The sequence below is a fragment of the Pinus tabuliformis genome, chromosome 9, assembly GCF_031772625.1.
Source record: "Pinus tabuliformis cultivar Carrire ecotype Pingquan chromosome 9, CPIR1, whole genome shotgun sequence".
Taxonomy (NCBI): domain Eukaryota; kingdom Viridiplantae; phylum Streptophyta; class Pinopsida; order Pinales; family Pinaceae; genus Pinus; species Pinus tabuliformis.
Genome location: NC_142307.1, coordinates 244,946,443 through 245,018,531, shown reverse-complemented (window position 1 = coordinate 245,018,531; position 72,089 = coordinate 244,946,443). Strand labels below are relative to the sequence as shown.

Sequence of the window (72,089 nt, the reverse complement as noted above, 5' to 3'; positions counted from 1 at the left end):
TAGGTCATCAACATGATGATCACACACATTTTATGTATGTACAAATTGAAGCATCCACGTACATGGGATGAAAGCCTTTCCTATGTCCAACAAAACTACAAAAGAGATATCCATAGCTCAACCAACTACAACCCCTTACAGGTGGGGTTGGGATTCCAGCCATTATGTCCCACTGATGTCGCCACACCATTTGGAACTACTCAAGAAGATTTGGCTCATGTCCAGTCCAAAGCTGACAAGGCTAACAAATTCATTGAGCATATTCATCATATCATCCAAAAGGTCCATGAAATATTGGACAAAGCCAATGCTAAGTACAAGCAACGTCATGATCAGCATCAGGTGCCACACAAGTTCCAGGTGGGTGACAAAGTTTGGTTACATTTGGAGAAGGAGTGCCTCATTCAGACCCACCACAAGCTTTTCCCATGTACATCACTAAGGCTATAGAGGACAATGATTTCGAACTCAACATTCCACCATTCCTTGGCCTGCACCCAGTGTTCAATGTGGACTACCTTCAACCATACTTTCTACCATTACTGGACACATTAGACATTGCAAAATATCTCACACCAACAGAGTTAAACCCAAAATGCATGGAATAGGCCACAAATGATCAGATCATGGACACGCATATCAAGAACACTTGCCAAAAAAAGATCCAAATGTATCAGGTTGTAAAAGTTGGCCAACTTCTACACCAAGGCAAGTGGCTCACTAGGGACCAAGTTCAGCAGAAGTTTCCCCATCTCATGGAGGCACCCAACGCAATGGGGACCATTGCTTCCTAATGGGGGAGGACTGATCCAAGTGGATATTTGTGGCCACCTTACTATTCCACTTGGACCCCCACCATTGTTTCATTTTAGTTTCCTTAATTGTAGCACAACTTACTATTTTTCGCAGTTTTTCGGGTCCTAAACTTCCAGAGCCATTTGAGGGAATAAAATATGTTTTTAGGGAATACAGACATACCAGAAAAGCCTTAAACTTGTTTACTAGTTTTTTTTGGCCTCCTCTTCAATTTCTTCCAAACGAGGTATTATGATAGCCAAACGGAAATCGTATGCCAAAGTTACAACCCCAAGAAGTTGATGTACCAGTTTACCCGAACAGGGCCCATAGTTTTGGCACTTCATATCCTAGGGTTTGGTTTTTGGATGTTTATGGTTTTCCATTGTTTCTCAATAATAAATAGATCTTTGAGCCTCATTCTAACATAGTTCGTAGGCATGTAGCCACCACATCTCTTCTTAGAGATAAGCTACCATCACTCGAGCTAGTTCATTTCCATTTCTGTATGTAAGCATATTTTAGTTCTTTGATATTAATGAAAGGAAGTTTTATTTCCATTGCATCTCTGTGTTTATGTGTATATTTTTATTTTGTTGCATTCCTACATAAGTCTGGATCAAAGGGAAGTCATCTAGGGGGGAGAGAGAGAGAGAAGGAGAGAGTGGGATATTTATGTAGGAGAGATAGAAATGTGTTGAGAATGGGGTTTTTTGGGGGGAGAGATAGAGGAGGCAGACATAGGAAGAGAGAGAGAGCGAGAGAGAGAGAGAGAGAGAGAGAGAGAGAGAGAGAGAGAGAGGAGGGAGATGTAGAGAGAGAGAGAGAGATGTAGGAGGGAGATGTAGAGAGAGAGAGAGAGAGAGAGAGAGAGAGAGAGAAGGATGTAGGAGGGATATGTCGAGAGAGAGAGAGAGAGAGAAAGTGATGTAGGAGGGAGATGTAGGGAGAGAGAGAGAGAGAGAGAGGGATGTAGGATATAGAGAAAGACAATAATATAAGGAAAGAGGGGATAGATAGAAATATGGAGTCATATGTCCAAGGAGAGATAAAGGAAGGGATAGGGAAAGAGACTGATAGATTAGGGAAACATGGGGGGAGAGAGAGGGGGGGAGGGACGCTTAAAAAATGAAATAGAGAGGGATACATTAGGAATAAATAATCACAAAGAGAGAAATGGATAAGGAGAGAGAAAAGGATGAAGAGTAGGGGCGGAGTAAAGGGGGGGGAGGAAGAGAAATGAGAGAGAAAAAAAGAGGAGGAAATAGGGAAAATTGAGAGAGATATAAAGAGGGAGACATGGGGAGAGAGATAAAAAAATGGATTTGGAAAAGGGGAGAGAGAATCTAGGGGAAGAGAGGACAAAAGCACGTGGGGAACAAGAGAGAGAAAGGGATAGGGAAATAGAGAAAGAGGGAGTTGGGGGGGGAGGGGGGGTTAGGGAAGGGGATTCTTAGTGAAGCGGGGAGAGATCCTACTATAGGAGGGAGACATAAGGATAAAGTTTAGATATTATGATGTATATTTGAGTTCATGAAGTTTTAATCAAAATCATAAGACACAAACCTACTCTACTGTTATGCGGAAATCAATTCACAATTTAGAACATCAATCACAAACATGCAATGAGAAATAACACACATGCACACAATATTTTTCTAGGATAAAAACCCCAATGTATGCTTCCGTTAATCTAGTGAATATAGATGTATTAAAATATCTTTGCTCAACTAAGCACAACCTGCAAGTGAATAACCAATCTCTTTGCTCATTGAGAAGATCTGACCCAAACTTAGTCAATTTATGCCTCTACTTGAGCCCCTATTTCCTTGTGTAATTCCTTTATATATTAGGCCCTCATTATTTAGGAAATTCCTCAAATTGATTGTGTAATTCCCAAGGATGGTCATCTCACTACATGCAACACCTATACACTCAAGACTAGTCTATAAATGATGTTACACTGCCTTGGATTCTCCACCACAGCAGGGGAAATCGAATTCTCTGCATGCACTAGCTATTTTTGGCTAATAGATCAGTTAACTAGATCATCATTGAGTTTGATTGAAGTCCCACTACACAACTGACCTTCTACTAGGTCCTCCAACAATTAGAACTATTTTGGTTGAGAAAAACCTGAGATAATTGACCTTGATTGCTACAAATTAGTAATCACACATGTTTACAGGGAATGTATGTAGGGGGGAGGCATCCCCCCTGCACAGGGTGTAGGGCAGTGCCCCGGAAATTTTTTTCAACCCCATATTAGGTGGGTAGACCTACCTATGGTTTTTTTGTATGGATTTCACACATGGTTTTGGGCGCAACGGTTTTTGGTCCATGGTATTTTGTACATCCGGTCAAGGGAACTATGATTATGTTCTAATCCAGGGTTAATGGATTAGGGTTTATGGATACTTCTGCACGTATATATATATCTATATCTATATATATATATATATATATATATATATATATATATATATATATTGTAACATTGAAAGGAACATAATGAAAAATCAATCTGGTAGTCTCGGTTTTGGGATCTAGGGGAAAATATCTATGTATATTTGTTTTATGCGTTATGCTCTTGCCATTGTTTATTTCTTATTTTTAGAATTCGTATAAAGGTAATTTCTATATGGGGTTAAAACCTACACTTAGTGGAGGGGGGATAGATCCTACTATAGGATGGAGGCATAATGAAAAAGTGTAGAAATTAAGATGTATATTTGCAACTTCTCAAAAAGTTTTAATCAAAATTATAAGACACAAACCTACTCTACTGTTATGCATAAATCAATTCACAATTTAGAACATCAATCACAAACATGCAATGAGAAATAACACACATGCACACAATATTTTTCCAGGGAAAGAAATCTGCTAAAAACCCCAATGTATGATTGCATTAATCTAGTGAATATAGATGTATTACAATTTCTTTGCTCAACTGAGCACAACCTGCAAGTGAATAACCTATCTCTCTACTCACTGAGAAGCTTTGACCCAAACATAGTCAAATTATGCCTCTTCTTGAGCCCCTACTTCCTTGCGTAATTCCTTGATAAATTAGGCCCTCATTATTTAGGAAATTCCTCAAATTGATTGTGTAATTCCCAAGGATGATCATCTGACTCCATGCGACACCTATACACTCAAGACTAGTCTACAACTGATGTTACACTGCCTTGGACTCTCCACCACAGCTGGGGAACTCGAATTCTTTGCATGCACTAGCTATTTTGGGCTAATAGATTAGTTAACTAGATCATCATTGAGTTTGATTGAAGTTCCACTACATGACCTTCTACTAGGTCCTCCAACAGTTAGAACTAGTTTGGTTGAAAACAACCTGAGATAACTGACCTTGATTGCTACAAATTAGCAATCACACATATGCCCCCCTACATGATGTTTGGGTAGTGCCCCAGGAAAAATTTTTTGGACCCTATATTAGGTGGCCAGGCCTACCTATGGTTTTGTGCCGATGGTTTTGGTCCATGGTATTTTGTAGATCTGGCAAGGGAACTATGGTTATGATCTAATCCAAGGTTAATCGATTGGGGTTTATGGATGCTTCGACATGTATATATATGTATTTTAACATTGAAAGGAACATAATGAAAAATCAATCTGGTAGTCCCGGTTTTTGGATCCAGGGGAAATCTTTGTGTATATTTGTTTTATGTGTTATGCTCTCGCCATTGTTTATTTTCTATTTTTAGAATTCATATGCAAAATAATTATTGTACGGGGTTAAAACCACACTTTTTGAAGGGGGGAGAGATCCTACTATAAGAGGGAGACATAAGGATAAAGTGTAGAAATAATGATGTATATTTGCAACTGCTTATGAAGTTTTAATCAAAATCATAAGACACAAACCTACTCCACTATTATGCGGACATCAATTCAAAATTTAGAACATCAATCACAAACATGCAATGAGAAATAACACACATGCACATAGTATTTTCCAGGGAAAGAAATCTGCTAAAAACCCCAAAGTATGCTTGCATTAATCTGGTGAATATAGATGTATTACAATTTCTTTGCTCAATTGAGCACAACCTGCAAGTGAATAACCTATCTCTCTGCTCACTGAGAATATTTGAATCAAACTTAATAAAATTATGCCTCTGCTTGAGCCCCTATTTCCTTGCATAATTCCTTCATAAACTAAACCCTCATTATTTTGGAAATTCCTCAAATTTATTGTGTAATTCCCAAGGATGATCATCTGACTGAATGCAACACCTATTCATTCAAGACTAGTCTACAACTGATGTTACACTGCCTTGGACTCTCCACCACAACTGGGGAACTCAAATTCTCTGCATGCACTAGCTATTTTGGGTTAATAGATCAGTTAACTAGATCATCATTTTTTTACTGAAGTCCCACTACACAACTGGCCTTCTACTAGGTCCTCCAACAATTAGAACTAGTTTGTTTGAAAACAACCAGAGATAACTGACCTTGATTGCTACAAATTAGCAATCACACATGCTTACAGGGGCGTATGCACAGGGGTAGTAGCCCCCTTGCATGGGTTCCGAGGCAATTCCCCGGGAAATATTTTTTGGACCCTATATTAGGTGGGCAGACCTACCTATGGTTTTGTGCATGGATTTCACACATGGTTTTGAGCGTGATAATTTTTGGTCCATGGTATTTTGTAGATCCGATCAAGGGAACTACGGTTATTTTCTAATGTAGGGTTAATGGATTGGTGTTTATGAATGCTTTGGCATGTATATATATGTATTGTAACATTGAAAGGAACATAATGAAAAATCAATCTAGTAGTCCCGATTTTGGGATCCAAGGGAAAATATCTATGTATATTTGTTTTATGTGTTATGCTCTTGCCATTGTTTATTTTTTATTTTTAGAATTCGTATGCAGGTAATTTATGTACGGGGTTAAAACCTACACTTAGTGAAGGGGGGAGAGATCCTACTATAGGAGGGAGACATAAGGATAAATTGTAGAAATTATGATGTATATTTGCAACTACTCATGAAGTTTTAATCAAAATCATAAGACACAAACCTACTCTACTGTTATGCGGAAATGATTTCACAATTTAGAACATCAATCACAAACATGCAATTAGAAATAACGCACATACACACAACATTTTCCAGGGAAAGAAATATGATAAAAACCCACTGTAAGCTTGCATTAATCTGGTGAATATAGATGTATTACAATTTCTTTGCTCAACTGAGCACAAATTGCAAGTGAATAACCTATCTCGCTTCTCACTAAGAAGCTCTGACCCAAACTTAGTCAAATTATGCCTCTACTTGAGCCCCTATTTCCTTTCATAATTCCTTGATAAATTAGGCCCTCATTATTTAAGAAATTCCTCAAATTAATTGTGTAATTCCCAAGGATGATCATTTGACTGCATGCAACACCTATGCACTCAAGACTAGTCTACAATTGATGTTACACTTCCTTGGACTCTCCACCATAGTTGGGGAACTCTAATTCTCTGCATGCACTAGCTATTTTGGGCTAATAGATCAGTTAACTAGATCATCATTGAGTTTGACTGAAGTCCCACTACACAACTGACCTTCTACTAGGTCCTCCAACAGTTAGAACTAGTTTGGTTGAAAACAACCTAAGATAACTGACCTTGATTTCTACAAATTAGCAATCACACATGCTTAACTGAACTCTAACTCCTCCAAATTAAATTTACTAATCTAACTGAGTGACAAGAGCCATGTCACGTCAATTAACTACATCCAAGTTATCTATTGTTGTGGAAATTTGAATTTTCTCAATTTAATCAAGGCAAAATCAAATTGAAAATTGCTTGCTGCATTTTTCAACACAAAGAGAGAAATAGATAACCAAAGAGAAAGGAATAAGGAGGAAAAGGACGAAGAGAGAAACAAAGTGAGGGGGGAAGAAGGGAGAGATAGAGACAGAAACAAAGATAGAAGAAGATGGGAAATGAGCATGTGTGTGTGTGTGTTATACAATGTGTGTTCATTATATAATGCATGTGTCTTTTTAAAAAGCATGTGTTTTATTAATGTGCACATGTTACTAATTTAAAAATATGTTCTGTGGGGACACCTTTTTCAGTTACATGATGGATGAGGTGGCCTCTTTGGTTTTAGGTTTTTGGTGACAAACATCTTAGTATTTTCCATATAAATGAAAACACATCCATTTTTACAACTTCTTGATTTTCAACCATGATTCCTCAACACATATATAGAATGTATGAAAACATACACAATCTCTCTATATATTAGAAATTAATTATTATTTTTACTATATATATATGGAATTAATTATTATTTTGTATTTAATTTTTTTGGACATATAACAAATTTATAAAAAAAATCATGTCTTTTATTTCCACTATAATGTTTGGTTTGTTGACTTGTTTTGAAAAAAAAAACCCACACTAGAATATATGAGAAACTATGTAGTAAAAAAGAAAATATGAATATGATAAGAACCTCTTAGCAATGCTAGCAATTAACCTCGTCATTTTAAGGCTTCATTTCTTAATTTAAAATAATATAAAATCAACATTCAAAATTATGGAAAAATAATTTGATGCACAATATCCCTTAGTTATATACAATCATAACCAAACCTGAGGCCTAACAGGAAGATATGCATCATGTTTTAGAGAAAAATCATACAAATTTGTTTCAAAAAATTCCATCATTACATACCAAACCTGGGGCCTAACATGAAGATATGCATTATGCTTTAGAGAAAAATTAACATACCAATTTGAGAAAAGCACCATTTTTTTAAGTTACACCAATTTTCTATAAATAAAAGTTATATATTCAGGAAAACAAATTGATTATCTACATCTCATCCTTTTACATGATGTCCTAAAAAATTGTGTAAATACTTCTAATAATTCCTTTTAGTGATCAAAATTTTGTTTTTCCATATTTCTATTGCAATTAGCATATCATAATTTGGTAGCATTATCTTGCACCAACCAATAAATATTCTTTTGGAAATCAAAAAGCTAATTTACATTCCATTGTAGCATGATAAACTTGAGAGATTGAAAACTTCATGGCTTTACGAGATGGGCATAACCTTATCTTCATTTGTGATTAGAATAGTATTCTTGGTAATAAACTAATCTAACTTGAGTATAACTACAATGGAAGAGTACAAATTTAAAGGAACTCTTTGTGTTTACGTTGAAATAACCACATGTTTTCTAACCTTTATTTTTCAATATATAAAGAAAATATGTCAATATCATTTGTTTAAAAAGGAAATTAACGCACTTATTTATCTAAAGATTCTTCAATAATATGCACATTTAATAACTACCTTCCCAAAATTTAGGCATTCTAGTTTTAATTTACTAGTTTAGGCTCACAAGCCCCATAGAGAATATGGATGCCTAATAAATATGAAGTTTTATTGCTTAATAAATATGATTTTTTATTTGAATAGCACTATGACTAATTCAAATTATATATTGCTTTTTTTTGCATTTTTTTCTCTTTCCTGATTTACTATAATAATGGCTTGATTCCATATTGAGCGTGCTAAGATCTTTTAAAGGGTCATAATAATAAAGCACTAAATTCATGAGAAAAAAAAATCACCTTGCTTAGATATAAGACAACTAGCATCTTCATGAAAATGGTGTGCTAGTGATCTAAGCTATCTCTTAATTTGCAACATGTCTGCCTTAACATTACCTACATGAAGAAATCAACTTGGCTTGCATCATCTCTCATAAGGTACCAAAAACTACCCATGAGTTCCCCACATGTAAAAATAATCTTTCACGAGTACTTACACACTATCCATCCACAAATTACATGAAAAATATCGATTGTTTCAAGTGCTCACAAATAACCCAGTTGTAAAAGATAGCTCTCCTATAATTAGTACCCTTAGTGAATATCAAGTGCTACAATGATCAGTATTAAGCGCTTATATATAAAATTAAGTACTTAAACAAGTTTTTTTCTTATTTCATCAAAAATGAGAAAATAGCAAAGACATTTGTGTTCTTATATGTATATCCGGGTTTAATTGACCCTTTTTTATGTTTTAAGTTGTTAGCACTCCTCAATTTCCTATGGCTGAGAAAGGAGACCGAAGGAGGTAACCTCAAACCAAATTTTGACTTGGTATATAGCCCTACCAAATCATAGAGGGCTCTCTTAAACAATCTCACAATCAATGAAAGTGATTGCAGAACATGTAGATTTTAGGCTACGTAATTGGCATAGTAGGGTTTGATTTAGGGTGTGTTGGACTAAAGCACTAGGTCTAAAAACTAGGTCAGGAATCCCAAATGATCAGTTGCAAAGATAAGATGGGGAAAGATAAATACAATTAGTGGCACAAAGTGTTATAGACATTTTTGTGCCTCGCATCAAGGAGCATGGAATGTCAATAATTACAGGGATCCTCAGTCCCTAAACATGTTGTTCTTACCCCTAAAAGAACAAGGTCATCAAACAACAGCACTTCCAATCAGTTCTCCACCTGAAAACACTTTAAAACAGGCTTATTTTGGATCATGTCAGCTGCTCCACTGAGCTTCTGTGTTGGAATGCAACTGTTCCTCTTTGTACCTGCGCTGGAAGTCAAGATTAATGAAGGCTACCTGCGCTGGGCGAGATTGGCCAAGTGGCACAATCATCCTGCAAGGTGTCAACTGCCCAGGAAGCTTCCAAACTGACACTTGGTTCATGAGATTCGCCCTGTGATGAGTAAGAGGTACTTGATCACCATGTGTAAGCAAGGATCTCCAAGTGGACACAGGAACTGAAGATTAACTGAAGAGGGAGAGGACACTAGTCAGCTCTATGCCAGCCTCCAGCTGACTCATCCTCTCTTCTTCTCTCCTATATATAGAGCTCTTCTATGAGGTCTAAGGAGGCTGGAATTTTGTTAAAGCAAGGAAGTGCTGGTGGTTTGCAGTCAGAGCTATTGGGTGATTGTTTTACTAGAGGTGAAGAGGAGAGTTCTTGCTGCTGGGGAGGTGCTTCTGGATTGGAGCCATCATCATTGGTTGTAACCTTCTCAGAACCCTGTTACTTTCTATCAATAAAGTTTTGCATGTTCTCCTATATACTTGTATTACATAGATGTTTTGTGTTTACATGTATATTTGATGCACCCTAATCCATGCTTCAGTTATGAGTACATGTATCTTGTAGTTTGCTCTCTTGTTTTGTGCAGGATCTGTGTGTAGCTGGACCGGCAAAGAGAGCAAGGAGCTGGGAACGAGATACAAAGAGAGAGGACAAGGATCGACTAAGCGAAAGACACCAGGTTGGTTGGCCTTCTTTCCATTCTCTCTGTATTTTCATAAAGCGAAACATCAAAAATTTACTTTCAGTTGTTGCTAAAGACTGTCACCTTTAGAGTAGGGATAGGGTCATCCGCATCGGATACTTTTCCCCACAACAAACTGGCGACTCCGCTGGGGAGCCTAGTATCTTGTTGGTGTTTGTAGTATTTTGCTATTCATTTCTTGAAGAAAAAAGTACCAAATCGAAAAGCTTTTGACTATATCAAAAGCGAAGTAGAGGGTCTGTTACTCTTGCTCCTTTGTTGAGCAAATTCAAGATTTGAAGAGCTTATCTAAAAAAGACTCTTTACTCTTTGTGATAGATCTTCATCCTCTTGATCATCCCTTAGCCTGTACTTGACCTATAGCTTTTTATTTCAGCAAAAACAGTGCATTTTTGAGCTTTTTATGACCCAGAATTCTTTGCAGACGCAACTCTCGTGTGTCAGTGCAGGCTGTCCACAGGCAGTCTGCATTACAGCGCAGGTGCTCCCTTCGGGAACTACGCTGAGAGTGAAACTGGCAGACTAGAACCTGCGCTGGTCCAGTTAGCCTTAGTCTAGCTCAGCTTTCCCTTTGTGTCTTGGCCCTGTTTTCACTGTTTTTCTTGCTGATTGCTTGCTGGTCATTGTACTTGTTGTAGACCACTTCTCCTTGACATTATTCCGCCTCAGTTGTGTGATGAAACTGTGAATGTTCTTTCAGTATTTCTTGTTTCAGTTCCAGTTTCCCATTGTGAAAAGCGAACCAGTATAGCTGTGACCTCTTAGATCCTGAACTGTAAAAGTGTCTTTGTGATCTTATGAGCTAGTTTTATTACTGTTCATGGCTGTTTGAGTTTGTTGGCTTTTCATTTTATGGTTTGAATCTATACATTTCCTGTGTTTAAACAAGTCGATCATAAGGTGTCTTTTTGATTTTGGACAAGCTTGTTTATTTCTACTTGAAAGTTGATTCAAAATCATACAATAGTTTCCTTTTTGTCTAGCATCAACATTAAGGATAACGAAAAGAAATACATGCATTGTGCATTTTGCATTTGACTGTGTGCTTGACGATTTAGGAAAATGTGCATTTTAGTGTGTGTTCTTTGATCTGTGGAAAAAGTTGTGTCTTTCTTTTCCCTCAAGTAGATTAAGGTTTTTAAAGTTGAAAGATTGAAAAGATTTGCTTCTCATTCTTAGATTGCATATAGGAAGTTGTATATACACATCTCGTGGCGAACCTGAAAGGCAAACTGTTAAGAAAGATCAACATTAAAATAAACTCAATTTACATAACAACGCTTTGGAATTTAACGCAAACATCTAGAGGTCTAGGTAGAGACGTGTTCCAGCGTCGTTAAACATAGTGACTGTCGATCTCTACGAAGGTGGGTGATTCCTCCTGAGAGTCGGTGGCACTAACACGGACTTGAGCTCCCACGTACCGTCGAGTATATTGGGAGACCCCTATAGGCTTTTATCCTTTATCCTTAGGAAACCGTGTCGGTCGCCCTACTGATCGCGATGCAGTGAACACAGCATTCACGAAGATCGACCACCCGTACCGTAAAACGTATTCTGTGGTTTCGCGAAAGGTTTGGCACACCCTCTGCCTAGATCTCCAGAGCAGTTTCTTTTGGCCTTTTTCAAACTCTATAACTGAAAAAGTCCAACCGAGCATTTGTCACTTCGGGCTCGTTAATACATCGAAGGCGACTAGAGTCATCTTTAGCTTTTTCTCGACTCTTAAAACATGAAAAAGCAAGTTTGTGTCTAAAAGCGTCGTAAATAAAATTTATTTTAAGCGGAACATAATCACCTGTTATTCCCACGTTGATCTTTCAGTTGAAAAGTATGGAGCCCACCAACCAAGGAAGTAACCTTGGCGGAAGTCCAAATCCCTTCTCCTCTTGGGGAGATGTTGGTGCGCCTCATATGGCTACATTGTCGCTTCCAGGATTGACAATCGGCCTCCCTGTTTGGCTCTTTTCAACTAATGTAGTCCAGATCGCCACTAATCCTGAGCAGTCGAATCAACAGTCAGAACAATCTAGAACTACCCACCAGCCTTCCACTTCTTATGATACTTCCTCTGATCCTTCGTCTTCGCAAGGTAGAGCCGGCAAAAGTCAGCCTCCCAAGGAGAAGAAGGAAAAGAAGAAGAAAGAAAAGAAGCAGAAGGAGCCTCTGGCGAAGGCGACTGGGGGCAAGCAGAAGAAAACTGACAAAAACCCACACACTGCACCGACCGGGCCTAAATCGCCATGTGTCATTTGCAAAGGGATCCATTTCCATCGTGATTGTCCTTGTATTCCCCGGATACTAAGGGACTGGTCCCCAAGGTTGCACAATCCGGTAGCATCAACCTCTGGTTGTCAAGTTGATTGCATTCCGTCAACTAGCGAGAGTGAAGGACGAAGAAGGGGACCAAGATCACCCTGTCTATTGTGTGAAGGTAATCATGCCATCCACAAATGTCCATTCTTAGATGAGGCCAAGAGAGTTTTGGAAGATCGCCCGGTGTCACCGTTGCGACTTCCTCCTGGATATCAAAAACTCGCGCCTAATCCCTCGATAGTTGTAAATTCAGTTGACCCTCTCAAGTGGTCAGCTGAAGTGTCGGTCATTGACAATGAACCTACCGAATCCAGACCAGACGAAAGTCTAAAGGTCGAAACGGCAGTTGACCCGGTTCTTCCTTCAGAGGTTCTATCGTCTAATGACTCCGTCATTGAAGATCCGTCTTCAAATGACACCGTCGCTGAAGAGTCATCTTCATGCGACACCCTAGCTGAAGAGAATAAGGATGACACCATCCAGGTTCTTTATATTAGCACAGACTCTGATGAGCGTCAGGGCAATGCGCCCATTCCTTTATCGCAGGAAGGAACAACATCAGGGTCATATCCGGCCGTATATTCGGTCCCACCACCAAGCAACCTGGTTGTATCCTTTGATTGGAATCAACTAGGCAGACCCCGGTTACCAGCCAGTATACCATTCAGAATCATTGTCCAGATCTATAGAATGATTATGGCTGGTACTATCATTGATGAAGGGGCGTCTGTGAGTATCCTTTCCTCTATTGCTTGGAAAGCACTGGGTTCCCAGGCGCTTTTACCTGAGTTGAGAAATCTCTTGGGTTTTGATAAAGGAACCAGTCGACCATTAGGAATCCTCCCCAATGTACCTGTTACATTGAAAGGGAAGACTGTCGAGATGAACTTGTTGGTCGTCCAAGGACCCTTGGATTATAACCTACTCCTTGGACGTGACTATATTTATTGCATGGGAGCGATAGTCTCCTCACTCTTTAGAGTAATGTGTTTTCCACACGAAGGAAGGATGGTCAAGCTCGTAGACCAACTTTCATTTCCGGGATCTCGCATCGCAAATAGTCAAATACCAATCCTAAATGGTCTATTCACTCAAGATACGCCTCCGCCCCCGGTCCTACTTCCCGATGAGCGCGAGTGATTCGGAAAGAAAGACTAGGACCCAGGGGGCATGCACCCTGGTCTGCTTCGGGCAGAAGAAACTCCGGGTATAAGGAAGAATTTCCGCAGAAGAATATGACTAGTCCGTACCCCGTCCGTAGGAAGTGGGGTTGTTCTGGAATAATAATCTTTTGTTAAAGTTATGTGTCTGGGAATCATTCACCTTTGTCTAAAAAAGTGGGCAATGCCCGAGTAGGAATTCCCTTATTGCAATAAATAGTGAACATCTTTGAATTCAAGCCTCGCCCATCGAAACATATGTTTTGAAGGATAAGCAGGGGCAGCCTACAAAGAAGGGGACTATATTGTTGTGACAGAGGGTAACCATCTTTGGACAACCCAATGATAGACACCGCCGAAGAAAGAGATTGATTTGCGGCAGCAAATAGAACCGTCTTCGGATAATAAGAAAGAGACAAACCTCGTTGATAAAGGGGCAGTCTCGAAATTCTACCATATACCTGGGGGCATGCAAACTTTTGGAATGCAAGCAAGGGACGACTATTTATTTTTTTAAATTTTTAGGTCCTCCCTTTAAACCTGTAGGTCTAACCCGTTAAACTCGTAGGATTAGCCGTTTCCAAACTTGCATAAAGAAAGCCTGTGGGGCAAAAGTAAAATTTGCCAAAATTAGAGCATAGCTGTGGTAAGGCATAAGCTCTATAAAAATTGGTCCTTACGAGAGGCATTCTTCATATGACTGGTATATCGAGCAGTTTTAGCATATAGTTCATGCTCGTTAAAAAATAAACGCAAATCCGAGCAGTTTTAGGACTGAATTTATGCTCGTTAAAAAATAGAAAAGTGTGAGCAAAAGTTTCCCCCAGAGTTCAAGCTCATGGAAAAAATGAACCGGTAAATAACCTTTTGAGATCGTAAATTCATCAGCCATAAAAACCTTGATCGTGTTGTCATCCATCACCTCCACCGTTCATTTGGCCGATCATTCACTTCCATTTGTGTGTTTACCTCTTTTGAGAAACAGCTGCGAAGAGTGATTTCACCTAGCCATCCTCGTAACACTGCCGTGATTGGAAAATTCCAACCTGTACCTGGAATCTGTAGCTATCCCTGTTTATCACTCGTTCCTCAAAAGACGAGTCTTCTTTCAGCTCTTTTCACTGACTCGTAAAATATGAAAAGTTTGCCGAGTTTTGGCCTTCCAGCTCGTTAAATGACCGGAACGCTATCCCTCCTCTAAATTTTAATCTTTTTGGACCTGAGGGATTATTGCACAAAAGGATCGAGCGCTTGACTTGTTCGGCTCGTTAAAAGTACCGAACAGCCATCCCTTCTGTATTGTTTTATACTTTTTCGGACTTAAGGGATATGCTGACGAAAAAGGAATTATGGAGTTGACTTTCTGTACCTTTTCAGACTCTCTAAAAATGAAAAGGACCGAGTTTTCTTTGTCGTTAGACTCGTTAAAATGATTAAATAGCGACAAACTTGTCTTTAGACGAGAACGAGTTTCCCTATCGCTAGGCTCGTTAAATCTTAGTGATGGGCTTGCCCGAAGGGCAGGTTATAGAACAAGCATATGTTATCCTCCTCAAGCTTGAGAAAAATAAAGAGGTACTGGTCAGAAATGACTGGGGAAAAATTGGGAGAACATCAAAGTTTAAAGGTAGCAAGTCACTCTTGAACATGACACTTTTCCTCCGTACCACATCGGGTTGGGTTGTTTCATTCACCGGTCTCATCACCATGGTCCTCGCCAAACCATCCACATTTGGGGTAATGCTACCGATCCATCGCATCAGTGTCGTTATATGTTCAAGAGGGGTCATTCTGAAAGTGTCAACCGTGTCCCATCCACTGCCATACATTATCCTTCATCCATTCATGATCGCCACCCTGAATCATATATCACAGTTTGTTTTCACCTCCACTAAAATCATTAGCTCCGTTCCGTGTCATTGATGTGGGATTCATTAAGGCCCTCCTTTGACGGATCGCTTCTTGTCGACTTCAGCTCATTATCCAAGAAGTTGATCTAGGAACACCCCCATCAGTACTTTGAAGCTTGCATGCCTCAATGGCAATTTTCTCACTTCCGGCGATAGGTATACATCAATGACCTTCGACCAGAAGATTTTGCGTGGCGTTCGACGCCAAGTCCTTTATTCACGCCACGTGAATTGTACTGCAGTACCTTGAGGGTCATTGTCATTATTGGTGATTCCTCTCGCGCTTGTTAACGGTTTTCATTATTGACCGGTAATCAAGCGATGTCTTTCCATGTTCGACTTCAGCGCAATTCTCACATGGATCGACTTGTACTTAGAGTGAAGATCGAACGAGTTTGAAGACCCCAGATCTAGTTTCATCCATCCGGGCTGCGATATATATTCAGGAAATATAAAAACATTTGCCATGTACATCATTGCAGCAGATGATCATCCTATCAAAGGATGATAATTTCAACATAAAATTATCAGTCTATCATCAGACGATCGTCTGTCATATGTACCAAAATGTATTTATAAAAGCTGAGCATGGGAATGCCCGCCTCAGCTAGACCATGAAAATTGAATGAAAAATAATGTATTGTATTGTATTGTATTACAGGGCACTCTCCTCAGCACTGGAATGAACTTCGGACCCTCTAGCTAAAGCATTTCACCCGATAAACGGCCTCATACTTTAGGGGGCAACTGTTATAGACATTTTTGTGCCTCGCGTCAAGGAGCATGGAATGTCAATAATTACAGGGATCCTCAGTCCCTAAACATGTTGTTCTTACCCCTAAAAGAACAAGGTCATCAAACAACAGCACTTCCAATCAGTTCTCCACCTGAAAACACTTCAAAACAGGCTTATTTTGGATCATGTCAGCTGCTCCACTGAGCTTCTGCGCTGGAATGCAACTGTTCCTCTTTGTACCTGCACTGGAAGTCAAGATTAATGAAGGCTACCTGCGCTGGGCGAGATTGGCCAAGTGGCACAGTCATCCTGCAAGGCGTCAACTGCCCAGGAAGCTTCCAAACTGACACTTGGTTCATGAGATTCGCCCTGTGATGAGTAAGAGGTACTTGATCACCATGTGTAAGCAAGGATCTCCAAGTGGACACAGGAACTGAAGATTAACTGAAGAGGGAGAGGACACTAGTCAGCTCTATGCCAGCCTCCAGCTGACTCATCCTCTCTTCTTCTCTCCTATATATAGAGCTCTTCTATGAGGTCTAAGGAGGCTGGAATTTTGTTAAAGCAAGGAAGTGCTGGTGGTTTGCAGTCAGAGCTATTGGGTGATTGTTTTACTAGAGGTGAAGAGGAGAGTTCTTGCTGCTGGGGAGGTGTTGCTGGATTGGAGCCATCATCATTGGTTGTAACCTTCTCAGAACCCTGTTACTTTCTATCAATAAAGTTTTGCATGTTCTCCTATATACTTGTATTACATAGATGTTTTGTGTTTACATGTATATTTGATGCACCCTAATCCATGCTTCAGCTATGAGTACATGTATCTTGTAGTTTTCTCTCTTGTTTTGTGCAGGATCTGTGTGTAGCTGGACCGGCAAAGAGAGCAAGGAGCTGGGAACGAGATACAAAGAGAGAGGACAAGGATCGACTAAGCGAAAGACACCAGGTTGGTTGGCCTTCTTTCCATTCTCTCTGTATTTTCATAAAGCGAAACATCAAAACTTTACTTTCAGTTGTTGCTAAATACTGTCACCTTTAGAGTAGGGATAAGGTCATCTGCATCGGATACTTTTCCCCACAACACAAAGAAAATTTTGTCATTGTAGTATGGTGAGGGAAAAGGAAAAAGCAAAGAGCATATAAGTATGAATTCATTTGCTTAGAAGAGAAAACACTTATGTGAAAACCTCAAATAAAACAGAGCATATTGATCATGAAATATTCTTTAAAAATTAAGAGATAATCACCATAAGAATATAAATGAATGCTAAAATACTTAATCATCAAATGCATAAAGAAAATTGAAGAAACACAGTGCCACAAATGGCATCACATGAATCCCATGAAAATAGCTACAACTACTTATATTTCTACAAAAATGTCTAATACACTAGTCCAAGAGATGAGCTGAATCCAACTCCCTCTATGAGTTCACTTTGACTACATATAGATGTAAAACAACATTCCCCTTCTTAGGGGTCAAATCCCCCTTCTTAGGAACTGATTTCATACTCCTACCTAATCCCTGCCACATCATGAGTAGTTAGAAACTACTTTCCTCTTTTACATAAATTGATTTGAATTTGACTTAAGAGCATTTAATTACAAAATATCCACTCTAACCATCATTATAATATTCAACTACATCAAGTAAAAATATTTTGACACTAATTACATCGGCCAAAGTTGACTTTGACCAAGCAAAACTCGAAATCTGGCTTTCCCACATAAGCGCAACAAAAAACTCAGAAGCGCAATGTGGTCTAGCAGAAACGCAGTGTGGTCTTTGAGGAGTTTTTTGGTGGCTTTGCTTGATCTCTGAGCTGAACTGATGGTTGGTGAAGGTAGTTGAGAATGTCTAGAAGACCTCTAAATATTTAAGCCTACAAAAATCCACCTCCAAGACACCTAAAAATCCAATCTCCTAAGATTACTCCAGAAGCACAGCGTGGGGTCCAGAATAGTGGCAGAAACATAAAAAATTGCTAGTTTTTTTACTTTTCCTTCAAAACTATGAGCTGACATGAGAGACCAAGTATATATCTGTGATGTAGAGGTCAAGAGAAACCTGGATATGTGTGTCATTCCTCATTTGGATGCTCTGAGAAGAATCATAGCGTGGCCATGTTGCGCTTCTGTACATCAAAATTTCCAGAATTAACCAAAAAACTCAAAATTTGCCAAAACATTCCCAAAATTTTCTGCTTCTTCATTTTTTAGTCATGGCTTAGACAACTAGAGATGGATCAGATAGAAAATCCAAGTTATCTCTCTTCTTAAGCTTGATTAGGGCTTTCTTAAGCCTTCTCTTCATGTTCCTAACCCTCATCTTGCACACCATGTTTCTTACATAATAGTGCCTTGCCATATGCCTCTGCAGGGTAGTGTTTCTTTTTTCCTTCCTCACAACCTTCTCTAGGTACACATTCACTCTCTCAAACCAATATTTCTTGTCCTCTTCAATTTCAGCTGCTATGGAGTCATGAAATGTTTTTAGGGTTTGAGTAGGAGGAGGATTTTCTACTTGTTGTCCCTTCTTAATCATGGCTCTGGTTGTGGGTCTCTTTGACTGTACCTATATGTCTTAATCTTGCTTTGCTTCATTAATGAATGCCTTACCTTTTCCCTTACCTTCCTTGCTGGATTATGGAGGCTCTTCATGTGATTTACCTTGTTGCATTAGGCTTAGCTTCAATTTCCTATTCTCTTATTTCAAGAGAGCCACCATGAAATTTTCCTTGGCAAGATCATCTTTGAGCTCCCTGGTTTGTGCCTCTTTCTCTTTGATTATGTCTTCAGCTTCTTTGTCTTCATTGTGTTCTATTAGGTCAGCCATGTCTAAACCAAGAGATGCTTGTTCTTCACTGTGCAATGGTGTATCATCTTTGCCTCTTAATGATTCTTGTCTCATAGTGCTAGGCTGAACTCTTTCCTCACTGATAGTCTTCCTAGGAAGCATCTTAGTTTGAGCCCTAGTTCTAGGTCTAGGCATCTCAGCTATTTCAGGGGAAAACACCAATATTTTACCTCTTTTATAAGTATTTGTAATCTCTTCCCTAGGTGTCTTTGTCACTGATGACCTACTTGATGAGCCAACCTCCTGTGGCCTAGATGGTGCTAATGGAGTGCTTTGACTATTAGGTTGACTAATGGTAGGCATAAGAGAAGTTGCTTGCATGAATGTATCCCATGGTATGTTAACCTATGAAAGTTGAGGAAGAATTATAACTTTGACCAAACCATGAGGAAATAAAATTTCATGATGATCTCTCCCTTTGCTTTGTACTTTCTCAGTCATCTTGACTAGGCTCCTGAATAAGTAATGGGGCAAGTTCAGTGGTTTGATGGCAGTGAAGTGCATCAACAACCTTATGTGATACTGATACAACCTAGAAAACCTCCCTTCACAAGTAAAATACTTCATAATCACCTTCATCAAAGAAGCATATCTATCCAACAATTACCTGAAAGGAAAGATATGAGTGGGAGCATCTTTGTAGTTTTCAGGAAGACTTTGTAGTTTTCAATGTCCAAATCCATCCCCTTAAACCAAATTTATTATTTTATATGGATACCTGTGGCTAAAGCTATGACATCTGCTGATATGATGAAATCCATCCATACTATGGTGGTTTTATCCCTCTTGAAATTTGTAGCAAAAAGTTTGGTCAACTTAGCATGGCAGCATACCTCTTGTATCTTTTCACAAAACCCTAGGCAACCCACATCTTCAAATAATTTCTTGATGAATGATGAGTCATTGATCTCCTACATATGGGTTGGCTCATATCTGGAGACATTCCCTCCTTTGTTATACTTCTTCTTCTCACTGTCCATGGTGTTCGTTTGCATGATAGAAACCCTAGCTTGATAGGAGGGAAGGGAAGGGTAGGATTGGAAGAACAGGGGAAAATGGGGCAACTAGTTTAGGTAAGAGAATAGATGGGATAGGGATTAGGGAAATTTGTAGGAAAATTCTAGGGGGTAGGGATAGATGTTAGGGAGACTTAGGAAGTGGAATTTCTTGAAATGGATGAGGGAAAGAGGGGAAAAATCCAACAACACAATCCTAACCCATAATTTTAGCAAAAGCGCAACGTGGTCTAGGGTTTTGGGGAAAATAATGGAAATGAGGGAGATGGGTGTGGGAAGTGGTTGGGAGATGTGTATGAAGTGTGTATAGGGGTGTTAGGGTAAGAAAACTAGGGTATTTATCTTTGAACTGAACAAAACACCAAGAAGACCAAAAGCGCAGCGAAAAACCCTAAGAGAATAATTTCACCATTTACTGAAGGAAATATCTATATAAAAGTTTGATGAGAGGTTATACTTACTTGCTAAGAGTCTCTAGAACATGTAGATTTCTGAATGAACCCTCTTGATGCTCTCTTTTACCTCCAAATCCAAAAACGCAATGTGCTTACCAGAAATGCAGCGTGCTCAATAGTAAGGGCATTAGTGATGGAAAAATCAGAGTTTTGAAGGTTGAAGTGAAGAACAATGGTGGATGAGATCTCTAGGAAGATGAAATGAAGTGATTTAATGCTTATATGGTCTATTTATAGCTTGAAAGTCAATTTTTTCTTTTGGTGATGGTATGACATTACATGTCCTTTTGAGAATCGACATGATGAGGTAGTGTATTGCAACTTTATTGCTCATTTTGGAAAGGTTACATCTCCATGTGGGGTAAATGTACCTTTGAAAACTTTTTTGAACACTTTTCCCTAATTACTAACTCCCATATGGTGACTATGGTGATGACATGACTCCCTACATGAATTTTGATGACATGACCTAATCATGACACCAAATGCATATCTTGAACCATGATTTGGAACTCTGAACATTTAAAGTATGAATCTTTATGATTTACTGACCAAAATGATGACCAAGACACTCATTTGATGACCTATTATAAAGAATGATGACATGACCATAATGGCATTGTATGACCTTGAAAATGGAGGGAGTAGCAATAATACCTAGACACTGACCCATGACCATTTGACAACAAGGACATGTCAAATTTTATTTGAAACTATAACAATTTGACCTAAGACCTTATCAACCACATGAAAGAGTACATTTGATCATTGAAACTACGTGAACACTAACATAAGCAACCTTCATGGGGGCTTATATTTAACATTACGATATGGTATTGTACATCCTAACCATTCCAAGGACATATCTTTCACTATTAGGCGTACTTGAAATAGACTCATCCATGATTTTGGTGTTGGGTTGTGTTATATTCTTTCCACGTAGTTAACACGGGGTTTGAGGGGCACCTGTAACCCCACTTTATGGGGTCCAGGGCAGCGCCCCAGAAAATTTTGGTTTTGGACCCTATGTTAGGTTGGGCGGACCCACCTATGGTTTTGTGCATGATTTTCGCAAATGTTGTTTTGGACGCGATGGTTTTTGGTCCATGGTATTGGATGCTTCGGCATGTATAAATATGTATTATAACATTGAAAGGAACATAATGAAAAATCAAGCTAGTCGTCCCGGTTTTGGGATCCAGGGGAAATCTCTGTGTATATGTGTTTTATGTGTTCTGCTCTCACATTATTTATTTTCTATGTTTTAGAATTTGTATGCAGGTAATTTCTGTACCGGGTTAAAACCTACATTTAGTATCAGAGCAGATTTGGCTTCAAGGGGATGCCTTTATTGCTGAGGGTGTTCGCTCGGGCCTGTGGTAGACCCTGTTCAATGGGAGATCGATTCTGGTGGTGAAAGAAGATGGCGAGCAGTGGAAAGATAGAGATCGAGAAATTTAATGGTCAGAGTTCTGAGTTGTGGAAACTGAAGATGGAGGATCTGTTGGTGGATAAAGATCAGTGGATCGTGGTAGATCTGGGTACTAAACCAACGGGAGTGTCCGATGAAGAATGGAAGAAGTTGGATCGGAAGGCAAAGAGCAAAATACAATTGTGTGTCTCAGATTTAGTATTGCTGAATGTATCAGGGGAAGCTACAACAAAGGCTTTGTGGGACAAGTTAGGGACTTTGTACTAATCTAAGTCTCTGGTGAATAAACTGTTCCTATGGAAAAAGTTGTATAACCTGAGGATGAAAGATGGAGACTCGGTGACAGAACATCTGAACGCATTTAATACTGTGGTAAGTCAGTTAGCATCTATTGATATTAAAATTTCAAATGAAGATAAGTGCATCAATTTGTTGTGTTCTCTACCAAATTCGTGGGATAGTCTGGTTATTGCAATAGGTAGCAATGCAACTGCCTTGCAGTTTGATGAAATCGTCTTAGCCTTGCTGACAGAGGAGGTGAGACGGAAAAATATGGAGAGCCAAAATGGTGATTCCCTGTCTGTACAAGGACGGTCCCGGAACAGAAACAAAAATAAGTCATCGAGTGGGAGATCTAAATCTCTAGGAAAACCTATAAAGGTGGTGTGCTGGAAATGCGGAAAGGAAGGGCACTTCAAAAGGCACTGTAAATCTAAAGCTCCTGAAAAAGGAAAGGGATCTGGTAAGGCTCCTTCTACAGAGGAAAAAACCACCTCAGATTAAGGTGGGGATGTGTACTTTTCTTCTTCAAGTACACATGTAGATCATGAGGCATGGTTGATTGACTCAGTGCATCCTTTCACTTCACTCCCCATAGAGAGTAGTTCTGTGAGTATGAGAAATATGATGGTGGTGATGTCTTCTTGGGGCATGACAGGAAGGCTAGAATCATTGGTTGTGGAAAAGTAAAGTTGAAGCTGCAAGGTGGAAGGGCTATAACACTTCTAGGTGTTCTACATATTCCTACATTAGCCAGAAATCTGATTTCTATTAGTAAGCTAGATGATGCAGGTGTAAAAACAGTGTTCGAGAAGGATACCTGCAAGATGGTTCAGGGAGCACTGATATTGATGTGGGGAGTTCAGATTGGAACTCTGTACAAGCTGTAAGGTAGCACTGTGGTTGATGGGTGCAACAGTTCTGTGGTTCCTGAAAGTGGAGCAGAAAATTTGGTGGTCTTTGGAGAAAAGACCATGTTGTGGCATCAAAGGCTTGGACATATTGGAGAGAAGGGCCTTTGAATACTTCATGGTAAAGGTATGGTAGAAGGTATGTGTAATAGGTCTCTGGATTTTGATTTCTGTGAAAATTGTGTATATGAGAAGCAGAATTGGGTGAGTTTCCCCTCTAGTAGTAAAAGGGCGAAACAAATATTAGAACTTGTCCACAGTGATGTGTTTGGACCTGTGAAGGTTCCATCACTGGGTAAGTCTGAGTACTATGTATAATTTATAGATGACTTCTGAAGAAATAAATGAATATATTTCCTTAAGAAGAAATTTGAAGCCTTTGACAAGTTTAAAGAATTTAAGGCTCTCGTGGAAAATCAGACAAAGAAGAAGATAAAGATGCTGAGGACAGATAATGGTGGAGAGTTTTTCAGCAAGGAATTTGAAGAATTTTATAAGAAGTGTGGTATAGCACGACAGAAGACTACTCCATATACACCTCAGCAAAATGGAGTTGCAAAAAGAATGAATAAGACAAGAAGCATGCATGGAAATGGCAAGAAGCATGCTCAGTGATGCCAGGTTAGGACAAGAATTCTAGGCAGAGGCGGTGGATACTGCATGTTACCTGGTCAACAGGTCACCTTCATCAGTGTTGGAGGATAAGACTCCACAAGAGGTATGGACTGGTAAGAAACCCTCTCTTTCACATCTGAGGGTATTTGGATGTGATGCATATGTACATGTTCCAAAGGAGAAAAGAACCAAGTTGGATAGTAAATCTAAAAAGTGCATCTTTATTGGGTATAAGGATGGTTTAAAGGGTTATAAGCTTTGGAACCCAGTAACAAGGAAGGTTGTGTATAGCCGAGATGTGGTGTTCAGAGAGGTGAAAGATGTTATTAAACATGAAGCCCAACCAAAGGAACCTGAGAAGATAGCGTTTGAGCTAAAGGAGGAAGAATCAGACTCTATAGTAGAGGAGGAATCAGAAGATGAAGAGCCACAAACTACGACTGTGAGAAGATCAGTTCGAGAAAGAAGGCAGCTAGAAAGGTATAGTCCATCTGCTTTCTATTCAAATTTTGCTTTGTCTATTACTGATGATGATCCCAGAACTATGAAGGAAGCAGTGGATTCAGAGGATGGAAAACTCTGGAAAGAGGCCATGGTTGATAAAATGGAATCTTTGCACAAAAATGAGGCTTGGGATCTGGTGGAGTTGCCGGCTAGAAGGAAACCCATTGGCAGCAAATGGGTGTTCAAAAAGAAGAGAAATGCAAAAGGAAAAGTGGAGAAATACAAAGCTCGGTTGGTAGCAAAAGGTTATTCCCACGTGCTAGGAATTGATTTTGGTGATATTTTTTCTCCTATTGCCAAGGTAACTTCTATTAAATTACTTTTATCTGTTGCTGCTGCTTTTGATTTTGAGGTAGAACAGATGGATGTGAAGACAACATTTCTTCATAGGGATCTAGAATAGGAGATCTACATGAAGCAACCTGAAGGCTTTGCGGTGAAGGGTAAGAAAGAACTGGTATGTAAGTTAAAGAAGTATCTATATGGGTTAAAACAGTCACCAAGGATGTGATATCAGAAATTTGATACATTTATACGGGGACTTGGCTTCACCAGAAGCAACGCAGATCACTGTGTGTATTTTAAATTAATTGGTGATCGTGTTATTTATCTGGTCTTGTATGTGGATGATATGTTGTTGGTTGGAAATGACAAAGAAGTTATCCAGGATTTGAAGACCCAATTGTCCTCCAAATTTGACATGAAAGATCTTGGTGCTGCAAACTATATTTTGGGAATGGAAATTAAAAGAGATCGAGCAAAGAGGTAGCTCTGGTTAAACCAGAGGAAGCATGTCGAGACAATATTGTAGAGGTTTAATATGCATGATAGTAAACCGGTGAAGGTTCCTATTCCTGTAGGTGTGAGGTTATCTGTTGAACAGTGTCTCAAGACACAAGAAGAGGAAGAGGACATGTCCTGTGTTCCATATGCAAGTGCAGTTAGTAGCCTGATGTATACAATTGTCTGTACTAGACCAGACATTGCACATGTAGTGGGAGTATTGAGCAGGTTTATGTCAAAACCAGGGAAGGAGCACTGGATAGCAGTGAAGCGGGTTTTCAGGTATTTGCGTGGCAAGTGATTATGGTTTATGCTACTAAGGAAGACCAGGATTGGACAGAGTGTTGGATATTCATGGCTTTGTTGATGCAGACTGGGCTGGAGATCTGGATCAAAGAATATCTATAAGTGGGTATGTGTTTAACCTATTTGGAGGTGCAGTCAGTTGGATGAGTAAGAAACAATCTGTAGTGGCACTGTCAACTACAGAGGCAGAATACATGGCAGCCACTCATGCAAGCAAGGAAGCAGTTTGGCTGCATAGATTGTGTTCAAGTATAGGGTTAGTACAGGAAGCTATAAGGATAGACTGTGACAACCAAAGTGCAATTTTCTTAGCAAAGAACCCCGCATATCATTCAAAGACAAAGCACATTGATGTTCAGTATCACTTTGTGAGGGATATGATAGAAGACAAAAAGGTGTTGCTGGTAAAGGTGGACTCTTTGAAGAATATTGCAGATGCATTGACAAAATCTGTGAGCTCTGAGAAGTTCTCTTGGTGTAGAGAGACAATGGGAATTTCGGGGTTGGAAAAATGACTAAGCTCTCTTGTGGCCCCCTGTGGAAAGAAAACAACAAGTGGGAGAATGTTGGGTTGTGTTATATTCTTTCCACATAGTTAATAGGGGGTTTGAGGGGCACCCATAACCCCACTTTATTGGGTTATTGTTAGCTTAGGTGAGTTTTCAAGTGAGGGATTTCAGTATTCTCTATGATTCATGGGAGCACACCAACATGTATATCCAATTTACAAGATGACATAGGCTTCCAGATGTCGGAAGGAAGAGCATAAAAAAGGACCCCGCTTGTATGCATCATTCTAATCATTTAAGGAGGGTCAAGCCTCACTCTTTGGCAATAAAACAACAGCTATGTCCTCTGGTTTTAAGTATCTGGGTTGTTTTCTCAAGCCAGTTAGCTACCGAATAGTGGATTGGGACTAGCTGATCCATAAAGTCAAAAGTAAGTTATCCATGTGGGACCATAGATGACTTTCTATTGGCGGAAGAGTAATTATGATCAAAGTTGTGCTTCAGGGGATATCTATATATTGGATGCATTTGTTTCTCATCCCCCCGACAGTCATTAAAAAAATTGATGCCATTATTGCATTATTTCTCTGGTTTGGTGCTGGAAACGAAAAAAAGATACACCTTACTAGACTAGAGGCTCTATCTCGACTATATGAGATGGGGGGATGGGGCATGGGAGACACAAAGTGCTTCAACTTAGAACTTCTCTCTAGAAACCTATGGAGGGATTTTAACTCTCATGGAATTTAGCAGGAGGTTATACAAGGGAAATATCTCAAACTCCATAGTCTAGAAGAATGGGTTAAATTTTGGGCTCCACAAGCCAACAAACAATCATACATTTGGAGGAGCATGACATCGTCGAAAGGCTAGATATGTGGAAACCTACGATGACAAGTTGGAGATGGGAGAAAAATCCACATTGGATTTGGTGACATTAAGGGATTTTCTGGGAACCACTTCCTTTCTCCACAAATCATTTAATATTTGCACCAAAGGGGTATATGTTTCCTAGCAGATTTACACATCATTGAGTTTCAAGGAACTCTTGAACACATATGGCCCCACTTGTGGGACTTGGGTCTACTAACTGGTTTGGAACTGGAATGGGAAACATACATATATAATTTAGTTTCCGCAAGTATCTCAATCACCAATAGGGATGACTCTCTTACCTGGGGTGGCAAGAATGTCAACAGAAAGATAGCAGTCAAAGAATTTCACTTATACATCTATGGTTTTCCTACAAGATCGCTCTTTGAGGATTGGACTATTTCTATGTGGAAGTGGGAGGCCCATTTAAAGCTCAAATGCTTCTCTTGGTTGACTATGTTCAACCAAATTATCGCATGGGATAGTTTGATGAAAATATGTTTTCTTAGTCCTCATAGATGTCAATTATGCGGAAATGTGGTTGATAATTTCCTACACTTATTTCTTGGATGTTTTTTTGCAAAAGAAGTTTGGAGGCACATTGCTGAGTTATTGGGGATAACATTGGATTCCAATTGGCAGTCTATTTACACGTGCCTCTGTTATTGGTCTAGCATGCACAAATCCTTCAAGACAATCCCGCTATATGTGATTTGGGGCATTTGGATCTCTCAAATGTTGCTATTTTTTAGGACAAAGTCCCTCTCAGTGCTTCAAAATCATTTAACATTATTGGGAATTTTTCGGGGATTGGTCCATGGATGCCTCGACTCTCTAAGCGAGATGTCTGCTTCAAATATCTGGGAGATTCTTTCCCAATGGGTTTTTTTTTATGGGGCTGAGAAAGGTGGCAACTGTGGGTGTGGGGCACTCATCAAGCTCAGTCCTGAAATGGAATATCGTTTTTACTGGCATGGGGGGGGGTACAAACTTCAGGGATGAATTGCAGCTCTTTGGGGGATCCTGAAATGTGTGAAATGGCTGGAGATTGGATCTATCAAGATCGTTGGGGATTTGAAATCTATCATTGAGTGGGTGTTGGGACAAAATTCCCTCTAGATCCTCCCCCACCTTACACCATTGGATGGCACAAATCATGCAGATCATTCATTCTTATGAGGAAATATCCTTTGTTCATGTATATAGGGAACAAAATGGGATGATGGATGCCCTGTCTAAATGTGGACTTCTCCTCTATTTTGGCATGGTGGAATTTGAACTAATGATGGATGGATCTATATGTGCTCGAGGATCCTTTGAGTTCTAAGTTGGGGTATATTTTTGCCTTCATGTTCCTATCTTCCTATAGATGTTGGGAGTTTTTATTTTTTTTTGGTTTTGTGGAATCTGAAAATTTTGACTGCAAGGTATTGAGAATTTTACTATATGTTTATTGTAAGGTACATGGATGTATGCAAAATCTAGAAGACTGGTATTTTTCCATCTACTATATAAACATTTTATTAATCAAGATGTTTTTTTTTTTTTTGAAACACAAAGGAGGGTCAAGCCTCTGCTAGTTGATTAATTTGTCCCTACACAGTCTTCATGACCAATAATGTCGTCTCAGTAGTTCCTATGGTGTGGAAAGGGGATCATTACATCACAAAGGAAGAGGGTCAGTTGTCATCATTGTCTTTGTCCAAAACATGAGAAATATGGTCATCACTGGAGTCATAGCTTGCTGAAATCATCACTGATCATTAGGTCAAGTCGTTAGTCATCGCTAGAGTCTGAGCCTCAACGGGTTTTGAGGATCGTATCTCAGGGGGGGAGCATGTTACCATTGCACATGCTGGGGAGAGAAGATCAGGGTGGAGGGTGTTACCATGGCACACAATGGAGAGAGGGGATCGTGAACCTTTAAGCTCTTCACTCTTGGCATAGATTCTGATCCACTTTCATGGTAGTTGTAATGGCCATCTTTCACTTCTATTGTGTGTGGATGTTTGCTTTCACATGATGTAGCGGTTCCAGCTAAGGTACTAGACTGGACTCTATATTTAATATCGACCCAGGTGTGTAAGCTTAGAGGCGTGGTCTAAAATATATAGACATAAAGAAACTCTGGCCAAGTGATTAGGATGTAGGATACAAGGCTTCTTTACGGAAGACCGGAATATGTAGCCTAACATTCACACACCTAGATTACTCTACTGATATGCTTGATTACAGTGCTTGTTATGAGATGCATCTATCAAATCAAACCATGAACCTAAGTACTGTGTATGACTGTAACAATGATTTTAACCTCCTTACAGAGATATCACCCAGAAAACCCTTGTTTGGTAAACACACACAGCATGCAAAGATATTTACACTATCAAACTATATAAAGAGAACATAAATGAACTGTGAAGCAAAACAGAGTTTAGGATAATGTCTCTATAAGTCACACAGGGATCGAATCCCTTACAAGACTCCCTTCCAGATCCTAGTGTTGACCATTCAACATAACCATAAACCATTCATAAGTGCACACCATAGACATGTAATGAAAATCAAAGGCTATTGAAATCAAAAACTATGTAACTGTTATGCAAACCATGAACTGTGTAAATCAAAAGCTATGTAATCGTACTGTGATGCAAACCATATGTTATATAAATTGAATCCAATATAAATGTTGTGCGAACATGTGATAACTGAAATGTAACAAAACAAATGAACAGTATACCAATCGAAGAACGCAGGGCCCGTCCGCGCCTAAGGGTATACTGGCTATAACTGATCAGCTATCAAATCAACGCAAGAAGTATACACACGTCGCGACTGTGAATAGGTCTATGTATTAACTTAAAACTCTGTTATGAGAAAAATGATTCAACAATTCAACAACTAAACTCTAAACATAACCCTGACTGTATTTACATATGCGTACACACAGCCATGTCATCGATACAATGAATGTACATTTGGTTGTTGCCGCTTTTATCACATAAGCCTTTTTAAAATGTTTCCATGCTGAGTGTTTCAAAAAGAACAAAAAGACTAAAATGAAAATGGAACGATGTTGTTTCTGCTTTTGTCTGTCAGAGTGCCCTGCTTTGACTTGAGTTGACCACATACATAGGAGGTTCGATTTGGTTGGGAGATAGGAGTTTGTCCATGCTTGGACATTCTGCTTTTCGCCCATGCCTTTCGTTCTAGCTCATCTGCTGCACCACATGTCAAACGATAAGCTCATTATAGGATGTAGGTACTTCCTGTAACCAAGTCATCAAAAACTTCCATTTCTTGAACATAAAACCCCTAAATTAATTTCTATGCAATTTAATAACTATAAAACGATTAATAATCAATATTCAAGGATTTTGAGGGATATATGATGAAAATGTATGGATAAATGATATGTTTTTGGGAAGGAAAAAGGGTCTTGGGATGATACCAACATCTCTCCCCGACTTAAGGACTTAGCATGTCCTCATGCTACCCCAGAAGTACTCCCCTTGAACTCTGTCCCTGCATGGATCTCTACTGCCTTGAGCAAGGTATCTACATTCTTCTGCACCTGGTGATCTTTTTGTCCCTTGAGCTCCTGCTTTAACTTTTTATATTTTTCTTTAAGAGCCTTCTTCTGATTGTACCACTTAGTGGCCCAGTTGGAAATCTCAGTTTGCTCAGTCTCCAACTCACTGATTCTTTCCTTTAGCTTTTCATTTGTTTTCTGTGTTTCTTTGCTTTGCGCCCTGAGCATTTCATTTTCCCTTTTAATAACTTTTTCCAACATGTTAGCTTCCATGAGCTCTTCCTTCAATTCTTCAATTTGTTTTTCTAATTTCTTCTGTCTTTTGGTGGGAGGTGGTGAACATTTTTCTTGTTTGTTATGGCTCTCTACCTCTATGTCAACTTCTGGTGCTGGTAGTGAATGGTCACCACTCCCAGCATCCATTTGTGCAGGTGCATAAGATTCAAACTGGTCTTCTTGCAGCTGAGTTTTTGGTGTCCTCCTTGTTCTTCGTGAGTAGGTGGTAAAAATTTTGTCTTTCTCAGCCCTCTTAGCATCCTCTTTTTGCATGTTCCCGGTCCTTATGCTGCCCACAGGTAGAGGTGCTCTGCTGGATTTGGACACTGGAATTTCCTCATCAATGTCCTCCATAAACCCTGAATCTTCTTGAACTTCCTCTTTTTCTTCCTCATCTCTGATTTGATAGACAACTAAGAATTCTTTCCATGGCTTCCCTCGCTTCTGCAACTCATGTTCAATGAGGATTTTAATTAGGCCAAAATGGTACAGGCTTTTGTCTTCATTCCCTTTTTGCTTCTGGATAGTTTTGGCCATCTTTGTTAAACTTTGCAGCAGAAAATATGGCACACTGATTACACATTGTTTCTTTAAATGGAGGAGTAGCTTGATGTGGTATAGATAAACAATACTATACCTACCTTCACAGGTTATGAACTTTTGAAGAATATAAACCATTTCATCCCAAGGATGAACTAACCAGCTTCTTGGAACACCCTTCTTCCAATTTACTGAGGAAACTCTAGATCTGGACATGAACTGTGTCCATGATTTCTCCTTAAATTGTTTGGTTTTAAAGTACTTCTCTCCCTCAGGACTGAGTCCAATTGCCTGAGCTATAGTATCCTCTGAGATTCTGAAGGAGAAGGTGCCTATTAGGGCCTTTTCTCCATTAAAGGTGAAGGCAAATTGCTTGGTGATTTCCTCATTACTCCCATGGAATTTTTCCAGAAAAGGTAACCACTGTGCTTCTCTAAGAATCTCAATGCAATCTTTATGGTATTGTAAGCTGTCAAATATACTGGGTTCGACCCTATTAGTCATGGTGATGGCAGAGGGTTGTGCCTCTAACCCTTCTCTGTCTATACCCTTTAAAATTTAAGCACAGAAATGTCGAGTTGGTTACCTGGTATATATCGCTTCCTTCAGTCTTCAATATGGTGCTTTGGCCGGTCGATATGACTGCGATGGGAGTTAGAAATAAAATGGTGATGCTTTCCCTTTTCGGCGTTCACTAGTTTCACTGTGTAAACCGACCCCAAACGGTGATACTCTCCTCGGCGCTCCTTGCTTCAGAGTTTCACTTTGTAACTCCACCCAAATGATAATAATCTCCTCGCGCTCCTTGCTTTTGATTCTCACCTTGGAGGTTATGGGAATCATTCATCGTTATGGAAGTGAAATAACCCTGTACTCACCTTACAATGTAATCATTTATTTAAAAACAGAGTGTTGTACGCTTGCATGCATGTTATCACAAGAACGCTGAGAGCGTACCCATAGTGCTGGGCTATAATGCTGGGCGGCGAAGTTATGATTCGGCTGTGTGTGGAGTCAAATATATATAGGCCGCTTGGTATAATTTAACTGTATGGAGTGAAATATATATATATAGGCCGCTTCCACATCTATCTCATCCTTTCTATTTAAAAATACACAGCTCACCACGTGCCCTCTTCAATTAGCATTCGGTCACATAGAGAATGTTGGTATGCCTGTAGGGTATATGACAAGGTAGATGTGTTGGTAATGGATATGGATAGGTTAATGTAGGGGAATGATGAGAATTGGTGGGATAAGGGTGATGGATTGATGTATATGGGTGTCCTTGAAATCAATTACAACAGCTTATAGTCACCAAAGTTACATTAAAAACCAATCTAGGAAATTAAATGCTTAAGAACAGAAATACATTACTCCTTTGTTGATCATTTGACATGCTGAGTTGCTAATTCTTTTTTACTGTTCTTTTTGACAGGTCCTCTGAGGGAGGTTGAATGCACAGGTCTTTTGAGAAATTTTTTTGAAGATGTAACAGGTCCCTTTGAAAAAAATTGAATGTACAGGTCCCTTAGAAAACTGAATGTAACAGGTCCTTTGATTTTGAAATTGAAAGGAAATGAAATTAAGGCAGTGATACTGCAGCTAAGGGCTGCAGTATCTCAACCTCTTCTTGCTGAGATAGTGTATGGAGAAAATCTTGCTTGTTGATGGGCTTGTTGTACAGCTTCAGGCGATGACCATTGACTGTGAAGGAATGACCTTCGCCATCAATAGTTTGGAGTTTTACTGAACCATTGTCATAAGCCTGAACAATTTCATAGGGGCCCATCCAATGAGTGGTGAACTTAGCTTTATGATCCTTGAATTTTGAATCAAAAAGCAGAGCCCAGTCACCTTCCTTGAAGTGCTTCTTCTTAATGTGTGAATCATGCCATTGCTTCCTGTGCTGTTGCATGAGGGTGGTGGTTTGTTCTGCTTGCTGCCTCATCTCATCCAGCTGGTTCAACTGCTGGATTCTCTCTTTTTGTGCTTGATCCAAATCAATTAGTAAATCTGCAGCTAATTTAAAAGTGTGAATTTGGAATTCAATAGGAAGCATGACATCCTTACCATACACCAATTGGTATGGTGTAAATCCGGTGGTATCTTTCCAAGTAATCCGGTAAGCCCAGAGTGCCTCTTTGAGCTTTTCTTCCCAGTTTTTCCGGTTCATTGCAACAGTTTTGGTAATGATCCCCTCCAAAGTCTTGTTGGTTGATTCCACCTGCCCATTGGCCTGTGGATGGTAGGGGGTACTTTTCCTATGCTTTATTTGGTACTTGTCTGTGATGTCCTTCATGAGCTTTGAGGTGAATTGAGTGCCTTGATCAGTGACAATTTCTCTTGGCACTCCATACCTCACAAAGATCTCATCAAAAAGGAAATTGACTACTGTGTGTTCGGTTGCCCTTACCAGTGCTTTTGCTTCTGCCCACTTGGTGACGTAATCAGTACATACTAGGATGTACTTCTTACCATTATAGGTTGGGTTGATAGGTCCTATGAAGTCCAGAGCCCACTTATCAAATGGTTCCAAGTGAACTTGGGGCTGAAGGGGCATCTGATCGGTAGCTGTTGGTCTGCCCATTCTTTGGCAGCTGTCACAACTCTTTACATACTTCTTGGCATCCTTGAAAATGGATGGCCAGTAGTATCCAAGAGTACGAACTTTGAAGGCTGTCCGCTTCGCTGCAAAATGGCCACCACATGGTTCATCATGGCAAGATTTTAAAATGTCAATTACCTCATCATTTCGGACACATCTCCTAATGATCATATCAAAACCAGTGTAAAAGAGATCGCCATTAAGCCATGAATATCTAGCACTTTGTTTTATCAGTATTTTCCTTTCCTTTGCAGTGAAATGTGGAGGTGTTCTACCTGTAGACAAGTAATTAGCTAAATCAGCAAACCAAGGAGTTACTATGGAAATTGCAAATAAATGCTCATCCAGAAAAGAATCCTCAACAGGAACAATCTCACCTGGATTTTGCAGTCTAGACAGAAAATCTACCACCTAGTTTTCTTTGCCTAGTCTATCTAACACTGTGATGTTAAATTCCTGTAACAATAGTAACCATCTGATAACTCTGCCACTAGTTATTGGTTTATTCATGAGATGTCGAATGGCAGAATGATCAATATGTACAAAGACTTCATAACCAGTTATGTAATGGCGGAATTTATTCACAGCATAAATGATGGCAAGTGTTTCCTTTTCTGTAACTGTATAGTTTAGCTCGGCAGGTGTGAGATTTTTACTAATGAAATAAATTGCATATGTACAAGATTCTTCTTTTTGGCCTAAGGATGCACCTATGGCAGTGTCAGATGCATCGGTAAAAATATGAAATGGTAAACTCCAATTAGGCCCTCTCAGGACTAGTGCGGTAGATAGTTTCTTTTTGAGTTGTTCAAATGCATGTTGGCAGTTCTCAGTCCAATTGAAAAGTACATCTTTGGCTAAAAGTTTAAACAAAGGTAAGGCTATCTTGCTAAAATGCTCAATGAATCTGCGGTAATAACTAGCATAGCCAAGAAAACTTCTTACCTCTCTCTGATTCTGTGGAATAGGCAAATCGGCAATAATCGGGATCTTGGCTGGGTCAACCTGGATGCCTTGAAAAGAGATATAATGGCCCAACACTATCCCTTCATTTAACATCATGAAGCACTTTTCGTTGTTGAGGGACAGGTTAGCTTCAATACACCTTTTCAAAACTCTCTCTATATTTTCTAATGCATGGTCAAAAGAATTGCCATATACTGAAAAATCATCCATATACACTTCAACACAATCATGAATCAAATCAACAAAAATAGCTAACACAGCTCGCTGAAATGTAGTTGGAGCGTTACAAAGTCCAAATGGCAAAACATTGTAGGCATAGGTGCCCCAAGGACAGGTAAAGGTGGTTTTGTCCCGGTCTTCAGAGGCAATCCAGATCTGGTTGTAGCCACTGAAACCGTCAAGAAAGGAAAATGATGATTTGCCGGCTAGGGTGTTTAACACTTGATCAATGAATGGCAATGGGAAGTAGTCTTTGAGCGTTTCTTTGTTCAGCTGTCTGTAATCAACACAGATGCGCCACTTGCCATTTTTCTTGGGCACAATAACCAATGGGGATACCCACTGACTGTCAGAAATAGGATATATAAAGTTGACTCTCAAAAGTTTTTGCAACTCTTCTCTGACAATGTCTTGGAGCATGGGGTTCATTCTTCTTTGCAGTTGCCTCACCGGTTTAATGGTGCTATCTGTGTAGATGTGGTGAGTGCATGTGTCGGGGTGAATCCCATGCATGTCAGTGTAATCCCAAGTGAAGGATTTTTGGTACTTCGTCAAGAGTCTAATCAATTTCTCTTATTGAGATGAGTCTAGGTGGTTGCCTATGTTCAATGTTTTCCCTGGACTGATCTCTATGACTTGACTCTGTGTATTGGTGATGGATTGAACTGGAAAGATGTCATGAAATGTAGATTGCAAGGAGTGGATAGTGCATGTTTCTTGAAAGTTTTGAGCCAGAAGTACATCTGCAGCATTATATTGTTCATTTCTCAAATTTTCAGATACATCAAGTTGAGAAAGAAATAGTTCTACCAAATCATTATTGTCTTCGTGGAAATCATAGATCTGGTCAATGCTAAAAATAGATTGTACTTCCTCCTTGTCATTAAATTTATCATCAAGCCACAAGTTATGTGTTACTGCAGGTGATTGTGCCGATGGATAGAGGGTGAGTTGTTTCCTTTCGGTCCCTCTAGAGATAATCATGTTACCTGATCGGCATCCAATAAATGCATCAGCAGTCGCTAACCATGGTCTGCCTAGAATGATAGGATGTCCTCCTAGATTGGATTTGGGTTGAAGGATTAGGAAATCCACTGGATACTCCCAAGAATCTAGTGAGACAATGATATCTTCCAAAATCCCCTCATGAATGACTTTGGACCTATCAGCTAGTTCAAGAACAATCGTGGTATGTTGCAAATTCATAAGCTGGAGTGTTCTCATGGTTTCGAGGGTCATGACATTGATTGCGGCTCCTAGATCTATCAAAGTGTTTGGAATCCGTATGTTGTTAATGATGGTGGTCACTTTTGGAATGCCCGGATCAACATACTTCTCCATGGAGATGGTATTGGTCATACGCCCTGTCAAATTTCCTAAAACATGAATGGTCTGAGGATCAATCCTCTTTCTAGCAGGTTTCTTGAGACACATGTCTTTGATGGCTTTGGTGTAGATAGGAATGTCATTTATAGCTTGCAGCAAAGGGATTTTTATGTAGACATTTTTAAGTTCATCCAAGACATCAAATTGTGGTGGAGGCAGTGGTGGTTTTACTCAAACGGTCTGGAAAAGGTGGTTGCAGTGATTGCATCTGTTTGTCCTTGGTTTCACCGCTTGGTTTTGTTTGAGTTGTCAGTTCATTTTCTTTTTCTAAGTTTTCTTCTTGCTGATCTGTTAGTGGAGAATCCTTCTGGAGCACCCTACCAGACCTCAGATTAATGTTTTGCAAAGGTAGTGTGGAGTAGGAGGTTCCTTCCTCTACATTATAAGCTCGCCTCTCTGCTCTATTGTTCGGATTTGGGACAGTTTGAGCAGGTATTTGTGTGGGTCTGGGAGGTTGTGGGTTAGTTGGAAATTGAAGTTGTGGTACATTTATTTGTGGAGGAGCAGGCAGGGTCTGTTGAGAGGGTTGGGGCTGATAAACAACTTGCTGAGGGTGTTGCTGATATGTTGGAGACTGTGATGGATATGGCTGTTGGTACTGTTGATATGGCTGTGAATAAGGTGGGTAGGATTGCGGATATGGATGGTAGGATTGGGAATACTGTTGAGACGGTCTCCATTGATTTTGTTGTTGGTTTCCATGTTGCCATGGAATAGGTATATTCCATGAGTTCTGTGCATACATCTGATCATACATAGGAAATTGCATATTTTGATTAGGAAACATACCTTGGGGTGCTTGCCTTGGCTGCCATGGTCGCTTTGCACCCATGTAGTACACGTTCTCCATCTCTGTGCTGGCTACCATGTTACAGTTCTGCAAAATTTTAACTTTAGGATAGTTAAACATATCATGATGCTCAGTACAGAAAGCACATACTTGGATATTCTCTAGAGGGCAGTCTTTTAATGCATGTTTCTTGCGACACTTGGGGCAGAAAATAGCCATGATATTGTCTTCTTCCTCCTGTTTCTTTTTGGCTTTTAAGGTATCAATTTGGTTTCCTAGAGTTCTCAACAAATCTGTTTTGAACTCTTCTAAAAGATTACCAATTTCAGCCCGGGTGACACTAGCAGAGGCAGTTTTTGTGACCCTAGATGACAAGGTTCTCTTTCCCATTTTGGCTTTACTTCTTGAATATTTTTCACACAGTTCAGCTATTTCTTCAAAGGGTAAGGCAGAGATGTCACCTTTGCCCATTAAGTTGAGATCATCCATGTATTCTTCCCGGATACCTTTCAAGAATATTATGCGGACTAGGTCAGGAGGCATTGTTCGGTGTTTAGATTTTTGCAAGTTATATACAAACCGTTCTAGATATTCTTCTAAGGTTTCATCCTCCTGCTGACTCATTCTAAAGATGTCATCTTTAGAGTCTTTGGATCTGCAATAAGGTTGATATTTCCTTAGAAATATCCTCCTCATGCCATCCCAATCTACTATGGCATGCTCACCTAGCCCCATAAACCATTTCAAGGTTGCTGCCTTTAATGTGGCTGGAAACAATCTGAGTCTATGAGCGTCATCCGTATAGCCATAAGTTCGACATACAATGTCAAACTCGAATAGGAATGAGTCCGGATCCTCTGAAGCCATACCATAGAAATTGGGTAGCACGGATGGGGGTATATTTTTCATTTTGATCTCCTCATCCTCGTGTGGTTCTTGTATAGGGAATTTAAAAGTTGATTCCTCCTCCTCTTGATGGGGAACTGATCCAGATCCCTCCTCAGCCATTCTAATTGGTTTCTTGGTATCTCTTGGTGGAAAAGAGAGAAAGAAAGATTGCTTGGTAGTGGTACTACTTTTCCCTTGTGTAGAAGATTTAGGAAAGTGTTGCTGCTGTGATTTATATGCAAATAGAGTTTCCCTCTCAGCAAGAGTAATGTGTTGTCCCGAATAAAAATTTTCTGCCAATGTTTGAATATCCTCCTCAGATGGTGTTGTATTGCCTGGAGAGTCTGCTCCTGATGATGATGGGTTAGTTTTGAGATGGTGGGGGGTTCTTACAAATCTCCCTTGATTGTCTCTAAGTCTAGGCATAAATGAACATGATTTCTAACTGTGTTTTTGTTTGTTTTTGTATATTGAAATTTTTTTCTTTTTGTTTAAATCCTTTACGTATGCCTCCCCGGCAACGGCGCCAAAATGTAGCGGTTCCAGCTAGGGTACTAGAATGGACTCTATATTTAATATCGACCGAGGTGCGTAAGCTTAGAGGCGTGGTCTAAAATATATAGACATAAAGAATCTCAGGCCAAGTGATTAGGATGTAGGATACAAGGCTTCTTTACGGAAGACCGGAATATGTAGCCTAACATTCACACACCTAGATTACTCTACTGATATGCTTGATTACAGTGCTTGTTGTGAGATGCATCTATCAAATCAAACCATGAACCTAAGTATTGTGTATGACTGTAACAATGATTTTAACCTCCTTACAGAGATATCACCCAGAAAACCCTTGTTTGGTAAACACACACAGCATGCAAAGATATTTACACTATCAAACTATATAAAGAGAACATAAATTAACTGTGAAGCAAAACAGAGTTTATGATAATGTCTCTATAAGTCACACAGGGATCAAATCCCTTACAAGGCTCCCTTCCAGATCCTAGTGTTGACCATTCAACATAACCATAAACCATTCATAAGCACACACCATAGACATGCAATGAAAATCAAAGGCTATTGAAATAAAAAACTATGTAACTGCTATGCAAACCATGAACTGTGTAAATCGAAAGCTATGTAATCGTACTGTGATGCAAACCATATGCTATATAAATCGAATCCAATATAAATGCTGTGCGAACATGTGATAACTGAAATGTAACAAAACAAATGAACAGTATACCAATCGAAGAACGCAGGGCCCGTCCGCGCCTAAGGGTATACTGGCTATAACTGATCAGCTATCAAATCAACGCAAGAAGTATACACACATCGTGACTATGAATAGGTCTATGTATTAACTTAAAACTCTATTCTGAGAAAAATGATTCAACAATTCAACAACTAAACTCTAAACATAACCTTGACTGTATTTACATATGCGTACGTACAACCATGTCATCGATACAATGAATGTACATTCGGCTGTTGCCGCTTTTATCACATAAGCCTTTTTAAAATGTTTCCATGCTGAGTGTTTCAAAAAGAAAAAAAGACTAAAATGAAAATGGAACAATGTTGTTTCTGCTTTTGTCTGTCAGAGTGCCATGCTTTGACTTGAGTTGACCGCATACATAGGAGGTTCGATTTGGCTGGGAGATAGGAGTTTGTCCATGCTTGGACATTCTGCTTTTTGCCCATGCCTTTCGTTCTAGCTCATCTGCTGCGCCACATGTCAAACGATAAGCTCATTACAGGATGTAGGTACTTCCTGTAACCAAGTCATCAAAAACTTCCAATTCTTGAACATAAAACCCCTAAATTAATTTCTATGCAATTTAATAACTATAAAACGATTAATAATCAATATTCAAGGATTTTGAGGGATATATGATGAAAATGTATGGATAAATGATATGTTTTTGGGAAGGAAAAAGGGTCTTGGGATGATACCAACACATGAGTTGTATGTCAGTGAATTAATTTGTGGATTATTTCACATATGTTTGTTGAATCTTGCTCTTTCATTCCATGCATAGCACTAGTTGTTAATTGTGAACTACTTTAAAATTAAGTTTTAGTACTCTTTTACTCTTGTATGTCCTATATGGTTTTTGCTAACTAATTTCTCTTAAGATATACTTAGTACTCTTATTCTTGTTCTATTACGATCTTGTATGTTGTATTGCAAGTTTATAATTTGTGGGTTGATTCATCCTCACTCTTCGAGTATTTCACACTCGCCTCGGATTAACATTTCTTCACTCGAAACCCAAGAAAAAGAAATAAATATGGTGGTAGATGAGCCCACATACTGAATGAGACTCATATCCCAAACAGTGTGAGGTATAAATGAGACTTCGCATTGGGGAGATCCCTTTACCATTGGTGGTGTGTTTTTCCTCGTCAACATAATGATAATATTGGTTTTGGATCTCAACCTATTTTTTGAAGGGTGTAGTTCTCATTAAAATCTAAAACTGACAATGTACCTAGGGGAATGGTTTCATTGCATATTCTAAATTGTTCATCTTGCCATCATGCTACATGCACATGTTGAGAAAATGTTCCAATTTTTATAAAAAATTATTTCATGAAATCACATACTCATGCCTAATGCCACAAATATAAGTTCATCATAAAAAACATATATGTTTAATTTGAACATGCAATAAGAAATAATGTGATGTTAACTTAGCTAGGACTTCAACAATGCAGTCTATTTGCTTTCTTTCCCACTATCTAGTTCATAGGTAACATATTTGAAGCTTTGTTTACTATCACCCTCCAAAATCCGTGCTCCTTAATTTTATGAATGCACCAACTTAATGATGCAAATCCATTGCACCTAGAGCATGTCCCATCTGAACAAGATTTTGCATAATATCTTTTATTCTTCAGCCTTGGATGTGTGATGCTATGAATAAATTCTCTTGATGAAAAATGTGGTATTTTGGATGAGAAATCCTACACAATGTCACGATGAAAAACATGATGAATGTGTAGATATGTGTCATACAAATAATCTATTTTTGCATGGTATTTACAACATGTGTTACGATCTATGCATGTTCTAACATACTAAGTTTTGTATTTCTCAAAATACCTTTGGTACAGGTTCAATTCCATGGGCTCTTTCTTGAATCTCTCATAAAGTTCTATTTGTGTCATGTCAAGGAAGTGCTTAAGGTGGGGTTAGTGGTATTCACAACATTTTTTTATTTTAGCACATATTTTTTATTGGATGAAGCCCTAGTATTTCCATGTCAAAAAATTTGTACTAGTTTCTTAACATCATAAATTAACTTCATGTGTAAATGAGAGGACCTACCTATGAAGGGACAATAATATGTTTTGAATGTGTTAACCTACCAATGAATACATGGTTTATCAATTTTTTGTTTCAAAGAGTTTTTCTTTTTCCATTTTAATTATGAGACGTGCATGATATAAAATGATGTTGCCTTGTGGACGTGTTTACAATATATTCTAATATTACAATATGAACCACATTATGATATTTTAAATTATTCTTTCCAATTGTATTGAAATCATCTTGAAGGTTTCTAGTAATGTGATTATTGGTGTTTGTACTTCTAACTATATTTAAGCCTAACATTCTCCTTGCAACAACTAAATAGTGTAATTTTAAGAAGGCCAAAAATAATTTACATTTAGTTGCATCACTTTTTGAATCAAAATATTCTTTCAAAATTTTATGGAACTACCAATAAATAGTTTGTTTATGTAACTTACCTACAAGGCATGCTAGAGAACTTTCATCCACCTGAATAAATCTATGAGTTCTTTGTCATTCACTTGAGAGCCTACGTAAGGAAGGTGAACACAAAGTGTCAATCCATTTTCCAATAGACTGTAGCACTTAATTCACCTAATTGTCAAGCTTGGGAGTGCTTTGGAGAGTTTTTCAGTTTATATTTTGAACATATAATTTTTGAAATTCAACTTTCACATGATGAGCCACTTCACCAAAAAGGTTCAAATCATTCAATTTTTTAGTTTCCACCACTAGATACTCAACATCTCAAAAAATTTAAATGTCTTCTTCCGCTATGTAATTTCTTGTTGATTGAATATTGGCCATAAGATAACTTGATGTTATAATTTGAATGGCCTCCATTGGATGCATACACTTCACTTGCAGCAAGAAACTAGAGTCGACCATGGAATTTGTTGTGCAATGATTGAGTTGGTCATGGGTGGATGCAAATCTTTTTCCATATCAAGTTTTTCATTTACTCTTAGGTATGCAACTTTTTAAAAGGGGGAATACTTCCTCCTAGAATTTTTTGATTGATTATGTAAGTTACCCATCATTAAAAGGTTCTAATAGATCAAGACTATGTCAAAAATAGTTAATGAAATCACTATAAAAAACCACCACTTGCAATAGAATGTTTTCCATGGTATTTTTGAATATGAGTTTTAAACATATGAGGCAAAATGATAGCAATGGAAAAGTGTGTTTCTTTTTTATACATGTATGAACATGCATGTGTTAATAATGTGCACAAGTTCTTGCTTCTATGCCTAGTCTCATCCAAGAAGGAAATGCCAACATGGTGAAGGGAAGGAATGGGCATGCATTAAAAACACATGCGCACATTCCTATCCCACTCTCATGTCAGAAGGAAGAGATATATGGAGGGGTGGACTAAGGAGAGAAAGAGATGGGGGTGGGGGTTAGAGAGATAGAGAGAGTAAAGGGATAAGGAAATGAGGACAGAGAAAATGGATACATGGAGGGAGGAGAGATAGCGATAATGGGTACATTGAGATATACAAGGATAATGGGAGAGAGAAAATTAGGGATAGGGAAGAGGGAGGGAGGGAGATATAGGATAGGGAAATGGAGATAGAAGGAAAAAAGGAGGGGGTTAGATAGATTGTGTTAGAGAGAGAGAGAGAGAGGAGGGGCAAAGTGAGAGGGATCTAGGAGGGAAACATGCAAGGAGGAGAGAGAGGGATGGATATAGAGGGAAAAAGAGGGAATGGAGGTTAGAAAGAGGGAGGGACTAAGGGAAAGGTGGAGAGTTAGGGTGGGAGAGATATGGATGTACGAGGGAGACACACAAACACACACACACACATATAGAGAGGGAGAGATGAGAGAGACGGAGAGGGGGGGGGAGAAGGATATAGATGAGGGAAAGGGGGGAGAGAGAGAAAGGGATATAAGAGAAAAACATAGAGAGATAGAGAGAGAGGCATATGGAGAGATAGAGGGAGTGGGGAGAGTTAGGGGGATAAAGAGAGAGAGTGAGAGACAAAGAGTGGAGGATTAGGGAAGAAAAGAGAGAGAGGGATATAGGGGGAGATGTAGGGGAGGGAGGGAGAAATTGATAGTGTGAGATGTAGAGGGAGGGAGAGAGGGAAGGGAGAAAAAGAGACAAGGGAGAGGGTGGAGGGAGGGAAGGAGAGATAGGGAAAGATAAAGGGATATAAGTGTAGAGAGAGAGAGAGAGGGAGAGAGAGAGAGAGAGAGAGAGAGAGAGAAATGTAAGTGGAGAAATACAAGGGGAGAGAGAAAATAGGGATAAATGAGTGATACATACAAATAGGGGGGATATATGGGGGAAGGAATAGATACATAAAGACAAACAAAAAGAGATTAGGAAATAGGGAAAGGGAGAGATATATACTAATATGGAGAGAGAGAGAGAGAGAAATGTAAGTGGAGAAATACAAGGGGAGAGAGAAAATAGGGATATATGAGTGAGACATACAAATATGGGAGGATATATGGGGCAAACCCTAATCTCCACCTACAAATATATGTGCGACTGCCTAACTGACAACAAGGACTTGAGGGGGGTCGATGTGACTGTTTTGGTGAAACTTGATCTGATCGGTACGACTGTTTTAGAAAAAACCGCATTGGCCGAGGATCAAAAGAAAAAATGAAAATTTCTTCAAGTAAAAACCAGACTTGCTACTATAAATTCCATACTCCGAGCAGTAAACTAGGAAAAGCATAAAACATTAGAGGGAAATGGTGATACTAGAAAAGTTCACACAAAACCATAAAATGACAATCAATCAAATAGAAGGATTGGCTCCCGAGCAAAGTCACCAATTTGCGATGTAGGTAAAATTCTAAGTGCGGACACAAAAAATTCCTCTAGCCTGAGAACCGGTATAGCCACAAACAAGACATTCTATGGAAGACTTCCTTAGGTTAGAACCAATTAAGAGGGCCTACCTCTTAGTACGTTATTTGTTTCATGACGACCTTGCTTCCTTGCTCCAGCTATTTTCCGCTCCTTCTTGCGAACACTTGAAACAAGTAGACAACAGCAGACAAAAACCGTGTTAATAAACAAATTGTATTCAACCTACTTAACAAGTCAAGAAACATTAAGCCATAAACATGTGAAATGACATCTTATGTAGGAAAGCAATCGATAGTTTCATATTTATTAAATCAAGAAGAGATTATAATTGGCGTCCTGATGTTGCTATTCTCCTCTAAAAAACCAGGGTTCCCACACACTTTTTCTAGCATTCCATGGATGGCCCCAACAATGATAGTCTCAAGGCTCTTCCCTTTAGGCTTCACACCAAACAAACTCACAATTCTCCCTTAAACACAAACTAGAGAGCTACAAAGTATGGATAACTTGTTGATTACTCTAGATAGAACTTAATTAGCACTAGCACACACACACTAGCTTGTACTTGGGAAAAGTGGAGGTTTATATAGCTTGAACGGATGAGAGATTGTTCCTCTTCTCATGGGAGAAGGTCTTATCTCTTGAGGTAGTTCCATCATAATAGGGTAAAGGAGCCCAATCTGACCTTCTCGACTCCATCTGGCCTAACCATTCACCAAACTTTCGTTACGAAGCTTCTAGAGCTGGAAGCTTTGGCTCCAAATTTAAAAAAAATCCAAAAGAGGATCAGTCTAACAGGGGAAAGGATTAGTTTCTCCAGTAGGCGTGAGGGATAGTTGTAATCCCTACATATCGGTGCAGGGAGGACACGGGTCATTAGCATCAGTCTTGTAAACTGGGAAAAACAGAAGATTTTGGGAAAATGATGCAAAGGGGAATTTTTCTTCTCATGAAGAGGGACACAATGGGAGTTTCTTCATGATGGGAAAGCATGAAGGGTTCACTGTAGAGGTCCTCTAGGATCAAGGAACGGGGAGTACAGGGACAGTGACAAAATGTTGTTTAACGATACTTCTATCTGAAGTATATTTTGTGTTGGAAGGGCTATGGTTATGATAAAGATCTTAAACATCTTGTGCACCCTTGGATACAATGTTGGATTAGGATCATGAGGCCTTAAATGACTTATCATTATATGATCTGATAATGGATAGGCTAGATATGGGTGCTAACACATGTTTTATCTTTTGAATGCTATGATATGGGTATATCTTAAGTCTTGAAAAGATGCAAAGTTATAAGTCATTATTTGTAGATCTATATGCAGGTTCAGCTCGGCGAAGGTGCATATACATGTAGATTCAGCACTTCCAAGTAGTGTATACTGAGGAAGGGCTTGTTGTTCAAAAATGACTAAGCTATCTTATTAGTGTTGCTATTTTACTATTGTTAGTAAATGATGTCTTCATTACATCTGAAGTTAAACTAATCTTATAACGAGATTGAGTCTGGCTAACTGTTTGATTGAGTAAGAAGGGTTTCTATTCATAAATCACTGATCAATCTGATTAATGCTACTACTTATCTGTTTTCTGTCAATGATGTCTTGATCTTGATTGATCTGGGTTAAATGAGCATGTTTGAAGTAGATCTGATTGAATGATGAAGCTGAATGAGGTTATGAATAGTGTTAATTTTACTTGTTGATCAGAAACAGTTATGGTTTTGGTTCAGAAGTTGTATGATTCAATATCTTTAGAGGCATACGTAGGTTGAGTTATAGAAAGTAATGTATCCATGCAGGTTGTCCACATTGAAGCAACGTATACATTCTGAGATATAATTTTTGAGGTTGCAGTTGCATCTGGTTGTTTATGGAATGTTTTGGGTTCAATTATATGTATTGGTTACACTGAACTGATTGTTCTAGTTAATTGGTTGAATTTTGATTAAGTTTCAGTTGATTTGGTTTTCAGTGATTGATTCAGTTGTGTCAGAAGTTTCAGTGATCAGTTGATTCAGATATTAATGATTTGGGTTTCAGTTATGTTAGAGATTAATGATTGAGTTTCAGTGATTGATGATTGGGTTTCAGTGATTGATTGATTCAGTTGTGTTAGAGATAAATGACAGTGTTGCAGTGATGAGTTAAAGTTTGATTTTTGATATTGAGCTTAAGTGTTGTTAATGGGTCCAATATGAAAATTTGATGAAACGTGGCCTACAAGTTATGATGTGTTGAAGCAGGTGGATCTAGTCTGAAATTTTGATGAAATGTGGTCCATGGACGATGCTGAGGGTTGGAGCCTCCAGTGAGGAAGTCGAAGCTTCCTACCAGTAGTAGCTAGTGATTAGATCAAGGGGTTGGAACTCCCTTCCAGTAGGAGCTGGAGAACGAGTGAAGGTTGTAGCCTTTTGTAGGTTGGTGCTTGCATACTAGTACAAGTTTATGCTAGCACAAGAACCAGGGGGTTGTGTTGGGCCTCTGTTTTGTCCTATTCTTACTCGGAATCTCTCATGTTGTTGTTTGACTAAATGATTATTTTCGAGAATATTCGTTACTTCCCTTGTTTTATGAGGATTAAAACATTATTAATAAAGGTTTGTATGTTGCAGGTTTAAAATTGGTTCGATCATGCCTTTATACAGGCTTTGGTCCTGCATTTACCTTCTTGGATAGTGTAGCAGATTCCTACACCATGCAACAGATTCTTGTACCATCCAACAGATTCTTGTACCAATTGGGATTCCTGCACCAGTTACAGTGGGCTTCCTGCACTCTGAAGAGTTTCTAGACTACACTCATTTTCAGTTCTCATCGACATCATATTGGTTTTTGTGTTACATGTGGTTGGAGTTTATTGGTGGTATAGAAGAGATGATCTATTGTATCCACTTGTTATGCTTCCTCCAAAAACAATACCACCATTTTGGCATGCACTATTCATCATTGTGGTCAATGATACAATGGTGTGGCAAGCTGCAATGGTTTTCAAATGTGGTCTTTTGATATATTATAAGAATAGTTGAGGCCGTAACTATCGGAAGTAGGGCCAGATGTTGACATTGGTTGAATACATTATGTTACTCTATCATGTATTGCTTCCTACACCTGTTTGGTATCGCTTCTTCTTGAACAAAGAATATGGTAGCATGTTTTCATCTCTCACAATAGGGTTGTACCTTACCTTTAAGCTGACATCAATTGTGGAGAAGGTGCAATCATTCTTTGCAGCATTGAAGGCACTATCCCGCAAAGAAGTCTGATATGGGTCATATGCTACTATAGAGGAGGTTCTTGCTGCTGGATACTTGTGCGCAGTTTGCGAGGAGAAAATGCACGCTCCCATATTATTATGTTATAAACATATATTTTGTCAGGAATGTGTCTCGAAATGGTTTGAAAGGGAGATGACATGCCCAATTTGTCATTATTTGGTAAATCTATCCGATTTGAAGCAGTCAGAGACTCTGTCAAATCGGGAAGATGATTTACAACAAAGAAATCTAACTCAGCTTAGACACTGCACAACATTGGTGGTTTTATTGGAGATTGTTGCTCTTCAAAGGACCAAATATTTATTAAGTGTGGGACAGTGTTAACTTGCTTCACAACTGAAGTACGCTTGGCTCCTAGAAAGCGCAATCACATGATGGATGCCACAACAAGGGGAATAAGCTCCAGGTCAGTGCAGTGCCATGAAAGAGGGAAGGGATCGAATCTGTTATAGGACTCCAGCTGGACCATAACGCCAGATTATCTGATACGATGCATTTCCACGTGAGAAAGAAACATGTGGGAATTTTTACCATCGTCCTTGCTTGCTATGACGACAAAGGTTTACAACCAACGTGATGATGCATCGTTGTGCCATCTGATGCGGAGTCATCGTTGTTATTTTTAGAATTAGAAAATGTTTCAAGCGATCCTAGTTTTCTGAGTAAATTAATTTTATTTGAACAAGAAATTCGAGGAAGTAGTTTGTCCACACACAACATCATTCCAGGAAAAGAGGAACGGAGTTCCAGAAATAATTCCTATTTCGACATTTAGTTACAAACTCCATTTTATTCCTAGAAACTTTTTAATATTCACAATCTGCCCCTCTTATATTTCGATTGGCTGTTAAAAGCCTTAATTTGTATTTTGATCCATATATAAGTTGAAGAGACTGCTTGGAGAGGGGGGAGTTACTCAATTAATAGATCGATCAATAGATACACGCACATATGCATGCACAGACACTGAAGAAATGTGCAGAATGGAGGAGAAACTGGTCTTGATGTAGCATCACGCAGTTATAACCAATGGATCACTTCTCCTGGTTGTTGGAGTTAAGTGTTTGTTTGCATAATGTAAAAGACTAATTTTAAATATTAATTGAAGCATTTCTTGCCATGTTTTGTTTATTTGTTTGTTGCATCTAATGATTTTAATTCTTGTGTGAACCAGGTTACTAATAGAGGGTGTGAGCTGGCTGGGTTGGCCACCAGACGAGATCGACACTGCTCTGCATCTTTTATATTAAATTTTATTTAAATAATTATTTGTTGTGTAAATTCTTATCATAGGATTTAATTACTTTCAAACCCTTTCCTCCTCCAAACTGATGTTATTTAATCAGGCATCAATGTTTTCCTTTCGAATGCAATATTGATTTGATTTTATGCATTAGGAATTTCTCTTGCACTCGAAATATTTCCTTATATCAAATAAGGATTGTGTCCCTTCAAAAAATCAGAATTTACAAGATCAGCTTATGCATTGACACTCTTCATTTATGAGCTGTAATGTGCAACTTGAAACCATTGAATTGATTCACATCCATTTAATTTATATTCCAAAACTTGAGATCGACTTGAGTGTTCATGGTTTCAAGGTATTAACGCATTTATTCAATCTATGCTTACAAGAAACCATATATTACTCAGAAGTAGAGATCACATATATATTTCTGTCATTTTAAATCATGATGCTTGCAGAGCCGACATTTATGAAAAGGAAACTACCTCATGTTTGAAAAATGATAATGTTTATTTTCCACTGTAGTTGTCTTTAAACTTCTGGACAATTTTACAAGATTTATTTCTAGGGACAAGGAAGGCGAGAGAATCTATATTGAATCCATTTCTTTCATAAGTTTATTTACATAGTAAATATTGCCAATGCTTTCAGGTTAATTTTACACAGAGGTAGATGTAGTAGAATTAGTGCAGGAAGAATGGTTTTTTATTTGCTCATGAATTTATTCCAACATTTATAGCCTTTTTGATATTGTGTCGGCACTGCTTGGTTTCCAGTTCTGATTTCCCTTCTGTTTGCTCATACTTAGAATTTCCTTTTGCATTGTTAAACAGTACAAGATATCCTATTATTTCATGCATGATTTTAATTGTTTGGATCGGTGTATCACGAATTCTCTTTTAGTGCATGATTTCATTTATTGTCGAGATTAATGAACAAGATAGACTAGAATTTATTTTGCAGGTTTTCAGGGGCTCTCTCTCACATTTCCAGTGCTTCATCTCGATGTTCGCAAACTATCCAGATTGACAATTAAATGTTAGTACATTTATAGACCCTATACTACAACAAAAAATTTTGCGTCATTGTTGGGGAGGTGCTTAAGGGATTGACCTTGGTGACCTGATGCATTTGGTTTTTTTCCTTCACCTAGTTTCTCTTGCAATTTTATGTTCTTTGAATTTATTTCTTTCCTTCATATCTACGTTGCTTTAAGGTTTCTCATTTTCTCTCATGTTGTAAGAACCCCCCCCTATATATATATATATATATATATACATACATACATTATTCATGTGCTAACAAATGTACTAGTTGGCTTGTTAAAAACATGAAAATGGTATTTTGAGGAATCATTCAAATGAGGAGTTTTTATGCTGCTACAGAGACATAAAATTCATCCAATGAAGAATTAACAAGTGAAAATTTTAATATTTTTCTTGAACATAAAAATGATATTATTAAATATTTGATTTCAAAATTGGATGATTTGCAGGAAGAGCAGAAGAAGGATGATAAACCATTTCTTATCTTTTGCGCCAACTGCAAAAAGAAACACTTTGGAAAGTGTCCACTCAGTAGCCTGAAGGTTTTCAAAATTTGTGAAGAGGATCATCTAACAGAATGTTGCCCAGCACTACCAGGATTACTAAAGGCACTCAGGAAATCAAGTAAGGAATCAAATCGACTACCAGGTATAACTCAAAACCCATCACCATTTGATACTTGGAATAATGTTTATTATCTTGAGCAGACTCCTCAACATGTTTATAATCTTGCAGTTTCATGGAAAAATTTTAATCCTCCTCCAATTGAACACCCTGCTTCATGGTCGCAGTGGCCCTCTCCTTGGCCCTCATCCTTGAGCCAGATATCTCCATGGCCTAAAGAATGGTTTGGATCCTTCTCTCTAGGGAAATCTCCCATGCAAATTCAATCATATGAGCACCAAAAATAATCACAATTTGTTTCCAATGCACCATCAAGTCATCCTCCTGCATGTTCCCAGTTACATGTGAAACCTTATCCTAGCCTTAATCCATATCCTAACCCAAACACTAGTCCATACCCTTATCCATACCCTAACCCTAGTCCATACCCTTATCCTAGCCTTAATCCATACCCTAGTCCTAACACAAACCTTATTCCATAACCTAACCCTAGTCCATACCCTAATCCATGTTACTGGGAAAAGTGTCTATTTAGAACTGCTCTATCCCACTAAGGTGTGACAGCTGCCTTAGAAACAAACAGAGAAAAACTACTTTTGTATTTCCTTTATGAATTATAGATAGAGAGGAATAGAAAGAACCAACCTGTGTCTTGCGCTAATCCTTTGATCCAATCCCTCTCTTCTTTGATAGTCTCCAGCGCCCTGCTCCCTTGCTTGCCCAGCTTCACAAAGTACCTGTAAGATCACAGAAGAAGAGCACTATACAAAGACATGGATCTATATTCATAAACAACTTAGGATCAGATTTAAGTTAACCATACAAAATGTAACAAGCATCAATGATACAAAAGCATGGAGGAAAACTCAAATAGTTTTTATTGATAAACAAGAAAAGATCCAGGAGGAGTTACAACCAGTGGTTCCGACCCAGCATCAACCTCCCAGCAAAGAAGCCCCTCTTCACCTCAAACAAAGCATAATTCACCCAACAATCTGATGTTTGTCTCTAGAAACCAACAGCAATTCCTTACAATATGCAAAATTCCAGCCTCTGGATCTCTAGGATGAGGGATCCATATATAGATATCTGTAAGGAGGATGAGTCAGCTTGTGATTTGATTAGTGTCTTATTTCTGTCAGTTCTTACTTCCACTTGGAGACTGAGGGCCTCTTACTCATCCTTGGTCGAATTCAGTGAGGCAAGTGTCACAGGAGAAGATTCTGGAATCTTCCATTGCCTTTCCACCTCGCGGAATGACACTGCCATTTGTCATTTCTCGTCCATCGCACCCCACAGAAGGGACTTTTGAAATGCAACGCACCCTCACAGTGTATTTAGGTGCAATGCAACGCACCTAGCTAGTGGAGCAGCTGAAATGATCCTGTTTTGACCAATTCTGAGCATTTATGGTGGAGAACTTCTGGGAGAAGCTGTAATCTGTTGACCTTGTTCCTTTAGGGGTTATAAAAACACTTTTAGGGACTTAGGAGCCCTTGGTTTATGGACATTTCATGCTTGGAGTTGTAGGGCACAAAAATGTCTATAACAGTTGCCCCCTAAGGTATGAGGTCGTTAACCTTTTGGTGTCGGGTGAAATGCTTTATTATGAGGATCCGAAGTTCTTTCAATACTGGGAGGAGACCTGTAATAAGATACAATACAATACATTATCTTCATACTGTTCTCATGATCTAGCTGAGGCGGGCATTCCCATGCTCAGCTTTATAAATTCATTTTCATGTACATAGGACAGACAATCGTCTGAGTGTAGACTGATGATTCTGATAGAGCCATCATCCTTTTGGTAGGATGATTATCTGTGCTGCAATGTTGTACATTTAATGTCTTTATTTCCCTGAATATATATCGCAGCCCGGATGGATGAAACTAGATCTGGGGTCTTCAATCTCGTCCGATCTTCACTCGAAGTACAAGTCGATCCATGTGAGAAATGTTCTGAAGTTGAGCATGGAAAGACATCGCTTGATTACCAGTCAATGATGTAAATTGTTAACAAGCGCGAGAGGAATCACCGATAATGACAATGATCCTCAAGGTACTGCAGTACAATTCACGTGGTGTGAATAAAGGACTTGGCGTCAAACACCACGAAAAATATTTCAATCGAAGGCCATTGATGTAAACCTGTCGCCGGAAGTGAGAAACCTGCCATTGATGCATGCAAGCTTCAAAGTACTGAATGGGGTGTTCCTAGATCAACTTCTTGGATAATGAGCTGATGTCGACAAGAAGTGATTCGTCACAGGAGGGCCTTAATGAATCCCACATCAATGACATGGAACGAAGCAAATGATTTTGATGGAGGTGAAAACGATATGGTGATATAAGGTTCAGGGTGGTGGTCATGAAAGAATGGAGTATAATGTATGGTAGTGGGTGAGACACAGGTGACTTCTCTGGATGACTTCTCTTGAACATATCGACGACACTGATGTGATGGATTGGTAGCATTAACCCTAAATGTGGATGGTATGGCATGACCATGGTGATGTGGTCGGTGAATGAAACAACCCAACTCGACTCGGACACGGAGTGGAAGTGTCATGTTCAAGAGCGACTTGCTACCAACAAAGTTTCTTTGAGTTTTCTTCCCAATTTTTCCCCAGTCATTGCTGACCAGTACCTCTTTATTTTTGTCAAGCTTGAGGAGGATAACATATGCTTGTTCTATAATTTTCCCTTCGAGCAAACCCATCGCTATGTTTTAACGAGCCTAGCGATAGTGAAACTCGTTCTCGTCTAAAGACAAGTTTGTCGCTATTAATATTTTTAATGAGTTTAACGACAAAGATAACTCGGCCCTTTTCAATTTTAGAGAGTCTGAAAAAGAACATAAAGGTAACTCCAAAATTCCTTTTTCGTCATCTAATCCCTTAAGTCCGAAAAAGTATAAAACAATACAGAAGGGATGAATTTTCGATAGTTTTAACGAGCCGAACAAAACAAGCGCTCGATCTTTTTGGGTAATAATCCCTCAGGTCCAAAAATATTAAAATCTAGAGGAGGGGTAGCACTTCCTGTCCCTTTAACGAGCTGGAAAGGCCAAGGACTCAGCAATCTTTTCATATTTTACGAGTCAATTGAAAAGAGCTTAAAGGAGACTCGTCTTTTGAGGAACGAATGATAACATGGGTAGCAGCTGATTCCAGGTAAGGTTTGAAATTTTCCAATCACGGCAGTGTCACAAGGATGGCTAGTGAGATCACTCTTCGTAGCTGTTCCTCAAAATGGGTAAACAATCAAATGGAGGTGAATGATTGGCCAATGAAAAAGTGGAGGTGACGGTGCAAACACGACCAAGGCTTTAATGGCTGAAGTACTACATTCACGATGGTTGTTTACCGGGGAATAGTTCATTTTTTAACGAGCTTAAACGCAGGTGGAAACATTTGCTCAAGTCTTATGTTTATTTTTTAATGAGCTTGAACTATGTGCTAAAACTGCTCGATTAATCCAGTCGTATGATATGAATGTCTCATATAAGACGGCAACTTTTAGAGTTTTGCCCCACATCCTTTCTTTATGTAAGTTAGGAGAAGACCAATCCTACGAGTTTAAAGGGTTAGAGGTCCTATAAATTTAAAAAAATAAATAGTCGTTCTTCGCTTGCACTCCAAAAGGTTTGCATGCCCCCTGGTATAAAACGGAGTTTCAAGGTTACCCCTTCTTTAGTCTGTTAAAACATTTGTTTTACCGAGACAGGCCTACCTCTTACAGGTTACCCAAAGATTGTTCTATTCACAGCGCAAAAAAAACACTTCTTCGGCGATGTCTACCGAAATAAAAAAAGGTGAGCAGATGGTATGGCATGACCCTCCCTGACATAACTTTGACAAGAGGATCTTGTTCCAGTCAACCTCCCCCTTCCAATCACGGATGGGAGTACGGAGGTCATATTCTCTCGCGGAAACCTACCTTATACCCGAAGTTTTCCTGCCGAAGCAGACCAGGATGCATGCCCCCTGGGTTTCAGTCATGTCCCCCCGAATCACTAGCGCTCATCGGGTGGACGGACTGGAAATTGAGACATTTCTTGCATGAAAAGACCATTCAGGGATGGTATGTGACTATTTTCTATGCGTGATCTAGGAAATGAAAGCTGGTCTACGAGCTTGACCACTCTTCCTTCGTGCGGAAAACACATTACTCTAAAGAGTGAGGAGACAATTGCTCCCATGCAATAAATATAGTCTCGTCCAAGGAGTAGATTGTAATCCAGGGGTCCTTGAACTACCATTACGTTCATGTGAATATTTTTCCCTCTCAATGTTATGGGCACATTGGGAAGGATCCCTAACAGTCGACTGGTTCCTTTATCAAAGCCTGTCAGATTTCTCATCTCAGGCAAAAGCGATGGCGAACCAAGTGCTTTCCAAGCAGTCGAGGAAAGGATACTCACAGAAGCCCCCTCATCTATGATGGTACCAGCCATAACCATTCTATATATTTGAACAATAATTCGAAATGGTATGCTATCTGGTAAACGGGGTCTGCCTAGCTGATTCCAGTCGAAGGAGACAACTAGGTTGCTTGGAGGTGGGACCGAATAGACGGGCGGGTACGACTCTGACGAACTTCCTTCCTACGGTAAAGGAACGGGTAAATTGCCCCCATGTTCGTTGGAGTCTGTGCTTATGAAAAGAATTTGGACGGTGTCATCCTTGTTCTCTTCAGTGAATGTATCATCTGAAGGTGGAACCTCTGAAGGCAAGACCGGGTCAACTGCCGCCTCGACCTTTTGACTTTCGTCTAGTATGGATTCAGATAGTTTATCTTCAATGATAGATGCTTCAGCTGACCACCTGAGCAAGCCAGCCGGATTTTCAACTGGTGATGGACTCGGCAAGAGTTTTTTATATCTAGGAGGAATTCGTGACGGTGAAACCGAACGATCGTCCAAAACTCTTTTAGCCTCATCTAAGAAGGGACAATGGTGGACGGCATGATCGCCTTCGCACAGTTTACAAGGAAATCTATATTTTCCTTTTTGTCCTGGGGCTTCACTTTCAATAGTTGACGGTGTGTTTCCAACATGATCATCAGAGGTTGACGACACCGAGTTGTGCAAACGGGGAGACCAGTCCCTTAAGATCTGAGGGATGCAAGGACAATCTCTGTGATAGTGGTCTCCCTTGCAAATGACACATGGCGATTTAGGCCTGGTCGGTGCAGTGAGTGGATTTTCGTTAGACGACACTCGTTTGCCCCCATTCGCTTTTGGATCCTTCTTCTTCTTCTCTTTCTTCTTCTTTTCCTTCTTCTCCTTAGGTACTTGACTATTGGCTTTACCAGATCCATCAAGCGAAGAGGAAGGAGGAGGGGAAGAATTAGAGGAAGTAGAAGGTTGGTGGGTAACTCTAGACTCGTCTAATTGCTGATTCGATTGTTCAGGAATAGTGGTGTTCTGAACGACATAGGTTGAGAAGAGCCATACAGGCAAACCATTTGTCAGTCCTGGAAGCGACAATGTGGCCATATGGGGTGCACCAAAATCTCCCCAAGAGGAGAAGGGACTAGGATTTCCTCCAAGGGGAATTCCTTGGTTGGTGGACTCCATTTTCTCAACCCAAGATCAACGTAGGAAAGGGGTAATGAATATTCCGTTTAAAATAAATTTTAGACGCTTTGACACAACTTGTTTTGTCAGTTTTTAAGAGTCAAGAAAAAACAAAAGATGACTCTAGTCGCCTTCGATTTTTAATGAGCCTGAAGTGACAAGTGCTCAGATGGACCTTTTCCATTAAGGAGTCTGAAAAGGAACGAAAGGGACTACTCTCGAGATCTAGGTAAAGGGAGTACCAAACCAATCGCAAAACTGTAGAATACTTTTTACGGTACGGCAGTCAATCTTCCCGAATGCTGTGTTCAGTGCATTGCGATCGATAGGGCGGCAGACACAGCTTCCTAAGGATAAAGGATTTAAGCCTATAGGGGTCTCCCAAAATATACTCGACGGTACGTGGGAGCACAAGTCCGTACTGGCACTTATTGTCTCAAAGTGGAGGAATCACCCAAACATCAGTGAGGACAACAGTTACCAGGCTTTACGATGCCAGAATACGTCTCTAGCCTAGACCTCTAAATGTTGTGTGTTAAGTTCCAAAGCGTTGTTAGATTCATTGAATTTATTTTAAGTTGATCTTGTTTATGAAGTTTGCCTTTTAGGTTCACCACGAGATGTAGATGTAATTCCTAAAATGCAATCTAAAGATGATAAACAAACTTTTTATCTCTTTTATGCAATGAAAATCCTAGCTACTAGGGGAAAAGAAAGACAGAATCTTTTCACAAAGAGCAAAGAGCACACTCTACATGCACTTTCTTAAATCAAGCAAAACAAACTGTCTATATGCAAATGCACATGCATGTATTTGTTTTCAACTTTCTTAGTATTGATGCTAAAAAGAAAGTTGATGTACAAATCTGAATTTCTTTTCAAGCAACAAATATAAACAAGCTCTTTTCTCGAAATCAAAAACAGAGATGATTACGACACCTTACGATTTTGAAATGAACACTCGTTTTTGACACTAGAAAATTACAAATTCAGACCAAAGGCAATAGTAACAGTATAATCGACCATCAACAGCAATCAAACTTTCTCCTATGATCGAAATCGACACTTGCGACAGATTCAAATCAAAGGACGACAGTACGACTATTCTACTTTTGCAATGGAAAACTGTAAATGACTCAACAAACACACAAAAACATCTACAGTTATTTTGTACAAATGAGGCGGAATAACAGCAAGGAAAAGGGGTTTCAAACAGACATATACTGATCACAGGCAGCAAAATTCAGGGATAGAACTGAAAAGAATGAAGCACAAGAACCACAACTGCACAGAGTCAGTCTGATCAGTGCACCTGTAACACAGAGAATCTGAAATGCAGCGCAGGTTTCCCCTTCGGGAAGTGCGCTAAAATTCAGGATCTCTGAATAGTACCTACACTGGGCCAGAAACGAGACTTTGTCCGGGTTCCGGGTCACAGTTTTCAGTTCAGTCCTTGGTTTTTGGCCGAGTAAAAAGCAATCAGTAATGCAACAATCAGGGGTAGATCTAAGGAGGATCTAAGAGCTATCAGCTGTTTAAATCATAAACAGATCTGGTGAATGGATTGAAACAATAGTTATCTACTTTGCATTTGTTATGGCAAATGCAGTTCGAAAGCTACTTATAAGTTTATGAAACAAACAACAAAGAATGATGCACAAACAAACTAATTAGACATTCCCCAGTGGAGTCGCCATTTTGTTACCGGGAAAAGTGTCTATTTAGAACTACTCTATCCCACTAAGGTGTGACAACTGCCTTAGAAACAAACAGAGAAAAACTACTTTTGTATTTCCTTTATGAATTATAGATAGAGAGGAATAGAAAGAACCAACCTGTGTCTTGCGCTAATCCTTTGATCCAATCCCTCTCTTCTTTGATAGTCTCCAGCTACCTGCTCTCTTGCTTGCCCAGCTTCACAAAGGACCTGTAAGATCACAGAAGAAGAGCACTATACAAAAACATGGATCTATATTCATAAACAACTTAGGATCAGATTTAAGTTAACCATACAAAATGTAACAAGCATCAATGATACAAAAGAATGGAGGAAAACTCAAATAGTTTTTATTGATAAACAAGAAAAGATCCAGGAGGAGTTACAACCAGTGGTTCCGACCCAGCATCAACCTCCCAGCAAAGAAGCCCCTCTTCACCTCAAACAAAGCATAAATCACCCAACAATCTGATGTTTGTCTCTAGAAACCAACAGCTTTTCCTTACAATATGCAAAATTCCAGCCTCTGGATCTCTGGGATGAGGGATCCATATATAGATATATGTAAGGAGGATGAGTCAGCTTGTGATTTGATTAGTGTCTTCTCTCCGTCAGTTCTTGCTTCCACTTGGAGACTGAGGGCCTCTTACTCATCCTTGGTCGAATTCAGTGAGGCAAGTGTCACAGGAGAAGATTCTGGAAGCTTCCATTGCGTTTCCACCTCGCGGAATGACACTGCCATTTGTCATTTCTCGCCCATCGCACCCCACAGAAGGGACTTTTGGAATGCAACGCACCCTCACAGTGTATTTAGGTGCAATGCAACGCACCTAGCCAGTGGAGCAGCTGAAATGATCCTGTTTTGACCAATTCTGAGCATTTCTGGTGGAGAACTTCTGGGAGAAGTTGTAATCTGTTGACCTTGTTCCTTTAGGGGTTAGAAAAACACTTTTAGGGACTTAGGAGCCCTTGGTTTATGGAAATTTCATGCTTGGAGTTGTAGGGCACAAAAATGTCTATAATAATCCATACCCTAGACCTAACCCTAGTCATAATCGAAAACCTAGGTCTAAACCTAGTTCAAAGTCTAACTCCAATCCAAATCTAAAGCTTAGTCCAAGCCTTAATCAAAACCCTAGCCCAAACCATACCTTAAACCCTAATCTAAACCATCAGGTTGCACAACAATTTGAAACACCTATTCTTCCTGCTATTGAACAAAATGTCACATCTTCCATGTTGGGAAAGGGAATGAATTTGGAAACTTCCCCCATTACTGCAGAACATTTACCCAAGGAAGATATAATTCAAATATCACTAGAGGAGCAATATTTCATTGGAACTTGTTCTCAAAATGTTGTTGAAGCTCAAAACCCTAGAATATCTCTCAACCATTCTTGTCAATTTAAAAATCAAATATTTGAGCCTGAACTTGAGGGATTTATCTTTTGTCTTTCACCAGATTCTTTGTGCCTCCAGGAGATTGACTATCAATCTATGGAAGACTTGCATCAGTTGGAGAATCATAAATATGTGGATTCCATTGAATCCTGGTTTCGAGCAGTCATCAGCCCACCTTATTTCCTCATCATTCAGAAATTCTTGATACCATGTCAATTGAAGCAATTGGTTTCTCACGCTTTGGTATGTCTTGAAGTCTATTCTTTAAAACTAAGTGTGAGTATAATCAGCATTTTGTTACACACATGGCTTCATTGGAAGTACGCCTACACTTAAAGGTGATATTTCTCTTTTTAAAAATAGGGTAGGGTAATATGAGAATAATGAATAAAGATGTATAACAACACTCTTGAACTTGTGATTCCCTAAATTGTAGCTTTTGAAATTTCTATTATTATGCACTCTCATGGTAAGACTTGTCAGAATAACTTTACACTTACTGCCTCATATTTTAAAGTGACTTTAATTATGGATTAATATGTGAGTGAAGGGTATTTTGATAAGTTACAAGTAATAATTTCTCCTATTGTAACAAACTATCATCCAGAAAATATTTTCAAGTTCCTCTTCGAAGGGATCGGTGAAAAACCTCCTACGCTGGACAACGCCTACAAAACTATAATAAGATTTCATAAAGAACCTTGACATGACCAACTCAAGGAATATTTTTAATAAGTCTTTAGGGTAGCATGACCAACCAGTAAAGAATAGTAATTAAAAACTTTTCATGCCATCCCGCACTCTTAAGGAGTAGATTTGCTTCCCCACCTATTAAGTAACCTATCTGAGGTTAATCATAATCGGAGATTTTGTTTTAAACATAAACAAATTAATTGAGGGATAGGAGGTCTCATTATGAGCCGACCTACTATGATCATGGGTCCTAAGGAGAATGACATTACCACACTGGTCACCAAGCCAGGGTAATGGTTTTCAATTGAAGAAACTAGAAGACAAGAGGTCTCATCGCAAGCCGACTTTTTCATTCTTGTTAGTTCTTATGAATGGCATTGTCATTAGCTGGTTACCAAGCCAAGACAGTGGCCTTCAATTAACTTCTAAAAAGAGAAAAAAGTAAATGCTCTTAAATAACTCTGACTCTATATCTAATAGGTGGGACACAAGCATTTCATGAGGTTAAAAGGTATCCTTGTCAAGGCTATAGACACCTGCTAGCAGCAGGGCCATGCATGTGGTATTAAAGTTAATTCTACACTATAATTTACTTGGTTGTTTTTTCTTTCCCTGAACTCATTATCAAACTCTTCAAGAATGGCTTTAAAATCCTTCTGTTGTTATACCTAGGAGTTCTATCTTTTTGGAATGATTTTTATGGACGTGGGACCCTTAGTGCAAGTAGTTCACTGTGCCTAGACAAGAGGAGCTTCAACTATACATGGATAATGGTAAAATGGTCACTGTGGGAAGGTATTACTATGTCTACTTTTAACACCATCGCTTTTAAATCGTGTCATTCATATTTACAATGAGGATTTTAAAGTGTAACTTCTAATTAGGGATGCCTCTGAGATTATTTTTTTCAATTTTAAAAGCTAGCTATTTTATTCAAGTAATAACACCATACTAGAAATTTAATTTTTCCATGGAAACTTTTCTTGAAATCAGTTTAAACAAATAAGGAGTCCAGCAAATACTTTGTTTTTTAGAGCAAGCTTTATCTAGCACAGGAAATGTGATCACACATAATAGCAGGAACATCTTTACAAATACCTATAAATGTTTTTATTTTGTTTTTTCGCAAGGGAGTGATAGTACTAGATTTCCTTGCATGAGGACATGCAAGATGGTCAACATGGGGGGATTTTGGGCCTCCATTTTGTCTTATTCTTACTCAGAATCTCTCATGTTGTTGTTTGGCTAAATGATTATTTTCGAGAATATTCGTTACTTCCCTTATTTTATCAGGATTAAAACATTATTAATAAATATTTTAATGTTGCAAGTTTAAAATTGGTTCGATCATGCCTTTATACAACCTTTGGTCCTACATTTACCTTCTTAGACAGTGTAGCAAATTCCTGCACCACCCAACAGATTCATGTACCATGCAACAGTTTCTTATACCAATTGGGATTCCTGCACGAGTTATAGTGGGCTTCTAAAGAGTTTCTGGACTACACTCATTTTCAATTATCGTCGGCATCATATTGGTTTTTTTGTTACATGTGGTTGGAGTTTATTGGTGGTATAGAAGAGATGATCTATTCTATCCACTTGTTATGCTTCCTCCAAAAACAAATACCTCCGTTTTAGCATGCAGTGTTCATCATTGTGGTCAATGATACAATGGTGCGGCAAGCTGCAATGGTTTTCAAATGTGGTCTTTTGATATATTATAAGAATAGTTGAGGCCGTAACTATTGAAAGTAGGGACAGATGTTGACTTTGCTTGAATACATTATGTTACTCTATAGTGTATTTCTTCCTATACTTGTTTGGTATCGCTTCTTCTTGAACAAAGAATATGGTAGCATGTTTTCACCTCTCACAACAAGATTGTACCTTTCCTTTAAGCTAACATCAATTGTGGAGAAGGTGCAATCATTCTTTGCAGCATTGAAGGCACTATCCCACAAAGAAGTCTGGTATGGGTCATATGCTACTATAGAGGAGGTTCTTGCTGCTAAAGACTTGTGTACAATCTGCGGGAATAAAATGCATGCTCCCATATTATTATGTTATAAACATATATTTTGTGAGGAATGTGTCTCAGAATGGTTCGAAACGGAGAGGACATGCCCAATTTTTCATGCTTTGGTAAAGCCAACTGATTTGAAGCGACTAGAGACTCCATCAAAATGGGAAAATGATTTACAACAAAGAAATATAACTCGGTGTAGACACTACACAACATTTGTGGTTTTATTGAAGACCGTTGCTCTTCGAAAGACCAAAGATTTATTGAGTGTGGGACAGTGTTAACTTGCTTCGCAACTGAAGTATGCTTGGCTCCCGAAAATCACAATCACATGATGGATGCCAAGACAAGGGGAATAAGCTCCAGGTTAGTGCAGTGCCATGAAAGAGGGAAGGGATCAAATCTGTTATTGGACTCCAGCTCGACCAAAATGCCAGATTATCTTATACGATGCATTGCCGCATGAGAAAGAAACATGTGGGAATTTTTACCATCATCCTCGCTTGCTATGACGATAGAGGTTTAGAACCAACGTGATGATGCATTGTTGTGCCATTTGATGCAGAGTCGTCGTTTTTATTTTTAGAATTAGAAAATGTTTCAGTCGGTCCCATTTTTCTGAGGAAATTAATCTTATTTGAACAGGAAATTCGAGGAAGCAATTGGTCCACCCATGGCATCATTCCAGGAAAATAGGAATGACTTGCCAAAAACAATTCCTATTTCGACATTTAGTTACAAACTTCATTTTATTCCTGGAAAATTGTTAAGATTCACAATCTACCCCTCTTGTATTTCAATTGGTTGTTAAAAGCCTTAATTTTTATTTCGATCCATATATAAGTTGAAGAGACTACCTGGAGAGGGGGGAGTTAGTCAATTAATAGATCGATCAATAGATACACACACATAGGCACGCACAGACATGGAAGGAATGCGCAGAAGGGAGGAGAAGTTGGTCCCAATGTAGCATCACGCAGTTATAACCAGTGGATCACTTCTCTTGGTTGTTGAAGTTAAGTGTTTGTCTGCATAATGTAAAAGACTGATTTTAAATATTACTTGAAGCATTTCTTGCCATGTTCTGTTTATTTTTTTGTTGCATCTAATGATTTTAATTCCTGTGTGAACTAGGTTACTAATAGAGGGTGTGAGTTGGCTAGGTTTGCCGCCAGACCAGCTCGACACCACTGTGCATCTTTTAGATTAAATAATTATTTGCTGTGTGAAATTATTATTGTAGGATTTAATTACTTTCATACTCTTTCCTCCTCCAAACTGATGTTATTTAATCAGGCAGCAATGTTTTCCTTTCGACTGCAATATTGATTTGATTTTCTGCATTAGAAATTTCTCTTGCACTCGAAATCTTTCCTTATATCGAATAAGGATTGTGTCCCTTCAGAACATCTGAATTTACAAGATCGGCTTATGCATTGACACTCTGCCTTTATGAGATATAATGTGCAACTTGAAACCATTGAATTGATTTAGATTCGTTTAATTTATATTCCAAAACCTGATATCGACTTGAGTGTTCACGTTTTCAAAGTATTAACGCATTTATTCAATCTATGCTTACAATAAACCATATGTTACTCAGAAGCAAAGATGGAATATATATTTATGTCATTTTAAATCATGATGCTTGCATAGCCGACATTTATGAAAAGGAAATTGCCTCATGTTTGAAAAACGATAATGTTTATTTTCCACTGTAGTTGTCTTTAAACTCCTAGACAGTTTTACAAGATTTATTTCTAGGGACAAGGAAGGAGAGAGAATTTATATTGAATCCATTTCTTTCATAAGTTTATTTACACAGTAAATATTGCCAATTATTTCTGGTTAATTTTACACAGAGGTAGATGCAGTAGAATTAGTGCAGGCATAATGGTTTTTTATTTTCTCATGAATTTATTCCAACATTTACAATCTTTTTTATATTGTGCCGACACTACTTGGTTTCCAGTTCTGATTTCCCTTCTGTTTGCTCGTACTTAGAATTTCCTTTCGCATTGTTAAATAGTATAGGATTTCCTTTTATTTCCCGCATGATTTTAATTGTTTGGATTGGTGTATCTCGAATTCTCTTTTAGTGCAGGATTTCATTTATTATCGAGATTAAATCACAAGATAGACTAGAATTTGTTTTGCAGGTTGTCAGGGGCTCTCTTTGGCATTTCCAGTGCTGCGTCTTGAACTTCACGAACTATCTGGATTGACAATTAAATGTTGGTACATTTATAGACCCTATATTGCACCCAACAGGTTGTAGCTCCCTTCCAATAGAAGATGGAGAACGAGTGAAGTTTTTAGCATTCTGCAGGTGGGTGCCTACGTACTGGTATGAGTCTGCACCAGTACAAGATTGTAAACAACTTTTTCTTTATCTTAAAAAGAAGATAGAGACGACAATAGTAGGTGGTTTTCTCCCGCTTTGGGTTTCCACCTTAAATCCTGGTGTTCATGTGTGTTGATTATGTGTGATGGTTTATTTTGTTATTACAACACATGGTTATTGTTTATCTAATGTTTAATAAAGTTTTGATGCACTGAATGAAGACCAACATATGATGAATTAAATAAATCATGATTTCACTGGATATACACTAATTGTCTTAAGAACAGTCGCGTACACATGCAGGTTCCTTTCATTAAAGTCGTGTATAGAAATCTGAATATGAAATGTAAAAATTTATTGATTTGAAAATACTGATTCACCCCCCCTCTCAGTATTTTTCCCAACAATTGGAATCAAAGTGGGTCCTTTGGCAGAAGCTTGAACGCTTGAAGGAGATACGTTGTAACAATGGGAAAGAAGAAAAAGAAGAAAGCACCTCAAAAGAAGAATACATCTCAAAGGAACAATGACAGTGGGAGAGACACTTGGCTATTAGGTGGAAGCAATTATTCAAATTCAGAATCACCTCAGATTGAAGATGAACAAGAAAAAGAATTATCAGGTACTAATTTTTGGTCCTCTGGTGATACATTTCTCTGTTCATGCAATATTGAATATAATGAATGTGACAGTGAAACAATTGAATTTGCTCTTATGGGTGAAAGTGAAATAATAGAGGCAGAAGTTAAAAGGCTCACATATAAAATTAGAGATCAACAAGATCTATTTGACAAAAGGGATTGTACCTACAAAGAAGAGGTTACCAAGTTAAAAACTTAGTTTGAGGAAGGAAACAAAATAAGGAAGCAATACAAAGAAAAGGAAGATCAATGTCAAAGGTTGCATGATGAAGTGACATCATTAAGTAATCAAGTGAATGAAAATGACACAACAACCAAGGAACTTATAGAAAGAACTAGTTACTATGAAGGTCTTGAAGCAGAGGTCGTCTCTCTAAAAGAATATCTTGAAAATTTAAATAAGCGCAATGAAGAACTACTTCAAGCATTTGAAATAAGAAAATGAGATTCTCAAATTAATACAACACGTGGAAGAAGGAAGAAAAGTTGAAGAAATCATGAAGAAGCATCATCTGGAAAAGGAAGAGCAATATCAAGTTGAGGTAAATATCCTAAAAGGTAGACTAGAAGAAAAGAATAAACATTTACTATTTCAAGATAGTATTAAGATTTTGGATAATATTCTTAGTAGTGAAAGGTCTCCTACCATCAAATCTAGTCTTGGTTTTCATGAAACTGTTAAAGTTGAATCTAGCTCACAAGCTTAGGTAAGAAATCCTAATGCAAAATCTGATATGCTCAACAAGGACATAAGAAGTCAACCCATCAACAACCAAGGAAAGAAAGTCTTCAAAGAAAATCATTTACTCCTAACTATAGAAGTATTAATCAATTCTTTCCTCTGATCAATAATGTTGAATGTTCTATATGTCATAATTTTTGACATGTTGCAGCCAGATGCTGAAGTAGAATGTTTCAAGTTAATAGCCATCTCACATAAAGATCATCAAATTATAGGTACTTTAAGGGATATTCTTTTTCTTGCAATATGTTTGGTTACAAAGACATTGATTGATATAGAAGGAATATGAAATATATAAGATGTTATGATTGTAACAAGTTTGGGCATATAGAAAAACAATGCAGAGACAAGTCTATGGATCGTCGTAGACAATATGGTAAGCAATCAAATAAGCACATTTATATCAGAAAATCTGAAAAAGATGAATCCACCAAGAATCAAGAAAAGGAAGATCAGATAAGGTGTGATCTTGCTCTCTGATCTTTCGAAGATGAAAATGATAGTGGATGTTCTCATCACATGACTGGAGACAAGAGTAAAATGGAGTCTCTGATGAAGAACCATCATGGTAATGGTATTCTTGGAACTGATGTTCTAGGATTAGGTACAGTCAGAACAAACTCAGAGGGAGTTGAAAGTGTGAAATTTCAGTACTCCACCTTCCATACGTAGATCTTATGAAGTATAGTCATGTATATACACGAGTTCGAAACTGCACAGTCACGTATATGTTGGTTTGATGAAGAAACAATGGGACAAACTCAGGAAAATGGTATGATATGGTTCAGTCAATGATCAATTGTCTTTTCTATGGATGATTACAGTCTATTGATGTTATTTAGAAGTGCCTTGTTCATGACTTGACGTATAACTAGTTGATGATGATGCCTTGATGATTCTTACTAACATATGCAATGATCATATCTAATAGAGAACAATTGGCACAAGTTCAGGGGGAGCATATGTTATGCTTCTAATAATGCATTGTTGGCATTATGTTTTCTTTAGAAGTCCTTGATGATTATTTTGATGATGCATATATTTATGGTGATCTTCATAAGTTCAAGGAGAAGAACAAAGCTTGAGTACACAACTTCATTATTTGATGATGATAAGTGTCGCTCATTTATTTTATGTTGTTGTCATCATGTCTTCAAAGATGCATAAATTTCATATGGTGCAGTTATGGATGAGGAATCTTATAGTTCTTACCTTTCACATGGTTGAGGATTGTTTCTTTTGATGGTATAAAGAAAGTTTGACAAATTACTGTAAGCTCATGGTTTTCTTTTCACATTGATGAGAAGCTAGATACATATTTCTATCTCTATGATGGATACATTACAGATAAGGATCACATGGATGATTACTTAAATTTCCTCTTGTATCAAGAAAATTGGCCAAGAGAATGGTGTTATTGCAGGTTTCATGAAGACATGGCTATTTAGAGACATGACTTACTTAGTCACATAATTATGTGACCTCTTACTAGGCTTGATTCTCACATATGTTGATTATCATGGTTGATGCTTATCATATTTGGGATGTTGGAAAAATCCCCAGTGATGATACATGGTTGATATATTGAGGGTTGTTGTGAAAAGATCATGCATTTCTTTCTACGATGATGATTTTATGGTCATGAATGATCACTATGGTGCTTTCACATAATTATATGATGTGAATGGTTTTGTATCACTACTTGGAGATATGACATATTCTTAGTTGATTCATGGAAGGCTATGTTATGGCTTTTTCTACTAAGGAAAAAGAGAAAGTTGATCTTGATAAGGTCAAAAGGATGAATTTATATCTATATGCGGCATATTTAGTCACAGGTTGATGATATTAAAGTTATGTTGACTTATTTTGCAAACTGATGATAGACATATATAGGTTGTTGTTCTTGATGATGTTGACAGATGCTTATGGTGCAGATCATATATGATGTATGATAGTTGTTGATAATTATCATGGTCTTGTTTAGGCCTTTGGTCTTTGCTATAAATGTCATGAATATCATTTTATGTAAATGTTATGTCAAGACCTATGATGTAATAATTGTCATATTCAGCCATGTATGGACTTTTGAGATCATGTCAAATATGTAATCCCACTTGGTTGAGTGGTTGAGTCAAATTTGTATCCCCACTTGGTTGGGAGATTGATGTATTTATAATTCATTGGTTATAGGAAGGTCATACTCACATATTTGAGTTTAGAGTCATGTAATTCTTTTGAAAAATATTTTTGCAGGCTCTGTATATGCTTAGGGGGAGCATAAACAGTATAGTGCATCTCAACATGTACTAAGGGGGAGAATATTTTGCTCTGCCCTTTGCCCTTGATGTCAAAGGGGAGTGATCTGAAATGATCATATGTTAAACTGAAGTGAAATTTATTAATTCCAACAATGAACTGAATGTTAACTTAAAGTGCTTTAACCATGAGAATAGTTTGAAAGGAAAGACTTTACGACAGATGAGAAAAATAAAAAAGATGTAAATAGAAGTTAAAAGAAGAAAAAACTCAGCGATGCCAGATAGAAAGATTGATTACGGAGTTCGTCCTTCATGGACTACATCTCCGGGTCCTCTTTCAAGATGGGCGACTACTTTATTAGGATTGAATCCGAGGAGGTCAATTACACAGAAAATTAACCAGACTAATTATGCACGCAGGCACTTCTGGTCACTGTCACAAGAACGATATCTGAATTATCTTTCCAACACATGTAACGATTCCCAATTCTAACTCTGGATGCTCCTATTACACTGAAAACAAAACAACCTATATCCTCCAGAACCTACATACAAAACTCAAAACCACTACCCTCTCTTCAAAGCACCAATTTGCCTTTATAGCCCTCTAGATATACTCTAAATCCTTCATGCTAAGTTTAGGAGTGAATAGGTTGAATTTAGGGTTCATATCCTTCGGTCTTGTCATTAAATGATAACTAGGGATAGACTTGCATGGTATTTGAATTAATTTAGTGTTTAAACAACCACAAAAACCCAAAAATGAATTTGGATTAGTGCGAACTTCTAGCGGTCAGATTGACTACAAGGAGTTGGTTGACTATCTGCATGTGAACAGGCATTTCTACTGCAGTCTTGTCATAAGCCGCCACCTTGCATGTTAAGCCTGGCAATTGCATTCAACTAAACTGCATGTGATAACCTCCGCCCGACAGTTTCGTTCCCTCGCGTGGTTAGCTACTGCAGTTACCAAACTATGATGAATCACCTGCTACTCATAGTCGCTAGCCAATCACATGTACAGGGTTACTTCTCCGCGGTTCCGATACAGTTAGCATAATAGTTAATTGCAAACTGTGCCTGGTTATCTACAACACATACTTGCTCACATGTGCCCGCTGCAGCCTTCTCCCCGCGCGATTAGGCCAGTGGTTAAGGACTGTGGGTGTTTTTATATTGGTTTTGTAATGTTTTACAATGTATTTTCATGGCCCGAGAGGGTTTTGTGTTAGGTTAATGCATTTGATTTTTAATGCATAGATTTAGGTTCTAGGTTTAATGTGTTATGGTTTTACATTAGGTTTTGTAGCATAGGTTTTAGTAATGATTTAGAGTTAATCTCACATCACTTTGATTTTAATTCTAAAACCCATGTACAAAAAAATGTCACAATGTGACATAACCCCACATGATGATACCTATTCCTTTTTCGACAAACAAACCTCGGTGGAACTGAGGACAACCACATGTCGACAACCAAGTACCAAACCATATTCTCCAAACACCATGAAAACCATCAACATTACCGGACAATCCTGAACCATAAACATCATTGTCGAAGCTGAAGACATCGGACACTGAATAATGATGAAAAATACTGACAAAGCTGATAAAGTTCAAGACCTCATCGACCAATGATCATTTGACAATCACTTCGATGTTGAACCACTGAAGACTCCACTCATGCTAGACTAACAAGATCCTCCTAGATCAGGGAGAGTATCTTGGTTTTGTTTGATATATCTAACATGTTCTATGACTTGAAGTGATCAATACCAATATCGTTGCCATCAAGTCCAAAGGGGGAGATTGTTGGTATTATGGTGCATGTGTTGTCCTTGATGAAAACCACATATATGATAACCAGATGTATCTTCAGGTCAATTCAGAAATGATAAAATGATATATGATGGAAACTCACATTGTAACAGGTCAATTAAGAGGTAACAGAGTAATGGCATAGAAGAACAGAATGATGGGGCAGAATGATGGTCAAAGGTTTACAATTAGAAGTTTTCTATAGGGAGATTGTTACTGTTGTCCTTGATAGCAACCTACCTGATGATTTTTCCTTGATGAAAACCTATTTGATGAAATGGAATCAGTTTAGAAGAATGATAAGGTTGAAAGTTAACAAGATGTGTTTACAAATATGAGAGAATGCATGACAGTTTAGAGGAATCATATCAGAATCAAGAATTTGAGGAAAAATAATGTGTTAAGTTGTATACATTGTTTAGCCTAGTCCAAGTCATGTATACATGCGAGTACACATAATAAAAGGCGTGTATACGTATGCAAGTAGTTTCACAAAAGGAAAAGCGTGTATGGGATGGAAAATTAATGTTAAAGAATACCAAGGGTCCACACCATGGTATTAGCGCACAATATTGAGTGGAATAATGGTTACTTGATCCAGTCTAAGAATACCATAGGTTCTAAGTGTTGTTTTGGTGCATGGTATTGATAAAGGTTCTAAGTAGAGGAGAAGTTCAAAGGGCTAAATGTGTAAGAAAAAAGGGTTTTTTCATGAATACTTCTATTTGAAGTATATTTTGTGTTGCAAGGGCTATGGTTATGATATAGATCGGAAACATCTTGTGCACCCTTGGATACAATGTTGGATCAGGATCATGAGACATGAAATGACTTGTCATTGTATGATCTGATAATGGATAGGCTAGATCTAAGTGCTAACGCATGTTTTATATTTTAAATTTTATGATTTGGGTATATCTGAAGTCTTGAAAATCTGAAAAGTTAAAAGTCATTATTTTCATATCTATACGCAGTTTCTCCTCAGTGAAGGCACGTATACACGCGAATTCGGCACTTCCAAGTAGCATATGCAGAGGAAGGGTTTTTTGTTCATAAATGAATGATCTATGTGATCAATGTTGTTGTTTTACTTATGTTTGTAAATGATGTCTTTATTAGATCTGAAGTTAAACTAATCGTATAAGGAGATTGAGTCTGGATTATTGTTTGATTGAGTAAGAAGGTTTTACATTCATAAATGAATGATCAATCTGATCAGTGCTACTACTTCTTTGTTTTATGTCAATGATGTCCTCTTGATTGATCTAGGTTAAATGATCATGTCTGAAGCAGATTGATTGAATGATGAAGCTGAATGAGGTTATGAATAGTGTTAAGATCACTAGCTAATCAGAAACAGTTATGGTTTTGGTTCAAAAGTTGTATGATTCAATATCTTTAAAGGTATACACAGGTTGAGTTACAGAAAGTAGCATATCCATGTAAGTTGTCCTCATTGAATTAGTGTATACATTATGACATGTGATTTTTGAGGTTTAGGTTGGATCTAGGTGTTTATGCAGTGTTCTGGGTCCAGTTCTGTGTACTGGTTACAATGATCTAACTGTTCCAGTTAATTGTTTGAATTTTGATTAAGTGTTGGTTAATTGGGTTTTTAGTGATTGATTCAGTTGTGTCAGATGTTTTAGTGATCGGTTGATTCAGAGATTAATCATTTGGGTTTTAGTTATGTTAGAGATTAATGATTCAGTTTCAGTGATTGACGATTGGGTTTCAGTGATTGATTAATTCAATTGTGTCAGAGATAAATGACAGTGTTGAAGTGATGAGTTACAGTTTGATTTTTGATATTGAGCTTAAGTGTTGTTAATGGGTCTAGTATGAAAATTTGATGAAACGTGACCTACAAGTTATGATGTGTTGAAGCAGGTGGATCTAGTTTGAAAATTTGATGAAACGTGGTCCATGGAGGATGCTGAGGGTTGGAGCCTTCAGTGAGGAAGCTGAAGCTTCCTACCAGTAGTAGTTGGTGATTAGATGAAGGGGTTGGAACTCCCTTCCAGTAGGAGCTGGAGAATGAGTGAAGGTTTTAGCCTTCTGCAGGTTGGTGCCTGTGTACTGGTACAAGTTTACGCCAGTACAAGAACCAATGGGTTGTATCTCCCTTCTAGTAGAAGCTGGAGAATGAGTGAAGGTTGTAGACTTTTGCAGGTGGGTGCCTTCATACTGGTATGAGTAGTACAAGACTATAAATAATTTTTTTTTTATATTAAAAAGAAGACAAAGACGACAACAACATGGGGTTTTCTCCCGCATTGGGTTTCCACCTTAAATCCTGGTGTTTATGTGTGTTGCTTATGTGTGATGGTTTATTTTGTTATTACAACACATGGTTACTATTTATCTAATGTTTAATAAATTTCTGATGCACTAGCTAAAGACCAACATATGATGAATTAACTGAATCATAAGTTCATTGGATATATGCTAATTGTATTAAAAATAGTCGCATACACACGCATGTTCCTTTCAGTAAAGTCATTTATATAAATCTGAATATGAAATGTAAAAAGTTATTGA

The 72,089-nt window shown here is 38.5% G+C and overlaps 2 pseudogenes; both read left to right on the top strand.

Moving 5' to 3' along the window:
* Window positions 1–36,899: 36,899 nt before the first annotated feature.
* LOC149148100 (uncharacterized) lies at window positions 36,900–47,732 on the top strand (annotated as a pseudogene).
* Window positions 47,733–60,479: 12,747 nt separating this feature from the next.
* Window positions 60,480–62,026, top strand: LOC149148099 (uncharacterized; annotated as a pseudogene).
* The last annotated feature ends 10,063 nt before the right edge of the window (window positions 62,027–72,089 follow it).